Here is a 64,223-nt window from a genome sequence, read left to right as displayed (position 1 = left end):
GATCATTCCCACGGCTTGTATCTTTGATCTCATTCTTTCGTTCCTTGCCAAGGGCTTATGACCGCAGATGAGACAAGGAATGTAGATTGACTGATAAATTGATAGCTTCACTTTCATTCTCAGCTCTCTCTTCACCACGATGGACCATTACATTACACTCAAGGCATGGCCCCAATCCATCTGTCAATCTTCCACTCCCCCCACTCATGAACAAAACCCAATGATGAATAAACTTGTTAAACTTGAGTGTGCACGCCACCCTTTCCCAGTTGAGAACCATGGCCTTAGACCTGAAAATGCTTATTCTCATTCCTACCCATTCAAACTCAGCTATAGCAGGTATTTCTAAACTCCTTCCCCACTAGAAAGGTGACAATCCACATTCCAAGAACTTGTTTCAGCAGACAAGGATTGAACTACCAGGGCTTCTGCCCTTGAATGCCACCCAACAGACATGGCAGCCGAGTCCTATTACACTTACTGCTGATGATGGTGCTTTGTTGGCTCCTTGTATTTCATCCAAAAGACCCAACAGGCCAAGGCCAATCACCAGAAATGCCCCCTCAAGTTTCCTCCCTAGGCCTGGCTTCGAAGTGAGGCAGTAACCTTGTCCCATGCTGGTTACACTGTTCATTTCGCTGTGTCTTCATAGAGGTTTTAGGAAAGGTTTTTCATCTAGATCCTCACCCAGGATCATTTTCATGGGAGATCCTACCAGGGGCAAAAGTTACTGCCACTATAGCACCACGTATCACTGGGACACATAAACCCCTCCACCATGTTGAGGTGGCAACTAACTGAGGGGACATCATAGAAGAGTAATTTTTAGTAGTGCATTCTATATTATTTGAGTATGTAGAGTCACTGAGTTATTTAAAATTTGAATATGATGCCTTTTAAACATCATATTATTTGTTCAAATGTACACATTTTCCTTCTATTAACTCTTCTGTTATAAGCAATGAGTTAGTACTCGTGCAAAGAAATAGTGATAAACTGCCTTTTTTCTCATGCTTTCCTGCTTAGATAAATATCACTTGTTATTCAGTTTAAAAATAAACTATTTCTCAACCTAATATTTTTCTCCCCAAAGGAAGAATGTCCTGGTTAATCAAACGTTATTACCCTTTATTGGAAATACTATTAACAGATGAGTGGTTTCTGAGCAGAGTCATTTAGCATCTTCTTCCCACGTTGTCTAAAATTGGGATGGGTGAAATGATGTTATCATTGCCTTGTTAATTCACCTAATAATTTCTCATTTATTTAGATGATGAGAGCTATAACTCAGCTCACCCTGATAATTGTTTACCTGTGGATTTAACACCTTCCATGAGCTCTTTAAAATCTTATGTATCTTCTACATATCTAGGATAATAAGCAAATCTATACATAACAAATTTGATTTTGTGCTTTTGCCTTTAGCTCTTTTCTTATTGAACTAGTTAGAGAATTTATCTTTTTCCAGCGTTACCAAACTAAACACTTTGCATGTACAAAAGGCTTGGATTTGCTCCACTGCATATTCAGTGAATCCTACCAGTCTGTTGTTTGCACTGTAAGAATACATTCACAGAAATTAAAGATGACAGATGTGTTGCACATAAGTCCATGAGTGTGTAACAACAGTGGAAGATGGGTTAAATTTGCATCACATTGACTAAATTAGACAGAATAAGCACGCCCAGTCTCCCACAACCTGTGCTTATGTACCTATGGTGCATTAGTGATTCACACTAACTGCTAGCACACAGTGTGATCTGGTTCATATTAATAAGTGTGAACCTGGTGGATTGTTGACTTTAGCTCTTGTTTTCTTGTTTTATGATCTGTTAGCAGGTCTTTATACTGTATGTACAGGATCTTAGAGATGTTTTGAAAGGAAACATAGTAAAACATCCCAACCTTTTCATCAAATAGTCACAACTTTCAAATGATCAATTCATTTTTTTGTGCATGAATTTTCAATACAAACACAAGACCAAGTTCTGGTCATACACAGATTTTCACACATCATTTTTTATATTTTAAACACATTGTTAATGACAAATGATCACTTGTTTTAGTTTAGGCCTTACAAACAACTTGGTTAGACTTCAGCACTTAAAAGATCTTGGTTAGGCTAACAAACAGATCATGCATGACATATGCACTTGCTGACACTGGTTCCAGTGGTCTCCAGCACAAAGGATTTGGAATATAAACAAATATATTAAGCATGGTAAGCATGCTGCTGCCAAATTGCAATTCAGTGGAAAAGAAATAACTGAAGCTGTCAATCATGGAGACGGTGTTCTTGTGATTATTTTGAAAGTAAACATCATAACAGGGCCATGACCTTCTTTGGTACATGCCTCTAAGCTGTCAAATGTCAGAGTGGGTCATGCAAACAAAGGAGTCAAGAGTTACCTGCAGGCGTCTGTATGTCCTCCGGTGTTTGCTGAGCACAAACTGTCAAGCAAATGCAGTTTTAGGCAGTTTTAGCAGCTGTCCAACTCACCTGCTTACTTAGGACTTGTACTATTTAAGAGAACGTAAGAACCTATGTGTGCAGAACAATATAATTTGCTCATGTTTTATTGTACTCAACTTTTACAGAATGTTGAAGCAGAGGGGTTTTAATGTGGGCGTAAGCAAGTTTTAAAACAGTAACTCTTTTCTTTGCATTTAATTTATATACAATTTTATTGTATACAAATTTATATACAATCACATCACCTCTCAAAGGACACCTTTTTAATTTCAAGCATCGTGCTCCCACAATGCCACACTGCCTCATAAAGAAGTCATTTACATCTTGGTATTTCATTAAAAAACAACAAAACAAAAAATGTGCAAAAAAATCAAAGAACAAAAATAATAATCCTAATAATTTGTTCAGTAAATTTACTATGAACAACAGTGAGATGTCCATTTTTTTAAGTGTAACTTACAGCTAACAAATAAAATACATGCTATTTAACAAATGGTAATATAAAACTGGTAATATTAACAGGAAGAGGTGCCCAAGATGAAAATAGCATTTTTACACTCTGGCTGTACATCTCCATTTAAGAGGCCTCGTAAAGATTCACAGACTTTGTGCTCCAAGCGAGGAGAAAATTGGGTGCCATTGCAACAAATGAATACCACCGTGTCTTGGAGGCAAATGAAAACCCTTCACTATGAGTGGATCTGAGCAGCCAGGAGTCATCGGTGGTTCTCCCTGGTGTCACCTAGCCTATTAGTCTCTATAAAGGATGATGAATTAGAGAAAGAGGGGGAGGTAAGCCTTCATGCCGATGCTGAAGACGGGGGTCATAAGAATGATAAAGTGAACAGCATGAGCACTTTAATGGGCGATGCCAACAGAGAGGGTGGAGGAAACCTGAAATCTTAAAATGGGAATTTCCATATTGTTCTCTTAGTTCTTCAGGCCAATACAAACACAGAGGAATTTCATATGAAACACATTTCTCAGGTAGGAGTCGTTGGTGAAATGGGTTTTATTTATTTCTCTCTGTTGAATGGCTACAGACAGGCAGAAGAACAAACACAATTTATTAAGTAAACAGAAAATGACAGGAGACATCAATCTTTGAACTCATCCCATAAGAGACGTGTACCTTTCTTTTTTTTTAAAGGTAGCTGTAACAATTAAAAGTCAAGCATCGCGTGCAGGTGTATGAATTAAAGCTATGATTAAAAGTTATAACAAATTTTAGTTAATGAAAAAATATTGTTTATGTTCTATTTTTGACATACACAGAGCACAAACCTTGGCCATCATGAATGACCAAAAGGTCATTTAACACAAATTCTGCTTCTTCAAAATACTGGAGTCAAAGTTTGGTCATGATAGTTTAAAGTATCCCTGAAACAGAATCTCACTTCATCTTTGATGAACACACACAAATAGATTTAAAAAGAAAATCAGAATGGTGGAAAGGTCAGTTTACTAGTTTTGGTAAAACCTGGAACAATCCAACACTGTAGAAACTGGCATCATAATAATATGTATAATATATAATATATATAATATGAATTTGGCTTTATCGAAGGTATTCAGGAGTACAATTTTTGCAAGATTTTGGTAAACACACAAAAATATGTCTGACCTTTAGTAAGTGTTTGAGGGACAGATACAGTTTGTTTGATTTCCACTTATAGGAAAATCAGCTGACTAGGTTTTGTATAATCTTGTGAGCACCCACACAGCAGTGAAAATAAAACCTTCCTGGTATTGACTTTATCAGTTGTCAGTAGATGAGCCAGCAATTTCTTCATCCCAGTTACGCAGGATTTGAATTTCTTATGCCTTCAAATTCTGGATTTGCAGGAAAGAAGTGACCGTACATGCAATTTTATATTGTGGTTTGTTGTTTTGTGTAATTTGCCTAGAACCTCTTAACGGCTTTATGCCTGTAAAATGAGTCAAATATTTTTGCTCCGCTGCAGCTTCATATTCAAACAACAAGTAGCAAAACAGGCAGCGACAGTTCTCGTGACGTGGTTAGAGTAATGTATTCCTGTCAGTGAACTAACTGAAGTCAGTATCGACCAAGAGCATTCACAACCTGGCTACAAAACAGCACCTTTTTCCTTTTCCGAGAGTAATATGACGCAAAGTACCAGTCCCAGTCAATATATTGGAAACATTTTGAGACTGTGTGTAACTGCAGAAAGAAATTCCTTCAGCTAATACCAAGTTTTTATACTAAAAATAATTCTTTTGCTCTGTTACATTAGAATCAATAATGTCTTTACTTTGTGTGACAGTGGAAACAAATGACTATCATCTAATAATCTGAATGAAGAAACACTTAGTCTAAGCACTTAATGGATCTTTGTCTTCCAAAACCTTTCATCTGACGCTGATAAATGAGGCTCAGTAGTACCTGGAATAACAGTGTTTGTATTACATCAGTGGTTAGGACCAGACTAAATGAGGTCATGCTATCGTTTCTATTCACTATGGAGCATTTTTCATTTATTTTCCATAGATACGCAAAACAATACTAGACAACAACAAGGTTTGTGCTCATGTTTGAGTATGTATAAAGCTAAAATCCACAGTCTCCAAATAAAGTTAGAATACTAGTTTGTTGACAGATTATGAATGTGGTAAATATAGTAATAACTTTAGTCACTGCATTTATGCATTCAAAACTGAAAGAAAGACTGCCAGCTCCTTTGATAAATGCTTGAAGAGAATTTCCCATTTATTATTTATTTGACAGCTGACATTTGTGTTGCTTTCAACAGCACATAAATCAATAACAATTAAATTTTTGGTTATTAAGGTTCATTTATCATTGTCAGTAATATGCAGTTCCATGACTGTGCATTTTTAGCATTTGGGGCTAATATTTGGAGTAGATGACAAACTTCAAGAGTAAGTCAGAAAAACAGATGGGCTGACACTGACACATGCTCTCTGTCAGTGTAATAACCTCTGCCTCGTGAACCTAAAGTATCCTCTTCCAATGAATCACTGACAGCTGAGAAGCTAAGTATTGTGTAATTGCAGGAGCTGCAGCAGCATGCTGTGGAATAATATACTAAGTGACTATTAATCACTTCTGTGACAATTAAGAAAATAAAGGTGATACGTGGGATGACACTTGCATTTGATTGATGTTCTGTAGATAAAAGTTCTCAACAGCCTAATTGCTGATGAGGCACTAAACTTTTTTAAAGACTTTGAGTGTGTGTATTGTTTTGTTTGTTCTGTGCAAACTCACTAACTACTCCTACTCCTTCAGTTTAGTATAGCCTAGGAACAGAGTATACTATACTGAACAGCAAATTCACAGGTGAAGCTTCTTTTCATTGTTATCGCCTACCATGAGGCGAAAGCATAGACAGGTTATGCATTTTTAATACAAGAAGTTGAGATCTGCTCTCGTAAGCTCCATCTCCATTAATTACTTTTCGTGAACGGTTTTCAGGGTTTTCCATTAGGTCATAGCACCTGGTACCAGTTACTTCTTTAGTACCTGCTCACCTGGGGTTCCAATCAACCCGAGCAGGTACTAAAATGTGACGTCGTCAGACTGCATGCCACCAATTGGTTTGTCAGCAGCGTTACTCGATGAGTCATGAGAGTTCATGAAAAACCCGGCAACGCACGAAATGGCTAGAAAAAACAACGCTGTGTTCCCCAAGTGTAATGAAAAGCCACAGACTGAGTACAGTGGGTTTTCATGGTGCGTCATCAAACCAGAAGTCGCCATGTTGGAGATACTGGAGGTAAACAAAGCACGCGCACTCAAACAGATTCCAAACGTCAAATGAAAGGAAATGGTGAATTATTGCCGTGTTTTTGGCTGTACCAATCGGTCTGACCGTGAAAAACATTTGCAGTTTTATAGACTGCCAAAAGTTATTACAAATCAGGGAGGACAATGCCGAAAGTTATCAGAGGAAAGGAGGCGGTTGTGGTTAGCGAAGCTAAACCAGGATCAACAAGGCAAAAATCTGGACAACATCCGAATTTGTTCTGCTCATTTCTTTTCTATAGTTAAGCATACTTAATAAAATATACTCGTATGCTACTTTTTGGTAAGGGATGATGAAGGTTTGGTTGATTAAAGATGTTATTGCATTACTTACTTTGGCATTCACAACACATCTGTCGCTGATGACTTGATACTGCATCTCCCATCCACACACCATCTGGTTATAGGCCGCCAAACTTTTCTAAGATTTAAGGTGTTCTGCTGTGTATGGGCTTGGCGAGAAAACCAGACAAGACAACTCGTTTGGATCTGCACCACCAATAAACCTTAACTTTTCCAAATATTGTGCTCTTTCCTGCAGACCAAGTCCTTCACTGTATGCCTTCTGCATCTATAACGCATTTTGAGGAGCTTTTCTGTGGTTTCAGACATTGATCCATGCAGTGTTTACCTTCGTGTGCCTCCAATATGGCCGCACATGCAGGTTACCGCCCAGAACGTGACGTAGGTGAAAACCCTCTATTGGTATATTCTTGCATCGACGTCCATTTTTTTTTTGTAGCGTTCGTGTCGCATATTAATTGCGTCGCAGGCGTCGCTATTAAAACAACCATGCATATTAAGTAGGAAGCAATTGTAATGGAAATGGAGTTAAGCTGACCCGAGTAGCTACCAATGGAAAAGGAGCTTATGTAGACTGGCAAAATATTTTTGATTTAAAGAGCAAGTCAGCTATACTGTGAATTCCAGCTAATTTTGTCTAGTACAGTGGGGCAAAAAAGTATTTAGTCAGCCACCGATTGTGCAAGTTCCCCCACTTAAAATGATGACAGAGGTCAGTAATTTGCACCAGAGGTACACTTCAACTGTGAGAGACAGAATGTGAAAAAAAAATCCATGAATCCACATGGTAGGATTTGTAAAGAATTTATTCGTAAATCAGGGTGGAAAATAAGTATTTGGTCAATAACAAAAATACAACTCAATACTTTGTAACATAACCTTTGTTGGCAATAACAGAGGTCAAACGTTTACTATAGGTCTTTACCAGGTTTGCACACACAGTAGCTGGTATTTTGGCCCATTCCTCCATGCAGATCTTCTCGAGAGCAGTGATGTTTTGGGGCTGTCGCCGAGCAACACGGACTTTCAACTCCCGCCACAGATTTTCTATGGGGTTGAGGTCTGGAGACTGGCTAGGCCACTCCAGGACTTTCAAATGCTTCTTACGGAGCCACTCCTTTGTTGCCCGGGCGGTGTGTTTTGGATCATTGTCATGTTGGAAGACCCAGCCTCGTTTCATCTTCAAAGTTCTCACTGATGGAAGGAGGTTTTGGCTCAAAATCTCACGATACATGGCCCCATTCATTCTGTCCTTAACACGGATCAGTCGTCCTGTCCCCTTGGCAGAAAAACAGCCCCATAGCATGATGTTTCCACCCCCATGCTTCACAGTAGGTATGGTGTTCTTGGGATGCAACTCAGTATTCTTCGTCCTCCAAACACAACGAGTTGAGTTTATACCAAAAAGTTCTACTTTGGTTTCATCTGACCACATGACATTCTCCCAATCCTCTGCTGTATCATCCATGTGCTCTCTGGCAAACTTCAGACGGGCCTGGACATGCACTGGCTTCAGCAGCGGAACACGTCTGGCACTGCGGGATTTGATTCCCTGCCGTTGTAGTGTGTTACTGATGGTGACCTTTGTTACTTTGGTCCCAGCTCTCTGCAGGTCATTCACCAGGTCCCCCCGTGTGGTTCTGGGATCTTTGCTCACCGTTCTCATGATCATTTTGACCCCACGGGATGAGATCTTGCGTGGAGCCCCAGATCGAGGGAGATTATCAGTGGTCTTGTATGTCTTCCATTTTCTGATGATTGCTCCCACAGTTGATTTTTTCACACCAAGCTGCTTGCCTATTGTAGATTCACTCTTCCCAGTCTGGTGCAGGTCTACAATACTTTTCCTGGTGTCCTTCGAAAGCGCTTTGGTCTTGGCCATGGCGGAGTTTGGAGTCTGACTGTTTGAGGCTGTGGACAGGTGTCTTTTATACAGATGATGAGTTCAAACAGGTGCCATTCATACAGGTAACGAGTGGGGGACAGAAAAGCGTCTTACAGAAGACGTTACAGGTCTGTGAGAGCCAGAGATTTTCCATGTTTGAGGTGACCAAATACTTATTTTCCACCCTAATTTACGAATAAATTCTTTACAAATCCTACCATGTGGATTCATGGATTTTTTTTTCACATTCTGTCTCTCACAGTTGAAGTGTACCTCTGGTGCAAATTACTGACCTCTGTCATCATTTTAAGTGGGGGAACTTGCACAATCGGTGGCTGACTAAATACTTTTTTGCCCCACTGTATTTTAAAGCCATGTGTTAGTTTGATTGTACAAAGCTCAAAAGGACAGTGCGTTAACATGCTATGGTTATCTCTTATGCACTTTTTTTAGTTAAATTTATAATGTGTTAAATGTAAAAGTTAGTCCTGATGAACACTTACTATTTCTCTCTTTGAAAATTATGTTTTTAATTTTAAATTTGAAAGTGATAAACTGGTAAAGTTTACTTAGGCTCAGCTGATTCTTCATTTCTTGGGGGATGATTCTGGTGACAGTCAGCAGTGACGCACTTTCCAAAGGATTGCTCTGCTTTCTCTTTGAGACGCTGATAAGCAGGGGATATTGTTCAAGCTTTAGGTTTAACAGTTTCACACAATGTTAGATCACTGCAGTTCCGCAGAAAGTCACTACATTAATGATATAGAAATGACTGACAGTTTTCAAGGTTTACAAATGTAACCTAGGTTGAGCCAGCCATTGATAAGTCACAGCTAGTTATTTTAGTGAGTGAGCAAACACACTCCTTAGTAACAAAGCAAGTGGCTTATGTGGTAGTAAATAAAAGTATAGTTTACTGTGCGAAATAGAAGACAAATATCTGCATTTGAGATTTTTGAATTATAAACAATATACTCAGCAAAGTTTCCTTTGCTGCATAATTGGCAGTGACATTTAATAAAGGTGCAACAAAGACATTTTCAATTGTATGTTCAGTATTCAATCATACTGAATGTTATTGATATAGAGCATAAATTCACAATAGTCATCTCAAGGCAATGAATGTTGTGGGAAACAGATAATGACCTAAACCTCCACTTGGCAAACCTGACTTGCCAAAACTCTGAAACTGAGGAAACCTTTAGGCAGAACTAAAGTCACACAGAAGCCGGCCATCTACCCATACTGGTTTGGGTTAGGGGAAAGTGAAGACCTGAACTGCACAGAGAAACAAAAAATAATACAACAATGAACATAAAGCAGACAGGGATACATGCAGAAAAGTACACGGGAATATTTATCCAGCAAACTAGATGTTTCTTCAGGCTGTTCTTTTCTGCACTGTTGACTCCACTTTTTTAAACTTATGTTAACTTGACTTGTTTGCTGCAAAATCAGGTGTTGCTAGGATTTGCTTTTCTTCCATTTTGTTTGTGTGGAGTGATGGAGACTGTTTCAGATATGTTCACACATAGGTAATTATTCCAGAGCAGTGTGATTGGGCTAGTTTTTGACTGTACCACTTCCTGTACTTTTCTTCCCGTAAGGCTAATATCTTAATACCTAAAGACAGGCAAGAGAAGTCACTTATAATCTTATAAACAATTGTATTGAAGAATGCTGAGAGGATTTCGTACTTCTACAGTAAGTATATGGCCAGTGATACTGAGATAGCTCTTCGCCCCAAAAACCACCTTCGCTGGTTGAATGAAACTTGAGAAGAAGGTGACTCACAGAAGCAATCTGAACTGCTTTTGTTGTACAAGACAAACATGCCTGTCATCCACAACTCTCTCTTCTTCCATCCTGTACGTTCTCCATCACCGGGTGATTATGGCTTTGGGATGATTGATGGGGGCAAAAACAAGCTCTTTCTATGTTTCTTCAGGCCCGGCATGTCACGGACACGCTCCCCGGCGGCCATCAATCTGGTACCACGGCCACTCAAACCTGAGTCCAATAACGCGACAGCACTTCAGACTAAAGAAGAAATAAGGAGCATGAGAGGAAGAGGGAGCAAGAGAGGGAATCCGAGGGAGGAAAGGAAAACAAGCTGTTCACGCTGACATCAAATGTACCTCAGAGGGTCATCAAGAGGAAGCGCTGAGCGAATGCAGTCCCGGTATGAGCGCCTACAGACGGGAAGTGAGCACCAGGCGGGGAGAGTGTCTGCAAGAAGAGGATGAGCTAATGCACGGGGGAGGAAGGGAGAATCACCTCTTCCTCCTCTTGATTCGACTTGATTTATGTGACAACTTTAAAAACAACATTAGGCACAAATAAAATCACTCAGGATTATTTTGGTTGTAAATCAAATACTTATTACTGTGATCGACATGATGTCAAGATGGGAAGGAAGCATTTTGCGGAACACATTTAGTTCTAGTAATGATGTAAGGCTTTACTGGGATGAAGTTTGTTTTAAAGTTATTACCAGAACATGTGGGTGCATCACCAACACTTTTCATACCAATTCAAATGTTGCAGGGCATTTTTCTTCGGTAGTCATTCACTGTGCTTGTGTGTTGTTTTCCAAGGGTTATATTTTCATATAAAACTGTCAATGAATGGATTCATGCTTTCAGATATGTACAAAAAGTACAGTGTCTATCCTTCCAGGGTTGATGGGCCTGGGAAATCAAATTGAAAATTGGCTTACAAAACACTGAACGTAATTTTGAGGCTATTGCCCCATGCCCTACAGAGACGATATTACATGAAAAATGGCACTGCAAGGAGTCTGAAAATTGTTTTGTATTCAATAATTGCTTGGTTAGTTTTGGATGAAGTATTTAGAACTTTTCTTAAGTGAACAATATCAATTTGAAGGTACTAATTGGGTTTTACAACTAAGAAAAACTGTAAAAGTATTAACATGAAAATTGACTTAAAGTACAGAATTTTACAAAATGCAATTACCTAGTTAGTAAGTCCTCGCAATGGAGAACGATTACTTCTGGAGTCATGTGCATAATAATACTGAAATGCTAGTTTTGATTCATCATTGAGTACGTCACTTGCTGGGGCTTGTTTTAAATTTATACAATCTATGGGACCTTTATTTACTATGTAGCGTCATAATAGCAATCTGCAAAAATAAAATGTCTAAAATAAAGGTACAGAAAGTGTCATCCTATGTAACATCTTTACACAGACTGCTGCATCCTTGTTTTGACTCTGCAGTGCATTACATTTACACTGAAAGGGCAAATATGCGGTTTAATTGCTGATTTTCAGCTTTAAAGCAGTGTAAGTGCACTGAATGCATAACATAGAAGTTAGACCTCAGACATATGATCCCATCAAAGTGCAGTGCCGTTTTAAACCAGTGTGAACTCATGTATTTCCGTCAGCATACCTTCATATTGAGGAGATTTACAAAAGACAAACAATCTATTCAGCAAGAGAAGCTTCATGCATCATTACATTTATGTTATAAGCTCAGTTTGGCTTTTCACACAGAGTGTGTCTGCCATCTTTTTGCGTTTAGTGAAACTGTAAGCAACAAAAGAGTTTGTTACGCTCTAATTTTAGAGACGATTCAGACCAAGCATGGTACTTTTGTGAAGCTTCTTATTTTAGAAATTTGCAACTCCATCTGAGGAGATAAGCCGTGACAAAGAAAATGAACTTAAATGTAATGATTGAACTATAGTGATTTGTAATTAAAAGTAATTTATTATGAAGGATATTTAACATTCTTGAGTTTTAGCTTCTTAGATAGCAGTTTCTGCTGTTCTATATGAGTATCTTTTGATTATTTCCAGCAGCGACTGACTTTCATTAACTTCTGTTATAGAGTACTATATCATGGTTTGTCATTACATTTATAAAACTTGCTTGAGTTTCATAATCTTTTACAGTCAACATCAAGTCCCCTTTCATTCTGTCAATGATGCATTATCATTGAGTCATAATGCACTTTAAGAGTAGATGGATTTGATTTGAAACATCTGCACTGCATCATCTCAATTAAAGCAGACCTGATGTTAACCGTAATACAATGATCAAGCACACACATCCATACATATGCAATAATACCAAGTGCAATAATCCTTTCTGTCATCGTTGTATTTTTACTCAGTTGTATATAGTATTTGTATTTGTATTCTATTTTTATCTTATTGTATATTTATTTTATTTTATTCTACTGTATATAGTATTTTATTTTATTCTATTCTGTACAGTTGTGTACTGTATTTATTCTTATTGTATTCTAATTTTTGCCTCATAACTTTTGCACTGTCCACTTCCTGCTGTGACAAAACAAATTTCCCACGTGTGGGACTAATAAAGGTTATCTTATCTTATCTTATCTTATCTTATCTTATCTTATCTTATGAACAAGACAAACAAGCTATAATAGCTCCACAATAGATTTTCATACTAAATAAAAAGGAAAGGAAATTATGGTTTTAGATTAAAAAATAGCAATAAAGTTTGCAAAATGGTGATTGAGTTGATACGATTTCTCGCCAATGGGTTCAAACATCCAAAACAACCTTGTCCTCATTCACATGGCACCAAATGCTACCATTCTCGCAGAGCAGCTGGCATCTTAAAGTGTGACACTATCTAATGTGTGGGGTTTGTGCCTTTTTGCCATGTAGTATTTTCAGTGGGAAAATGCTACATCCAGATGAACAAAATCAACCTTTAGGGATTTAGCACACTACCTTTAAAGATCACTTTTCAACATTCAACGTTAATTCTGTTAAACCAATCTTAAGCTACTGAAAGGACATTTTTTAAAATAGTAATTTTCTGCATTTGTTTTAAAAAGTATCTCTTCTACATAAAAATGCAACAAATAATCTCTTTTGTAACACTTTGAGGTGGGACCAGCTGCTCCTTATTTGATGTATGGCTGTGGTGATTGTATTAAGTATGCTTTGTGAAAGGATACCTCTCACAAAGCACCATCACTTTGTGCTGGACATGACTCTAGAACATTGCTTGGGCATCCATTTTCCATTGCTTAAATTCCACCCAGGGACACAAATCCCTTTGGTGTTACATCAGGAAGGGCGTCCGGTGTAAAACTCTGCCAGATCAAACCCAATGCTGAGTTACCCACTGTGGTGTGCCCTTGTGACAAAGGAGCAGATAAAAGTAGCTTTGTCACAAAATAAACAAATCTTTCTTATTTGAGAAAGAAAAGAATAAAAGAATAAAAACGAATAAAAAATTCTGGAATGATGATCCACTTTTAGGGATACTTAAACTCGTGACCTTTCACCCAGGGGCCAAGCTCTTCTTTGACTAGGCGAACTTAGTAACACTAGATAGCAGGTTTACAATGGTGACGCAAAACAAAAAACAAAACAAAAACACACAGAGATTATATAATGATGTACCCCTTTAAATTTGACAGTTCTCTTTGATCTGATAGTCATTCTTGTAGAATCAAGCCTAATTCTTAACTGTAGCTAGATCACAATTTCCCTTGTTTATTAAAGTCATAAATGTGACTTTAGGAGTATTGGATTATTGACTCACCTGCAAGGATTTCTTTGTTGGGTTTTTTGTTTTTGCAACAACAGGGAGACTAGTGACAGTTTGACTGGCAGGGGTGTCATTAATGCCCTCGTGGCAAGTATCATGGACATGCTTGTCACATCCTCTCAGCCTGAAGACACTGTATTTATTGAACTGTCATCTTTAGGTCAAAGTAATACCGTTCCAAATGGGATGGCACTGACTGAGATCACCTCTGACAACAATTACAAACAAATCCAGCTTCACATCAGTTACATCGCTAATGTCTTCCATATCAGATTGACTGTCCCTTATCAATCAAACTGTCACTTGGAAAGAAGACATAGATATGATGGATGGTCAGTCAGTGAAGTAATAATTCCCAATTTTAAAAACAAATGGTAATTTCATTTTTGTCCATTGACTGGTGTTTTCACTCAGAATGTGATGTTTGTTTCGCATTTGAGTGAGTTATTCAAAAGCTGAGATAGATACTTAGCTGTAGCACTAAAAAAAATCCATACATTAAACATGTCAAATTAAACACTCTTAAGCACAAGATGCAAATCTGAGAAGGTACTGTACAGTTAAATTTAAAAATAAAATTATAAACATTTTTGGATCTGTGTTTTCCCCCCCTCCAAATATTAAAAACATAGGATTATCTCATAGAAAATTAACACAGTAGCGAGATTTAACACCTCTGCAGTCATTGCGGATTATTGAACCAGACGCCAGTGGCAACACCTAATACCCAAAGTGTTGGTAGAATTGGATGGGTTTTAGTAATTGATGGTCGGATGTGTTTTCCCACTGATAATGTGTCTTTGCTGTCGTGGGGTTGCTGCTTTCCTTCCTCTTGCTCCATCAGAGCACTTGCTGTCAAAACAGCACATATGTCTCCCCAATGAAGATGGATGACTCTCTGTCGGGTGGATACTCAGGGATTCAGAGGAGGATTGGGAAAGGAAGGGAGAGGAGGGCAAGATGGAGAAGGAATGCAAAAAACAGAGAAGCAGAGGAGGAGGAGGAGGAGGAAAAGATGAAGACAGACAGAGAGGGGGAATGGAAAGACAAATGGCAGAGGGGAAAAAGAGCAAGGGAAAAAGGTAGGGTGAGAGACAGGAGATAAAAAGTTGGAGGAGGTTGAGGCTCATTTTGAGGCGTTTCCTATGTGGACTGAGCCATCAATATGTTGTGTTTCCTGTGTGGGCGCTTTGGCCTTGGACCAAGCCAAAGAATAGGGACTTTTATTTTGATAGTCTCCAAGTACCAAAACATTAACTGTCAGCAGTTTTTCATTTAAAGAAAGGATACCTATTGTAAATCTTGTAAATCTTGCACGCTTTATTTAAGTGATATCTAAATTTTGTCAGCTTCTCACGTGTGAAAAATGCCATTAGCATATATGATTTTTCACCAGTGTTATACTTGACATGTAAAAGATCACAATTAACCATACTAGTGTTATATTTGATTGGGTTCAGTATGAACAAATGGCATTTTTTCAGTTATTTCCATTGCGAATTAAACAACTGTGCTCTTAAGTGTGCTTTCACAATGCAAATACAAGCTATACATATGTACATGATAGTTTTCTGTGACATTACATGTGTCAAAAATGTAACCTGGGCTAAAAATGTATTGATAATGTAGTCTATTTTTTGTATATGTGGCTAAACCTAAATGAGGAATATATGTAAAAATCTAAGTTCACCTCTCAAAATACCCTTTTAAAAGCCCATTATTAATGCTACATGTCAAACTAAGTGCAAAATAATGGGATAACTCCCACAGTCTTTATGAGAGTATGGCCTTAAAACTGCAAGACACAAACACTCACTCATATACAGATGCTCACACCCTGACATAAAGCGGCTTCCCTTACTGCACCATCCATTAGCGTTGACCTTTGACATGACCAGTTGTGATCATGTGATTGTGCAACACAGGGGTCACGCTGGCTTGTCAAAACACCAGTGCTGATGAGTGACAATGTGGTAACCAACATGGCTATCTGTTTGAAGTGATGTTTTTGACTCACTTCACTCTTCCATGGCTCTTAGTGTGCCTCAATCAGACTGAGAAGGAGTGAATGTGTGAGCCTGTTATGAAGTCCGAGGATGTGTTCTTCTTTGTTGTTATGATGAACATGGAAATGCATAATTCAGCTGAAGAACAGTGGTTCTGACACTTTCATATTGCAAAATTTTGTTTTTGATGTGATTTATGAAGCTCTCGGATAGTATTTTCATATAGTTATTACTTATTTTCCTTACTTTATTGGACTAAATGTGCCGTGTTTTCAAGGACCATACTTCATCATATTGTGTTGATATATGAGTTTTTGAGTTTTCAGGACATACTAAGGGGTTTGATCACATTTGATTAGAAAAAAAAAAGATTTCAAAGTCATGGAATGAATCCATCAAGGGATATTTAAAGTGGCCTCTCATCCAATGAGTTCAATGGAACTGATCCACTGTAGGTAACCTGAACAACAAGCTCACAATGCTGATGTTAGAGGGAGCATGATGGCCGTGACCAAAAAGTTCCCCACGTAACAAATAAAATGCATGGTGAATTATTTCTTGGATTGCAGAGGTTCAACTGACAGAAACACTATTGTCTGGCAAAGTAGCGAAAACATTTTTTGCTTTGGTGCAGTTTTTGCCATCTTACTGTGACCGAACTGTTAACACAACGATGTTTGTTGGACAGTGTCTTCTAAAAAATGCCAATTTTTAATTCTGTGGCTAAAAATAGATGATGTAGCCCAACTTCTGGGGCAAAAATATGAATCCAAATTGCCAAAAACTGTAGTTACTAATGGCCGCTTGGTGGTGACTCCACTTATGTATCATTCCTCATAGGCTCACATTGTGAAAGGTCAATGTTAGTGCAAAAAAAAACATGTTTGCTGTACTTTTTTTGCCCAGTGGTGCAACCAACGGAGGGTGTGTGTGGGGGGGTTAGTTGGAGGCGGGGGTGCAGCAGTGGCCAACCCCGAAAAAGTTACTGGCCCTCTGATTGGCTCCCTCTGGCAAGACAGTTATGTGTTGGTTATAATTTCAATAAATGTGAGCACAAGAGAGAAAGACACCCTAGAATGAGTTGAAACATTGATTTGCTATTCCTGCGTATATAACTTTTGGTTCTGCTGCACCCCTCCACTTTTCTGTTTTTGGTGTAGCACCCCAATATTTTGGCCCCTATATGCCCACCCCTATGAAAACAATTCTGGAGGCACACCTGGTCCTGCCATAAGAATGAGAGCTATAGTAAAATAGAGAGCTACAATGATATGAAGTAAATATATACAAAAAACATGCTTTATAAAGAATATAAGCTGTATTGCAGCCTATCTAGATATATTGATTAGGCATAACATTGACAGGTGAAGTGAATAATATTGATCATCTCTTTATCGTGGTGCATGTTAGTGGATGGGATATATTAGGGAGTGGACATTTTTTGTCCTCAAAGTTTATGTTTTAGAAGCGAGAAAAATATTTTGAGCAACTTTGACAGTTGGGTCTCCAAAACTGGAGTAACTAACAAAAGTAATCCAAGGAATGAATATTGATGCATCAGCAACAGTTGGCCAAGGCTCATTGATGCATGCGGGGTGTGAAGGCAGGCCTATGTGGTCAGACCCAATAAACAACCTTCTGTCGCTCAGATTGCTGAAAAAGTTAATGCTGGTTCTGATAGAAAGGTATCACAATTACATTTTTTAGTTTGTTTTTTTAAGGCAACTTGAAGTGAATACTTTGTTCATTTGGTGTTACAAGTTTAAGTTATTTCAATAACCTTTGTGAGTTTTCCTTCTCTACCTCTGCAGAATGAATAGCAAAATCCATCATCAATCATTAAGTATTAAAATTCCATATATATGTCTTGAAAATATATTTTTGAACATTTTTCTTTGGAGCAGAAGAAAATATAAACTTTTTTCCCCCAAAACCTTGAAGTCTCCCTTTTCACGAAAGCGTAATTGATCTGTCTTTTCACCTAGCACATGTGATGTTTACCTTGTCAGCAGTGAAGAGCAACAGGATTTGTTTGTGTACCAGCCGCGGCGATTCAGGTAACGAGGAGATTAGAGGAGATTGGAAGCAGGGAATATTCTCTGACACTAATGAATATCAGTTTTATTAGGATATGATTGCGGCCATCAAAAAGGTTATTGCTTTCATAACATTGTATATTAAAAACAATTTAATCTCATCCTTGTAAACAGTAATTCAATCCCTTTCAAGCTGCATCGCTTGTGATTGATGGCAAAGCAGAAGTATATCATCCATACGATGTCACTTGGAGACAACTGCCTTATATCAAGACATTGCCTCTTGATTTAAGGCGATTCTTTTGACAAGTGAAACTCTGTTGGACGGGATTAGGATTCATGTTCTGAAAGAGAGCTAGAGGTCAAAGATATCAGCTTAAGGGAAAAATTACATGTCAAAGCAAATCACACACCAAGAGCAAGATTGATAGAGTATAATAATTCCTCAGATGATTTAAAAGTTCTTCATAGGAGATTTTAATGATTACTGTAGCAGGAAACAAGTATTTGCTACACTAAATATAGAGTGCTTTCTTAGCAGGAAATGAAGTCATACTTCTCTGTGTATTGTAATCCGAGCCTCTCTGTTTAATAGATGATCAGGCTGCATGTGTCTGTTATTATGTGTGAGTCAGTTCTTTTAAAACTAATGGCCATCGTGCCGTTTAGAAAGATATTAAAGTTAAACTAAAAGCAATTCAATGTTCTGGAGCAGTGCGCTAGTTCTCCCAATACATGTTTACTTCATGTTATTTATTTCATTCACATACAATAGCTGGATTTTAGCTCAGCTGGAAGCTGCTGCTGTTGTTTTGCTGCTCTCCTCTGCTCTCAGTTTCATCATGTTTATCTCTCCTCTGCTCCATGAAGCAGACCCACACAATCATGCATGGTGAAACAGAGAGCAGAGGCAACATAACATCTGCACATGGTAGTCTAAGCATCTAATGACTTAAATATCCATGCAATTCAAAGTATTTTACAGTGCTACAATGGGTAGGTGATAGTGGCTGCCTTACCTTTTAAATTTAACATGAGGGTAAGGGGGAAGTGGAACCAATTTGTTTTGGATTGAGGTGCTGATGCTCCAATGTGTATGTAGCACCTTTAAAAATGGAGTTTGACCTCACTCATCCTCATTTTGCCATAACTATTGGTACTGGCTCCACCTGACACTGCTGGCAATACATAAAAACCATCACTATGGGAGTTTTATACTATGTACTGTGTCCTAATTTGACCAGAAACAGAAGAGAATAAAAAGATTGAGAGATGGAGAAATAAGGAGCTTAAAAGGAGTGGAGAAAGACAGAAAGAGAGAGGGAAGTAGAGAATGAAAGAGAGAGAAAGAGGGAGAGAGCTTTTAAAAGGATTTTGTCGGTTATTGACTGGTTGCACTCTTCAGCTAATAGCCATTTAAAGATTATGGGCCTGCTGGTGGAAATCAAGGCCTCCATTGTTTGCCTTATTGCATTCTGGCAGATGGGGGCTGACACAACAACACGCAGCATCCCTCCGGGCACGCTCGCAGAGCGCCGACCCTCCATCAGCAGATCTCCTATTGAACTGGCCCTAATAACTGGCCATGAATTATTAATCCATGAACCATATTGAAGACAGAGAGAGAAGAGGAAAAAACAAGGGAAGATTGTGGCCAGTTGCAGTGAGTGTGATTGGCGTACAGGTGCCAGTCGAAGGAAAAAAGGTCCGTTCAAAAGAGTCCCAGGACGACCATTTCTCGGAACGGGGAGGACATTCCGATAACTGGCACGGGAAGATAAAATATATATTCATTAAATGTCAGATTGCTGATGAAATGGGTCCGATCCATTAGTGGGTAGCGGAGCGGCCAGTTAATGTTTCCCGGTTGTTCTTGGGTTGGGTGGCTTTTAGTGTTGCTCTGGGTAACTGCTGGAAACAGGATCACTTGATCTGGAAAAAAAAAAGAAAAGTTTTCAAAAGCAAGAGCAGGTGCTGTTAAAACTGAAAAGGAGACACTTTGAAAACTGGAGTCAAATGCACCTGTTGTTGAAACCCTGTAACTTTCCTTTGTTTTAGGTCAAGTGAACCTGATCGCTGATTTGGAGGTCTTCTAAACTCTTGTCAGTTGATTTATTTGCAGGGATTGATTGCTAACTTTGGCTAGACTAGCCTTTCTTTTCTTAAGCCGGATATTAATGACTCAATGGCCAGAGAATACTAGCAAATAACTGAGGCCAAGCAGCCAAGTCACCCATAGTGTTTCTTTTCACCATCATCCTCTTTCCCTTTCTTCTTCTGCTGTTGCAGTCTGTTGTACCCCCTAGAACCACATGGTCAACAGATTTAAAATTTGGCACAGTGATTGGTAACAGCTCCCTAATTGCTTTCACCAAGTTTCAGTTTTTTAACATTTGCCAAAATTGGCACAAGTGATCTTGAGACCAAGCTTCACAAAAGCTGTTTTATGGATTTCTGCTATTCAAAGGCTTTCATCTGTCACAGCAAATCCTAATCTTGATACATGGTCTCAGGAAACGATTCTAATGCAGTGCAAAAAATTAGTCTATTCGTCTCCCAGGAGGATGTCTCAGTAAGGTAAATTATATTTATGCTAAACATAAAGAAAAAATGTTAAACACTTTTGCGTTGGCTAATAGTGTGGAATGACATGTCAGCTTGCCATTTTGAATGATGAGAGTACGATATTGGATTTTATTGAAAGGTTTGAAACTTCACTCACATTTCTTTGAATCTTCACCATTTGGCTGACTTGCAGAGCAAGCGCCACAAAGCTTATCAGCTCAATTTAAACATAGCCGCACCATTCCAGGGCTTGGTTTTAGCATGGGGGGTCTAGCCAGGACCCTTACTGGATACCAGGTGGGAATCAAACTCGCAACTATCATTCCAAAGGTAGTACTGCACTACACTATCCAGCTGTGTAGAGATTTTTCTTTATTAGAGCCTATTAAAATGATGCAGAGAACCACCAAACAAAAAGCAAGGCTATAGCTCAGCAAATGTTTGATCTACTAACATCATACTTAACTCTAGAGGACAAATGAGGAAATGAAGAAAATATTTTTTGTCCATCTAACTTACTACCACACTTTTAATATTATCAGAAATCTATTGGGCCTGCAACCTGTTGCACTATTTAGCTGCCTCATTGTTGCTTCCAGCTATATAACTTCTTTGTTTTTTTGTTTTGTTTTTTATTTGTTTGTTTTTGACATTAAAATAAATTTCTCCAAATCTATTAAATATTTTGTTTTACTATTTTTTAATTTACTATTTCTTCATATGCAGGGTGCCAGACTTCCTTCTTGGATTTTTCACAGGACTGAAGAAGTGCTGAAAATAAATATTTTCCTCTTCATCTCTGCAATGTTTATTTTAGGTAAACACTGCTTACAGAGTTTTGTACCCTGAAGGAAGACATGACAGACTATTATCATTTTTTTGAACATGATTTAGACAAGGATAGGTTATAATACTTGCAAACAAATCCAAACTAAAAACTATATACGCATGTTGCTGTTTAATTTTTGTGTGCGTATCTAGATGGATAGATAGATAGATAGATAGATAGATAGATAGATAGATAGATAGATAGATAGATAGATAGATAGATAGATAGATAGATAGATAGATAGATAGATAGATAGATAGATAGATAGATAGATAGATAGATAGATAGATAGATAGATAGATAGATAAAGATGAAAGTGGAAGGAAGAAAGTGAAGATAATTCCTAGAATTATCTTCACTTTCATGGCAAACACTGTCTCAACCATCTCTTGTACAAAGTATACCAACAAACATGAAGTGCTGATTTTCTGTTTATCCTGAGGTATGTTGACAAAACTTATGGATGCCAAGAAAGAATTGTCAGAACATGTCAAAACAACTCCTTTGTGTATGGGATGCAACACATACTGTGTGAAGAGAAACTATGAAAAGCTGATTCATTTTGATTCACAAAAGCCTTTTTAATGCATTTATAAAATGAGTAATGGTGTCAAGGCTTTCTTTGTGGAAGTATACAATGAAGTATACAAAGAAAAAAGATAAGAAGGATTTCCACGACCTGCTATGCTTTTCTGAACAGTAAGATTTTAGTTTAGCCCACTGGTTAGCACTTAGAATTTTTCCATCTCAGTTTTGTTTTTTTCCTTTCGACTGTGTCAGCCGCAAGCTCCCACTGAATTAAAAAGCCTTTGGCAGGGCTGTTCTCACTTCCCGTTGTTTCAAAATGAAGTCTACCCAGCGCCTGATGAATTGAATTTCCTGTGTCAAAAGCCTGTGATTTTAAAGAAAATAATGAACAACGCCCGAAGAATCCCCTTTCAGATTTCATTATGAGGGAGAGGTTCTAATTGCGAGGAAATTAAATTTCCATTGCTTTCTCTTTCTATGAGTTACTCGCCTGCTGATGATGATGTGGTGAGGTTTGTTTCAGCTTGACGCTTTGCATCCCTTTAAAAGGCAATAATCTCATGTTAACCAAAACCACAACAGGAATAATATAATCAGCTCATATCAAACAGAAGCTTAATGTGTCATTCTTTAGCTTCCGAGCAGTTACTTGGTGAACAGTGACAGCTGCTGCAGGTTCACAGACATCAAAGAGACGCTGAGACGTGTACCCTCATCTATCTGCCTGAACGCTGCTCTTTGGATGAGTGCCCCCATTTCATCAGTTGAACAGACATCAAGAGCATGAAGGAAAACCGCAATAAGCACCTGAAAGAGAGCCAGGAGTGAAAACAAATAGACCTGGATGTCTTCCAGTGCAACTGTCCCATTGCTTACAATGAACCTGCCTGCATTCACTTGAGTCATTTGAGAAAAATCCAAACTATAAAAGCGTTCTTTTTTTCTTTTTTTGAAGATGTTGGTGAAGCTCCTGAGCATCTCTGTTTAGATCATAGCGTAATACTAAAGTCATTACTTTGAAAAAAATCATACTGTGTCATTTCCTGCTCGGGTTTTCCCCAGAAATACCGGAAACAATAAATGCAAAACTTTGAGTCATAACAGTAGATATGTTATCATATGCCTGTATAATGAATGTCAGATAAAAGCAAAATGTCAAAAAAGGATCCACCAAACTGTTGTTTACAAAACTAAAATGAAAATTTGTAGTTCATTAGAGGAAATTTAAAAAGAAAACTGCTGGCACTTATTTTTTTTAATCTGTTGTAGATAATATGCTATCATTTTTTTCTTTTTTGGATTTCATTTAGTCTTTTACCTCCAACTTGCCTTTAATTAACCTGACTGGTTAAGGCTTTAATTACATAAAACAAAAGGCATAATTAGAATTTTGAATATGAAGGCTGGAGCAACTGTTGAATATCTTATTTTATTTTTAACACAAACAATACAAAGTGTGCTTTTGATGCTCAGAGAAGATAATAATGGCTATGCTAATGAATCATCCGCACACAAAAGTGAAAGAGCTGATACAATCATAATTATGTGCCATGACACAATTATATGGTTGAACACCGAGTGTGTGTGTGTGTGTGTGTGTGTGTGTGTGTGTGTGTGTGTGTGTGTGTGTGTGTGTGTGTGTGTTTGAGAGAGGGAGAGACTGAAGAGAAAGAGAGTGGGAAAACGCCTGCAGGCACCAAATGAATGGGACGTGGAAACGAGGGGGGCAAACACAGAGCAGGTCAAAATGAACACCATCTGGGTACATGAAAGGGAGGTGGGTAAGGGAGGTGGTGGGGTGAAACAAAACAAATGCACCAGCGCTGCCAGCATGTAACCAGCAACACCATACTACCGCCACCTTCCATGTTGCAACCCCCCACCCCCCCTCCCTCCCAGTCAGGTGAAAGAGGGGTTGTTGGACTCACCATCACTCATGCAGCGCCCCCCCCCCCCCCCCCCTTCTCTTATCCCCCAGTGTGTTCAGATCATTGCCAAAGGAGCCACAGGCCACTTGCAGGCTGACAGTCATCTCCTCTAATGGGCCTGGCTGTTTATTTTGTACCGCTTGGAAGTGGATTAGCTGGAGGTAATTATGGTTAATGATCTGCTCGCCTCACCCCGCTGATCTGTAGTCATCCGTTTGCTTGGCTAGTAGCAGCATATAGCTGCTGGCACCATTAATATGGGATAATGTTACCTATTAGGGCTACAAAAGGGAAAGGGGAGATGGAGATTTGTCAGATGGATCAGAGTGTGAAGCATTTCAGAGAGAAATGAGATGGATCCATTTTGGAGTGAAAGTGATGTTCAATGGGGTTCAAGGAGCTTTTCAAATTACAATTTGATTACATATTCTGACATATTGTTGTTTGTATGGGAAGGCCTCAGAACAAACACCATTAACTATACAATTAACTTTGTCAGAGGGATTTTTAATTTTGTAGGATTCAGTTTATAATCTGAATCTCGAATCAATAAAACTGTGCACTGAATCAAAAACACTGCATGGACTGGTTTGATTGGGAAAAAGCAAAATATTTGATAAGATAATATTGGTTTTCAGTAGCACTCATTTGGACTTTATTGGACCAAATGTCATTGGGATGTCATTGGTCTATATTATGAACATGATTGTCACGCACAGATTTTTGTTTTTCTTTAACGCTTGAAGCTGACCCACGATTTTGTTATAGGCTTTTAGGTACTTAATACACATGTATTACTGTCACTTTAAGTATGAAAAGCAGGCGCCAAACAATCATTTTTTCATTATTCTGTAAATAAAATCAATGAAGTATATACGAAAGAGCTGATACTTTTATATTAACTTTTTAATGATCCATGATTGATCCTGCTGCCTAACTGAAAAATCACATATCACCAAAATTCTACTCAAAGAAAACTGGCATGTTTTTAGGTTTGTGTACAAGCATTCTCAGTTGCTGGGATTTTAAGTGATCCCTTATTTTAAACTGTTCCATAATTTCTAAATTGTTTTTTTTTAATCTTTTTTCTTCTCTTGTCTAATAAATGTATATGGCTTACATAAAGCTGGGAAGATGTGCAATTTCTGTACTTCCATAATGTACTTAAAGAGAGCAATACAAAACAACAAAGACTCTTGTGCTTTTTAAAGTTAATTTAATGCTGGGAAAAAAATCAAATGTAAGAAATTAAATTTGTTTTTATTAAGAACTATATATTCTTTTAAAATGCATGTAAACTAATATATGAAAAGTATTTCTCTATTTGTGTTTGTCATTTAAGCTTATAAAAAGTAATAAGACATAAAAAACAATAGTTTTAGTACCAGCATATTTCAGAGATATTGGCACCATATATCACAGAACTCATTAATTTTCGTCAATCGGGGTGTGTTTTGGTTCTTAAGAACATAATATAATAAATTGCAATAAAACAAAGGCATAAAAGCTGAATAAAGATTTTAGTTATTAATGGCATTTGGAAAGAAGGGCATAAGAGGTGTTATTTTATCCATAATTTCTGAAGTGGGTGAGAGTAAAATGAAATCAGGAAATGTTCTACAGTTTAGGTCAATGTAACTCGTGGTCATCCTAAACACTTTTATCTCATATTGCAGTTTTATGTATAATGGGAAACTGAGACTCCCTCCTGTGTGCGAGACATGCACACACACACACACACACACATATAGAGCGTCAGTCAAGTAAACCAGCTGAGAGGGACATCAAAAAATGATGTCTTCTGCAGTCGACTTTTTTTGTGCTCATCCATCTTGAAAATGCACCCATAATAGCAACAAAGTGGTTTTTCCCCCCAAAATGAAGTTTTACTTAATCAAATCAGGGGTCAGAGAAACATATCTTCACGTGAAAAGGACAGGACACTCCAGGGTTAAACCGATTACGTCCTGTTAAACAGGCATTTCAGAGTTTCCATCTCAGACACATTTTCCTGCCTTTTCCAGTAATTTTTGAAAGCCTTCAAGCTGTAATAAAATATCACTTTTTGTGCATTTGTGCATTAAACACTCTTGGTCTCATTGCATTTTTCTGATGATAATCACATTTCCCCCGAAACCCTCCCCCTGGTCTATTCCCATCTCCCCTTTTAATGCACTTTGCTCCTGTTTCAGTGAAGATGACACTAACTAGGGGTGAGCAAAGGGAGGGAAGTGGAGGGGAGGCTGCGGTAGGCTTTGGCTTACGGTTCCAAATGGAACGTTTCAGCTGGGTCCTCCTTCTGCAGGTTATGTGGCGTCACGTCTCGTTTTGACTGAGCTCAAGAACAGCGCCCACCACTACCCTCTCAGGGACTCTCGTAAAGTGCTCTGATGCTTCATAATGCAGATCATTATCCGGAATGCTGTGGAAGACCCCAAGTCCCCACTTAGATTCGGTGCCTCCCTGAGCCCCCGCCGTGTTATGTATCCCTGCAGATCTCCTGCAGACACTCTGATTGTCCATTCCTGCCCGCCGTCGCCTTGCCAGCAGCAGGCTTTATTGACACTAAGTTGCCCCCACAAGGCGGTGTTAATACGCACGACAAAGGCGTTTCTTTTCCTCTGTGTCATGCTGAAGGTGCTTACAAGCAGGAGGTTATTGAAACACGGAGCCATAAAGCTAACACAGATATGACTTAAGATGTGATTGCACCAGGTGACCGATGCATGAGCGCAATCAAGTCATAGACAATGATTTCAAAAGGAGAACAAGGAGCTGTGAAGCAAGAAGGGAGGCAAAGGCCTTATGAGGCTTCAGATTGATGAAGGCAGTAAGAATGACATTAATAGGGCAGTTATTAAGGCACCAGTCAATGATCTGACACAAGGTCCTCAAAACAGCCTTCTCTTCATGCTGGACTCAGTCTTTAAACCACAATTTACACATTTTTTTAATACCTTTAGTTCTAGCTGCTACAATAACAGCTACAGTTCATCACATCTGTAACTCTCTGATGTGATATTCACAGATTTGTTACAGCAAGTGGTTCTCGCAAGTGTCATAAAAGCTATTTTTCAGATCACTACATCCTTTTCTTTAAATTTTGTAGTGTAACATTGAAAACATTTGCCATTTCCTAAAATGTTATTTACTGTAACTAAAATTTGCCCTCCACACTAACTACTAACAAAAATGACTAATATCAATACTACTACTAATGAAATAGTAGTAATAATAAAAAATATAAGTTAATATGAATTTACTGTATCAATTTTTTTACAGGTCTTTATACAGTTGGGTTTTTTGGCTTTTGGTTTTTTAATTATGCTTCACATTCTTCATGTATAACAGAAGTGCCCATAAATGATACTAACAATATAGATTATAGATATATTGGAGTTGATGGAAATGACTGCAAAAAGTCAGTAGAAATTCTGTTGAAAAATGGCCAATGTGCTGGCAAAAATCTACCAGGATATTGATTGCGGGTTGGATGGCTTTTTTTATTCTCATCTGTAGCCAAGCTCCTGACAAAAGTAACCTGTATCTTGGGAAAAAATATGTATTTTTATTCCAAGTTGCCCACAATCATTTAAGTGTACCCAGAGGCTAAATGTTCTCGGGCTGTAGTGTTTCATAACTGGTAGGATTTTGCTGTAATGCACACAGAATCCACAAATTAAAGGAGTCACATGCGGTGAAATTTGAATCAGGAGTTTGATCACCATTGCGACTTGTCTAAATGCCCTTTACTTCCTTTCATTTCTTTGTGAAATAAGGTTTCCTTGCAGCACAGGTAATATAATTCTTCATGTTAAATCAAAGCAGATTTAACATGAAAATATGACACTGACAACGGTATGTAACATACAGTTCTGAAGTGTCAAAAGCCTGTGCTTCTGGTAGGTATTACATATCTGAAAGATATCAGATATTTGTGTGGATACAATTATCGGGGCCTCTTTCACATGAGTATTCACGTTGTCCTCAAGCAATCATTTATTCATCCACACAATTAGAAACAACACAGCCGCTGCTTTATTAACTCTTTCCCTACCTGGCCACTGCCTAGCGAGTACAAAGAGGGCTTCAGGTGTTGAGAGAGAGAAAGGAGGAGAGCAGATTTAATGAAAGCTCTGGCATCTGTATCCGATTCATCTTGTCAATGTTGCACCACCATCTCTGCCCCAAACCAAACCCCCAGCATGCCTTGCCAGCCACTTTAATTACTTTTCCTTTTTGCATGATATGGCGACCCGCAGCATTGACAGACAGGTGCAGCAATCCTGATTAATTAAAATAATAAAGACCGGGAGAAGACGAGGAGGGGGAATATCAATGTGTGGACAACTTCTCTTGATGGGCAAGCGGTGAGGAGGCATCAGACTGCAGGGCGGGAGCATTGATTTACTTTGTGACAACAGGGTGGCCTTCAGGCTTGACAGGGCTGTATAGAAGAAAGGCAGCGACAGGGAGGGTGGGGGAAATGGGAACTCTGTCCCGTTCACATCCTCAGGGCCTAGTTTAGCTCCCAGGGTGAGGACATGAAAAACCCCGGTGCCTCAGCAGCTGCAGCGTCCCGCTCGGAAAATGCTGGTGCCATCACACCTTTCAACATGACATGGAGTTAATAAAAGCCATCTCCTGGGATTCATCAGTTCTAATAGCCATATATTATTTCACCAGACAAAGAAAACATGTTTTTGAATGATAAGCCCTAAGAGAGTGTACGGTTATTGTCCTATCAATTTCTCTTTTCATACTTAAATCACATATTTTGGAAGGTATGCTGGATTCAAAATAGGGTTTCTAGGCAGAAATGTGCTTCGAGAACATAGGTGTGGTGAAAAAAATTTTTTTTATGGGATGGGAAATTGTATTGCAGCCATGCTTTTTCTAGAACCTAATTACACTAATCATTTAGACATAATACATATAGTACAGTACAATCACAGTACATTTCCTAAAAGTATCACTTTTTTGAGAAACCATTCCCATACAGTATGTCATCCTGTCTTTTGGCAGCAGGCAATGGGACACTTGGCGTCACATCCACCCATACTGTGGGCTGAAATGTGAGAAGTGTAAGTTTGTGTGTGTGAAAGCTGACCTGCAGTGCCCACATCCTCAAGCTGACACTTTAGAGCTCCTCTGTCTCAGCTGAGCGTGTCAGAACAACAGAGATGTGGAAAAGGCCGGCATGTTTACCACCTCTCTGTGAAATCAAATACAAGCTGAGCTCGCAGCGCCTGAGTGTGTGAAAGCAACACATTGTGAGCTTCAAAGTTGCTCTGATACAGTGTGGAAATGTGCATGATGTTGTTGTTTGCTTACAGCTATTATGTTTACTACTAATGTATTAAACATGCAACAAACCTTAAAAGTTCTACTCCTGTCGTGAGTTGAATCAGATTTGGATTCGACTGCGGAGAAATGCATTAAAACCTCCAATTACCATATGAAGCAACATTGGGTTTCACAGCTAGGCTCTGCATTGAACTGGTACCTGATGGCAACATTCTCTACCTCAGGGATTTGCCTTCAATACTAACAAACAATACATGCAATTCCTCATTTTGCAAATTCCTTTATAGAGATCGAAGGTAGCTAAGCTCTTGTATTACATTCTTCCAGTCTTACATCTTTTACATGTATTTCACTTGGAAAAATTCCTTTTCACTGCACTGTGTAAAGGAATAATGTCTTAAAGAGAAATGCTTTTGCTTATGTAATTTGAAGGATAATTTTAGTTTGTTTTTTTGTTTATTTTACTAATTTATTTTTAATCGTAGCATTTTTTTTTTTGACACGTTGTGCATGCTGAGATTGTGAGTAATGTTGCCCAAGAAATGTTTCGCCACTGCATTGGCCATTTGAAATGGACTAATATGACAAATTTAACACAGAAATGTTATTAGGCTCTTCAAGAAGTTTCTGAACTACTATATTTAACAGTGTAACCACAGTCTCCTGCAACATTGAAATAATGCTTTAATATTAATGAAAACTTTTGTTTCTAATACCTGCTGATAATACTTGAGCAACTTTATAGTAAAAATGTAAATGGATAGGGTTGGGTTTTTTTTTTATTATTTTACTTTGGTGAAATAATTAAATGTCAGTCAGAGGCTATCTGAAATGTCCCATTCACAAAATGCAATTTTTTTGTGACATAATATAAGGTACGTGCCATTCATGTTGAGTGGGATCTTTGCACTCTCTGTCTGAAACAGGATGTCAGTGTGGATGGCAACTGAGAGCATCACACGCCACCTAATGGACGAATCATGCTGAGCACATTCAGCGATGCCATTCAGAGTCACTCATATTTAAGGCACTGAGAACAGCTGTATAGGATCATGAAGACAGATACTTACTTGTTTTTTTTTTGCATACTATATTCTATGTTTCTTTTTTGTTCTTTTTACTTTTTACTCGTCTAACAAACATTGCGCCTTACTTTAAAAGAGGTTTGTCACACATTATCTGTGCATTTATAAAACTAACAAATAACCATGCAGCGTTTTTCATACCTTAACAGTAAAAATGTCACTATTATGATTAAGTGTGATCTTATTTTGGAGAAGCTGGAAACTGCATTTCCAAATCAAAATGAAACACAAGACCAGAGGCATCACTAAATTAGGTTTTAATAATTCAGTTCCCTATTTTTCATTCCTTAACAGTGGGATAATACCATACTTTAGGAGAAGAAATTGATTTTTCAGCGTGCCTATTAATGCAGAAAGTCAAAAGCTCTCAATGCAGCTGGCTATTTGATATATTCATAATCAACTGCACTGATGTACTGCCTAACAGTCTTAAACTGCGATGGATCTAGCAGGAAATGAAACAAATTCGATTGGCTTTCTGCTTCATGTCTGAAGATTGGCTGCTTTGTTTCCTTTTGATTGGTCAATTAAAAGTGCGCTTCCACTTTCAAAGACTGGACCCATTACAGAAAGTAATTTCAAGAGCCAAGCTGTTTGCCCTGCGCTCTCTGCTACGAGGAATTCCCTCTTCACTTTGCTGAATCAGGCTGTGGGAGAGAGGGTTGGTAATATTAGCTCCCGTTTTATTGAGAGATCCATTAATTGTAGCCTTCTGCTGCTGACCCGTTGACCCCCGCTGACCCCTGGACATCATATTACCAGTCGAGCAAACTAGAGTTAAAGCCAGCAGGCCAGACATATCTTTCTTTAAAAAAAACAAATACCAGTTTTCAGCTCACTATTTTGTCCCAATTCTCACAGCAGCGCTTTCTAATGCTGATACTTGGCCTTGATAATGTGTTAAATGGCAACATGATTAAAAAAAACATTAAAATGTTTCTCACTTCTGCTCAGGAGCAACTTTGAGTTGTCTTATGTGTAATTAATTAACATACAGAAGGTGTTGGCCAACTAAAAGATGGCAAATCTTTTTTCCAGAGAGCAGCTTTAGAGCAAAAAAAAAAAAAACATTAGAGCAGCACAAGAGCGTATGCATTAGGCGATGGAAAAACATCCAGCCAGTGGGGTGGGGTTGTGTACAGTAATATACTACCATTAAGTATCCTACTGATCTAATGCTACCATTAAGTAAGCCAGGTCTTTACAAGGAGTGTAGGATTTCACTGAAGTTACCCTGACATGATTGCGAGTATTGTGTGTAAAATTATGCTAATAATATATGTTGACAACGCGAACCTTTTATAGAAGAATATGAGCACTGCTTCATTCAAGTTCCTTGACAAGCTATTTTTGAAGATGATGGCTGAATACATTTGTTGCAGCTTTATGATGGGTCATTTAGTAAGTATCATTCCTCTAGTACTTTACAGGATCTCTTTATCAGCTGTCGAGCACCCGACAATAGAAGACTTGTGTAATTTTATATACGCCTTTGTCTGACGGCTACATAGACTGCACTCTACCTGTTTTTCGACAGGCAAAGGCTGGGCCCAGGATGGGCGTTGAAAGCAAATACCTGATTGTATTAGTGTCTCTCCTTTAAGCTGTTGTCACCTAGCTGACCGATTATGGGCAATTACCTGCTCTGTCGGAATCCTAGCCGAATAGATTGAATTCAGATTGATTTTTGCCCAGGAAAGAGGAGGGAATTTAAAGCCTTTTTTAATTGGGTATTTGGTGTGTGCTGATCTGAACACCGTGGCCTTCCCGAGGGATCCTTTATGGGCCAATAATGGCATTGGAGTGGGGGGGGTGCTGCAGTCTCGTCTGCCGACTCCTTCCCAAGGCCATAACCCTGCATTTGCTCTGAGTGCTTTTCTATTATGCATTGATAGTTGAGCATCAATCAATAAGAGGGGAAACAGAAAACCCAGCGAAACCAACTTCTTAAGTGTAAAATGCCTCTTAATACCCGGGGCCTTTCAAACAACTTAACCTGGACGCTTTTTACCCTGCCCTTCCTCCCTCTGCTCTTTGAGGGACACTTACCGGCGCCTGGTGACACAATGTTTTATTTAGGAGGCCTGGAAATGTGCAGCTCTCAGGTGAAAATGTACCACAACCCTCTGGTTGTACTTCAGCAATACATCACTAAGTGTATGCAGGCACAGAAGCAGATTTACAGAAAACAAATGGGTCGTTCCATTTCCAATATATTTGCTCATTTTACTCTTCTCTGTAGTCAAAAGAGCTTTCTGTCAAACAGGTGAAAATGTACCACAGCCCTCTGGTTATACTTCAGCAAGACATCACTGTGTGTATGCAGGCTTTACAGAAGCAAAATGCATCACAGCATTTCCACTTCCTATCTACAGTTTTCTTTTCTCTGTACAGTCAAAATGTTTTACTGACAAAGGGTTCTGAAAACATATTAACAAAGTAAAATAAGCAATGTCTCATCACTGACCGGGTTTATTTGATTTGGCGTTAAAAAAAAAAATACAAAATTTGGTTTATCACATTATGAATGCAGTACGTCTTGAAGTCAATTCCCACAAATAATTTTAAGACGATACTACTCCTGCTCCTAGTCTTTCTTTACATGAACTTTCCAATTGGTTGACATGAAAAAAAAAAAAGGTTAAAGAGTCACCTTTCATATTACCAGCGCAACAGTTCACTAACTTGGGGAAATTACGGGAAGGAAAGGGGGAAAAAAACAAAACCCTCACTCACAGATAAGAGGAGCTGTGGGGATCGGACCTCCTCTGTGGAAGAGATAAGGGGGAGACAGTCACAGCAATGACTGCCACATAATACACAAGCCCACCTCCAGCCGTCTAAATCTCCCATCAGCACCAGTCCCCATCGGCTTTCCTGTCACCACTAATGCACCTTTTCCTATAGGACAAAGCCCCAGATGCAGTAAGGTTATCTGGGGCTTTGCGGGACTTCTCGGAATTGGCAAGTTCACCTTTCCTTTAGTCCAGATGACAGGAGGTGATACAGCTGAAGGAGATCGATTGTTCGTTGCATTGTGTGTCTTCATTCTCCAGCTGCTGATTAATATTATCACATATCAACAAGTTCAGGTGCAAACTCTGAGAATAAAAGGTGGAATAGAACTGAAAATCCACGGTCTACAGACTTTAACAACAACAAGGTATTAAGCAACGCTGTTGCGAGGGAAGCTGATTTCCCAGAAGCATTCTTCAGTCCTTGGTGGCATCATAGCCCTGAGTCGTCCATTAAAACATTTCTGCACGAGTGATTAATTATCTCAATTTTAGAAAATCACAGTCTAATGGCCATATCATTTTGTAATCAGTGTTAAGCACATTAAAAACTATTACTTGCCCACTTTCAAGATATCTTATTGACACTACAAAAAAAGACAAAAAATATTAAACTGGCTGGGGGAGCGGAGGGTGGGGGAGTGGTGGGGGTATATGCACAGGGAGGATGCCCCCAAACTCCTTTGGTTACACAAACTTTGTTTTCGGGCTCAATGCATCAGAGCCCTCTCCCTCCGTCTGCCATCTGCTGCTGAAGAATCTGTTTCACTCGATGAGCCAAGCCCAGCCTTTATTGGTCCTAATGGCACTATCAGCTGAGCCGCCAAACCCAATTACCTTTTAAAAAGGGAGGCCACCCCAGCTAATCATGGCTGCCTAACCTGATTTGCCTGTGATGAAGAGACGGGATAAAGAGCAGTTAATGGAGGGAGAATGATCTCACAAATACAAAAAACTCAATTCATTTCTCCGGGAGAGCAATCTGTCCGATTCAGCGGTAATGGAGTGGAGATTCATTAGACCTCAGGCCTTAGTAGTAGCACCGTCCCCTTATCAACTGAATGACAAAAGAAAATTCAGTGTGTTCCACTTATAGACTTCATGCTGTACACAAGGCGCATAAAAAGGTGCCAGACTGGTAATTGAAGCTAGATATAAAGATTGGGTGGTGTTTCTACATCTTTTTAATTCCATAACAGAGCACTGAAAGCATTGAAGATGGAAAGGAGCACATTAGTTTCTATTCACAGTTCTTAAATGGTGAATATCTCTTTGTTCAGTAAAGTGGTATCAGCACTGGTAACTCGCAATTCAGAAAATGTCTTCGCATACTGTAGCCTATTCTTCTGACTTGTATGAATCATGTAAGTGGTTTTGAACATAAATATTTAATTTACTGTGTTTCCTGAAGATGTTGTAACATTTTATTGTTGGTAATTTATTGTAGAGTAGCTTTTTTTATTGTGATGAACCAGTGTGGAGCCAAATAGTACCAGTCATCTATATCTACCACATATCCAGCATTGGCAGATCACTGCATTTTAAATAAAACATAGGCGCCTGGCAGTGAAGTCTATGCTGTGAATTCTATTCATGCTGTCTCGCAAAAATTAGAGTTCACTGGTTTCGTCATACAGAATCCAGGCCTGCACTAGAGGTATAACCAGCTCAAGACACTCAACATCCGCCTTCTTCTTCAGCAGACTCCACTCTCATTCACACGCATGTTCCCTAGATGATGTAAGTGACACACATGAATGACCAATTGATGCCAAGAATGTCATGCAGGGAATGAGTAACTGAGAGCATGGCGCAGCGAACACGAATGACCCGACCCCCAACCCAACCCGCAGAATCCATACACCACTACAGCTCAGCTTGGCCTGGTCCAGATATGATCCAGAGGACGTCGACTAGATGGGGCATAGGGCCATAGCCAGGGTTTGCAGACGGACATTAGGCCAAAGCCAGAGTTAAAATCCTATTAGTTTGAGTTGGGAATCGGATTATCGTCGTCGAGAATCACTCGTCTGGCAACTAGGGTCTAATTTACGCCAATCAACGGCAATTATTGAGGGGAAGGGAGCCCCTATTAGAGAGCCTCATCCACTTAGTCTAATGAATGGGGAAGATTCAATCTTGGCTGTGGAGACGCATTGGAGAGCTCCAGCTGAATGCGACTACACCAGCAGGCTAAAGAAGAGCTGCTGTTATTTATCAATGGTAGGGTGCTGTCAGAGCAAACATGCGTTAGCCATGGGGCACTAGGCTCTGGTTTCTGATGGTCTGAGGACACTCTGTCTAGTAAAGCAGTTAGTTTAGCTCTCTGTGACCCATTATGTGTATGTCATACACATAAAGATATGAACCTGTGTTTATGTCATATATTTAAGACCTGAGTGCTGGAAATTTTTACCAATTTCTCTTTATAAAGTATGACCTTCCAAGTCTATATAATAATGTTATCGAAACTAACATTGAAAATGGCAATAAATGTTTAAATTGATTTATTTACATCTTATAGATAACGGACACACTTTTGAAAGTTAAAAAAAGCATACTGTACTATATTTTCTCAATTTTTGGGGGGGCACAATACAATTGATTTTCTCCTACCCTAACTAAATGTATGGGTTTTTTTCCCGCATTTTACCAGAGTTTGCCTTTAATTATCTGCAATGAAGCAATAATGAACAGAAACTTGTATCATCTCCTCGAGCTAGTTTAAACCTGAATCATCTGCTACTGTCTAACTAATAACTAGATATTTTTTTCCAAAACCCAGCGGATGATAAATGATTGATGATTATCTTATCTAAAATTAAACTACAAAGTCTTTTTGGACAAGAAAGCATGATTTCTGTGTAACCTTCAGCTTGCCACATATGCTTTGTTTTTATCTCCGTTCTTACACTGCCCTCTACTGTTAAATGCTAGTTTTTACTATGAACTATGCAGATAGGCTGCTTTCAGAATCTAAACACAGAGATCTGTATTTGACACATTGTACTACATAGCATATATATATATATATATATATATATATATATATATATATATATATATATATATATATATATATATATATATATATATATACATACATACATATATAAAAACACCCAGCACGCCCTGCGGGCGGTTTATCCTTCAAGCTCGGGTCCTCTACCAGAGGCCTGGGAGCTTGAGGGTCCTGCGCAGTATCTTAGCTGTTCCCAGGACTGCGCTCTTCTGGACAGAGATCTCCGATGTTATTCCCGGGATCTGCAGGAGCCGCTCGCCTAGCTTGGGAGTCACCGCACCTAGTGCTCCGATTACCACGGGGACCACCGTTACCTTCACCCTCCACATCCTCTCGAGCTCTTCTCTGAGCCCTTGGTATTTCTCCAGCTTCTCGTGTTCCTTCTTCCTGATATTGCTGTCATTCGGAACCACTACATCGATCACTACGGCCGTCTTCTCCACGAAAAAAGTGGGCTACTGGAACAAGAAGGCATCGGTGGGCAAGAGACGAAAACATATATATATATATATATATATATATATATATATACATATACATATATATACACACATACACATATATATATATATATATATATGTATGTGTATGTGTGTATATATATGTATATGTATATATATATATATATGTGTGTATGTGTGTGTGTGTGTGTTTAGTTTATATATATATATATATATATATATATATATATATATATATATATGTGTGTGTGTGTGTGTGTATGTGTGTGTGTGTGTGTGTTTAGTTTATATATATATATATATATATATATATATATATATATATATATATATATATATATATATAGTGACCTAAGACAGTCAAACAGTGTTAAAGGTCAGTTTAGAAGAACTACTGGTGATACTGATCATCGCTGCATGTGGGTGGAAGCAAAAATAAGACCAATGATGGAAGATTGATTTGCATATTCCCCCTGCATGTGCAAGTGTTTGTGGTCTACCTACAAATTACATCAGATCATGTTTGTCATGACTTCTTGCGCAATGCCCTACTGTAATCTGGTGTTTATTTATTTTTTATGTCTTTTGCAAAAGTTGAATGTAAAAAAGATAAAGACTTGATAGCAGTAGTGGTGTCCTGAAAATCTCACATAGCGGGGGAAATTCCACCACCTTTATTGGCTTTCTGTTGGGGTTTAGCTTTTCCAAACTGGTAAGAGGGTGCAGACGTGCATGAAGTTATTAATAACACCAAATATTTCCACTGTTGATGGTTTCATTTCCGATCGAAGCTGTAGTGATTTTTCCGCACTCAACAAACAGTCCCGCAATAGATACATTTACTTTTTAACCTTTTCTCCCACTATTTTTGTTTCTATCATTTACATGTTTCTCTACTGCACAAGGATAGTGCAGGGGAAACATGAAAAGCTTATGCTGTTACTATTTCCTGACCCATTCAACCTACTTATTTAAATATCTTCCCGTTGCTTTGTTACAAATCTAGAAATAGGTTTAGTATTTAAACTGAATTAGGAAACGGCAGATGCTATAAAGTGATTGTCTTCTAAATACGCACTTTTCAACATGTGTGTAAATCGGAAGAAATCTGTCTCCAAAATGAGAAAAACAAAGCAAAAACAACCGCTCTCCCAGCTTCATTAATAGGAAAACCTGTGGTTAAGGCCTGAGTGACTCATCTTTTTCCTTTATCTTAGTTGCTTATGGGAACAGGGGGATGGAGCAAGCAAACTCATTTCAGACTGCACCCTTTCTCTTTTCAAGTGTGACTGATTAGAGAAGTAATTTTAAGATTGTCCCTACAGTCTGCGGGGGTGGCAAACCATATTTGTTCCTGTGGTGACCTTCACTGCTTGTTGCCTGTAGGCTGCTTGTTCCATTTTACTTTTATGCTCTCGGAATTGCTAATCAATGTCCCCGTTGAGGGTACTTTATACATCAAAGGGAAAAGTGAAAATACTGACATCAGAAGCCTTTAATACTGACCCTTATCATACCAAAAGTTTCATTTCTGTTACCTGCAAACAAGGAATGTCAACCATAGGCATCTACACCCACTGCACTTACTATACTTTGCCACTGAGGTGTGATCACCAAGTGGGCAAAGAAAGATATGCAAATGGATATGCAGCAGCCCTGATACATGCTATAGATGTTATAATTAGAAGAAGCAGCTCAGTGTTTACTGAAACATTGGCAGGCAGGTTTTGTCACCTTACTATGGAGCAATGTATGTACCTGCCCTGTTTCCAGGTAAGCTGTTCTTACTGGAAGCTAGTTGTGGATTGATACGAACCTACATGAAATACATATCAATCAATGAAGCAAGCAAGCATAAATGTCAAACTACATCTGTTTAAGATAAGCAGTTCAGTTTCCCTTTAGCTATAAGCTGTAGTCCCTAACAGAACCACAGCATGTTATTCTCAGGATATATATATCACCTTGACCCTACAAGGAAAAAGAAAGCAAACTCTGTTCTACTTGTATTAGTGTACTCTGCTGAACAAAAAGGGAAATGACACTGTGTACATACTTTCGTCTGTACGAATTGCGACTTATTTATAAATATACTGTAATTTTGTCATACCTGAGGTAGCGATTTAATTCTTTAGTACTAATAGGAATGACTCAAACAAAATATAATAGCACAGAAAAGGCTCAAATCAAATGTAGATAGGAAATAGTTATTTCAGATATGAACTTCAGGGCACTAGGTCAGGACAACACTTTTCTTATTTCCATTACTGACTTGCAGGCTGTTAATCAAGGATATTAAACTTTAACTAATGTACAAGCAAATTAAAATCTAATCAACAGTTGCTGAATACACTTCCTTTTGTTGAAGATGAGGCCAAATGCTCTGATGTGTCTTCTTGTCATTGTATGACACCATGCTTTTTCTTTAGATAAACAATTAAGAGACAGTACAAAAACCTATAATTATCAGTGTGAGGTGATAAAACAAAGCAACTATTTTGAGTGAGCTACATGTAAGGAAATTCCTATGCCGCTAATTTAATCATCAACAAGACACACGCAAGGTGATTTTGTCTTTACGCAATAAGGATACTTGAAGGTTTGCAGGCAGCGAAAGTAGGTGTGTGATCTCTGTTATCAGCAAGTGTGCATCTGAAAGGGGGAAGAAGGAAACTGCTGCTGTATACAAATATACCACAACTGTCAACATGTCGGAGGCCAGTGGGAGGTGAGGGAGAAGCCCCTTTTTGATTAACACGTATATATATATATATATATATATATATATATATATATATATATATATGTATATATGTATATATTTTTTATATATATATATATATTTAAATGGTTTACATATATGTATATAGTTTTTATGTCATGAATAATAAAAGAGTTAAATGGACAACACTAAACAACACTGAAACATCATTTTAGCAAATAACTTCTCATAGTTAAGTCTGTCTGTGATGCACCACTGATTACAACTAACAGCCAACTGATCCTGTGTTGTTAGGTCACATCACCCATGGCACTAACCATGACCACTGATGATATGTCAGAGGGCTCAGTGAAACAGACAGGATTTCAGGATTTTACTAAGTCATACTTAGTGTTGTCAGGTGATGGGTTGGATGAGGCCCATAGGGAAGTGAGTTATTTCCCTATGGGTGAAAGGGAGGTGAAAGTTCCTGTTTCTAATGTCTGACCTTTGTCCACCTCATCTCCTGACAGCTCCAGGTTTGACTCCACCTTTCACAGTTTTACTGCTTCACCCCCTTCCCTCTGCTTCCTGAAATATGGACACTTGCTGTCCAGTACAAAGGGTACAAAAGTAAAATTATTTTCCAAATTAAATAAATAATGTGCCACTTTTTTACCTCAAACATCGATCTTAAGTTACAATGTGTATTAAACCTCCCAAAAACGTAGCACCTAAACTTACAGCTAACGTCATCATTCATTTTCCAAACAGCGTGTGTCACCTGATCAACCGTCAACGCCCACGTTCAAGCAAGAACGTTCACACGTTGACGGCGACCACTACGTCCAAAGTTGTCAGCACAGGTAAAACGTGTTTGCCCCTTTTTGTAGTCACATTTACATATATAATTCAAAACTCAAAGCTTAATGTACACAGTATATCAGGTGGGTAAATGTAGCGGGCCTAGCGAGTTTTCTTGGCTAGGTTTGTTTTAAAGCGAAGATGTAAAGATTAGCGACTTTGTTCAGAACTCTGACCTAAAGCACGCTAGCTAGCTAGTTAAATCTCAAATGTTAAAGCGACAGTGACCCTCAAGTTAAGGGCCTTAACCGTTAAGCTATTTTCTTTTTGAACGTAAAGAATTTTCTGTATCTATTGTTAAAGATAAAGCGCTAAAATTATTTTCTAAAGAAAAAAAAATAATGTTAGCAATTAGCAAAATTGCATTTTAGCAGTTAGCCCACGCTTGGCCTATCTATAAATACTTGAGTTATATTTTGCAAGGAGAAAGAATGGAGCGATTTATTGAAATTTCCAATCCAACTTTATTTATAAAGCACTTTAAAATAGCCAGCACAGGACCAAAGTGCTGTGCAGTAAATAAGTTAAGAACAATAGATAAAACAAAAGAGCAAAAATTAAAACACATAATACATAAAGTTAAAAAGCCCTATATTTTTTTTTAAAGTGAAATATGTGCAAACATATCTCTTTAGAGTGTTTAAGGCAACAAATAGTTTGTACCACCATTCTGAAAATCAGGACAGTCTGAACTGTATTTGGTAAGCTTTCTCATATATATATATATATATATATATATATATATAAATTTCGGTAGTCTAAAGAAATAGATCTCCAGGTTTCTTAAATGTCATTCATGTCATGTCAGTTCGCTGCCCTTTCTTGTGCTCTCCCACACTGCTTTAGTAATGTTGAAGCGTGGGTTCTGGGGAGGCCAATCCATGTCTCTGGGTGTTCTATTGTGTTTTTTTTTTTTTTGTTTTTTTTCCTATCCAGGTATCATTTTGCTGTACTTGTAGTGTGTTTGGGATCATTGTCTTGCTGAAAAATATAGCCGTTGTGAATCAGATGCTTTGGTGATTGTGTATCCAAATCTAAAAAAACTGATCTGCATTCATAATTCTGATCATTTTGAAAAGATCACCAACATCACTGACTTAGATGCAGTCTCAAACCATGACAGAGCCTCCAACACGTTTTATCAGATCAATCACAATTTGAACCAAAAATTTTACATTTGAATTCATCACTTCATAAGATGTGTTTTGTGTTACTGACAGTTCCAGTCGGTATCAGGTTTTTGCTGGACTTTTTCCTCTCTTTTTTGGGGGGGGGACATGACTTTCAGATACTGTACATCTGCTGTAGTTCACTTTTGGCCTCCACTTGTGTACTTTGGGCATTTTTTTTTTCTTCCCTAGAAGAAAGTACATTTCATGCCAAAAGATGTCAAGTTTGCCATTCCAAGTTTTCAGTTAATAGCTCTTTGAAAATCACCTTGTAGGTGTAAAACTATTGTATGTTTGTCAAACTGTTGTCAGCTCTTTGAAATTGTCCATAGTTTCAACCAAAACAAAAAGAAACAAACCGTGAGCTTTTGTAACAGGCTGCTGGTAGCAAAGTGCCTAAAAACTGGGAACTTTCTGCATTTCAAACCTTTAAAGCAGGTGTCTCAAACTCCAGTCCTCAAGGACCCGTGTCCTGAACACCACAACACACCTGAATAAAATTAGTAGGTCATTAGCAAGGGTATAGAACTTTACTTCATGCTTATCTGGCAACCTCAAACCCTACTCAAGTAAATTTAAGTAAATGTAAGTGTTTGGAAAAATGTACTTCTAAAAGTATTTTTATTCCACCATGTTCATTCACTCATGAGATGCTGTAACATGAATCAAGTGGCTGAATTACCACCTCAGCATGCAGTCAAGTTCTATAGAGTCTTGCTAGTGACCTACTAATTCTATTCAGGTGTGTTGCAACAGGGACACATGGAAAAGTTTCAGGACACCAGCCCTCGAGGACTGGAGTTTGAGACCCCTGCTATAAGGGAACCCTTTAAACTTTATTCAGATAAATGTGGTTGATAAGACATGGCTTTAAGTCAAACAGTGCTGTTCTCCTCTTTTCAGAACTGGTGAAATTTGGCAGGATGTATCGAACTGGTGGATCATTTGGGGGTTCCAGAGGAACTTGTATTGAACAAATTCTCAAGAAGAATTTGCCAACGACATCAGGACCAACCCGATCACCATCTAACATGAATATAGGTTTTGATCAGCAAGTGAAAAGCACTTTTAAACCTGGTAGGTTTGAGAAGTTAATCTACTCCAGATACAGCTCCCACAGTGCTCCAGATAATCAATGTTTCAGCCCCTTTAAGTTGTGGTTTCTGTTGCAGGCCTCCAAATAGAATCTATATGGGTTTAAAATTTGAATCTGCTTTTTCGTGTTTTCCCTACTAAGGTCATGATGGAAGACCAAAAGTCTCTCCTAAAACACTGATTGCCAGATACAGGAATGGAGAGACAAATGCTATATCTTTGCTCCATCAGCTTGCCCAGACTTTGCAGTTCCATCTGGAAATGAAGGAGACAGTAGCCCCAGGTAAATCTTCCGAGCATGCTGGTGCCATTCAAATACAGATCTAAAATCTTTAACAACATCTATGAAGACGTCTTCACATAATCTATTCAGACAGCTTTACAATGCCACATGGCGTTGTTTATAATGATAGAATACATAGCTGTATTCTATCATTATATATTACTGTTTTTATCTTTGAGGTAAAAGCAGCAATGTTTTAAGGTCTTTCAAGTAAGAAGTGAACTTGGAAATACATTAGAATAATGCAGTTTATTTTTTTATTTATAATGCAATCACAAGATCAGGTCTATGCTAGATTTTTTTTCCTTTTGTTATTTACCCCTTTATACAAAGAAAGAGAAAAAAACTGTTGTTCAAGAAATTAAGGTATTGTGCCAGAGGCTAAGTCATTAGAGGCTGATGTCATTTCAGACTGGATACAAACTGAAGGATCTTCACAAATTGTGACTTCTTGTTATGCACAGTGGCTGACAGAGAAGATGTCAGCCAGATGTTGGGGTATGATTGTAGTAAAATTCATGACTTTTTCCTGTTTTTTCTTTATTAGCCAGTACAACAGGGCTTTATTTTGCCTTTTGCGCTGTGATTGATGGAGTACAGTACAAGACTGGTATAGGAGTAACAAAGAAGGAGGCTCGTCTGAATGCAGCGGAGCTTGCTTTTCAGGATCTCCAGCCCACCCTGGAGAGTCTGAAATCTGCACTTCCTGAAGCATCATGTTAGTATTTGATGAAAATAAAGTGTTTGTTCTGCAGACTCTGAGATGCACATGTTACTTTTTTACAGTATTTATGATGTTGGTTGTTGCGGTTGTTGTTAATATTGGATACACCATTTAACACAGCTTTTTGCTACATTTATTTATTTATTTTTATTGTACATTAAGTAAATGTAAGGCTGTAAATGTTCTTCGAGCCAGTCTTACCACCGATTTTTGACAATTAATTTGGCAACATTAAAAATGCACATTTAAACATTTTACATTTCATTCACTTCTTTGCCTGCTTTAGCCTTGGATGTCCCTGCACCTTTGCCAGTAAAAGAGGAGCCCGCCATTTCTGATAGCCATGCTCATAGAGCCATGCTCGGTAATTCTGGATTTTATATTCTTTGACTGACTTGTTACCTCTCTGTTTGCATATTTTGTAGTAAATGACACTAACAGTAATATTGTGAACACATCTGTATACGTAGCACACAGACTATATTTTATTGTTGCATAATTTGATTTGAGACCACTGACATTTTATTTTTTAAAAGTGCAATAACCTTTTTTTTGTCTTTGGCATTGCCATCACATTGGTCTGGCTAAGTGTTAAGGATGATTATGTTGGATAGAGTTAGGGATATACATTATGACTTAGGATAGGTATAGATATAGTCAGGGCAGTCGTCCGGCCAGCTGGGGCCTTTGTATGTAGAGTTTACATGTTCTCCCCATGCTTGGGTGTTCTCTCTGGGTGCCCTGATTCTTCCCACTGTCCAAAGACGTGTGTCTTAGTTTAACTGGCAATTCTTAATTGGCTTTAGGGTGTGATTGTGTTTGTGTATGGTTTTCTGCCTCTGTGTGAGCCCTGCAATAGACTGGCGAGCTGGATTGGGTGTACACTGCTGATGCATGCATGTCATTTATGCGATATCATTCCTGCCTTATAGATTTTGTCTGCTAAAATACAACAGCAATGTTTAATTTGAAGGTCAGAGACAAATTTAGTCATATGATTCATTTTACTTATCTAGTCATATCTTGGTTATTTAAATACTTTGTAATGAGAGCAGGTCCTTTTGAACAAGTCCTTGGTTTCAATTTGGGGGACAAACACACTGTCTACTTTCACAATTACTTCATGTTTCCCTTTTGATAACACTACTCACTACTGGAACGTCTGTCCCTGAACAATCCCTCAAGATCTGATTAGATAACCTCTACCTTATTTATCAACGAAGTAGGGAAATTACTTTGACAACAGCCATAAATGTAAACACAACATGTGACAAGATAGCTTAAATAAAATATCGTAGGTCAATAAAGAGAATGCAATATGACAAGACAAATAGCTGAGTGAGTTAAATATTATACAAAAGGAGTACATTTAAATTGAAAATAGAAGAAGAAGCTTAAGAAAGCTACAGGAAAAAGAAGAGGCTAATAGTCAGGCTAGCTCAGGGGCACACAACCATGAGCTAGCCTTGCATAAGATGAGATTGGATAAGCTGTACTTTTTAATTAACTACCAAAGTAGGGAAATTAGTGTGTCAAAGTAGTAAATACAACCAATGACAAAATATCATAGGTCAACAAAGAAAATACTAAATGAAAAGGCAAAATAGCTCAACAAGTCACAATGTACACACAAATTTGAGTACATTTAAATAAAAATGGAAAAGGTATCTTTAAAAGAGTTTTTATGAATACAAATCTGGATACAATAATGAACTTAAGTAAAAATCTAACAAATGAGTACAGGCGTTATTGAAGATTTCCTATGTCTGTCCTTGTTTTAGCTGAGCTGAAACAGATGTTAGTGAAAGTTCCTCTACATCTCCATAGGAGGCATCAAGTACTTATTCCCTCTGGGTTTTAAGCAGCTTACCAAGCTAGTCCATCTTATAGTTAGAGAACCTCTCACTGATATGATGATGGCTCGAAAATGCTGTGTTTGTATTCATTAAGCTGCTACAAGTTCAGGCTGCTGGTGGACCTCCTGTGATGCACTTTTTTTCTTTCTCTCATAGTTTGTGTTTTGTCCTGTTTATTATTTTTAGCCACTTTATGCTCTTTACTGAGCCGTGTCCTGTTAGAGGTCTCTTCCGGTTAAAAGGGAATTCTTTCTTCCCTTTGTTATCAAGTGGTTGCTCGGGCAGTATCTAACATTTTAGAGCTTACAGTGGGGCAAAAAAGTATTTAGTCAGCCACCAATTGTGCAAGTTCCCCCACTTAAAATGATGACAGAGGTCAGTAATTTGCACCAGAGGTACACTTCAACTGTGAGAGACAGAATGTGAAAAAAAATCCATGAATTCACATGGTAGGATTTGTAAAGAATTTATTCGTAAATTAGGGTGGAAAATAAGTATTTGGTCACCTCAAACAAGGAAAATCTCTGGCTCTCACAGACCTGTAACGTCTTCTGTAAGAAGCTTTTCTGTCCCCCACTCGTTACCTGTATGAATGGCACCTTTTTGAACTCATCATCTGTATAAAAGACACCTGTCCACAGCCTCAAACAGTCAGACTCCAAACTCCGCCATGGCCAAGACCAAAGAGCTTTCGAAGGACACCAGGAAAAGTATTGTAGCCCTGCACCAGACTGGGAAGAGTGAATCGACAATAGGCAAGCAGCTTGGTGTGAAAAATTCAACTGTGGGAGCAATCATCAGAAAATGGAAGACATACAAGACCACTGATAATCTCCCTCGATCTGGGGCTCCACGCAAGATCTCATCCCGTGGGGTCAAAATGATCATGAGAATGGTGAGCAAAGATCCCAGAACCACACGGGGGGACCTGGTGAATGACCTGCAGAGAGCTGGGACCAAAGTAACAAAGGTCACCATCAGTAACACACTACAACGGCAGGGAATCAAATCCCGCAGTGCCAGACGTGTTCCGCTGCTGAAGCCAGTGCATGTCCAGGCCCGTCTGAAGTTTGCCAGAGAGCACATGGATGATACATGATCATGTGGTCAGATGAAACCAAAGTAGAACTTTTTGGTATAAACTCAACTCGTCGTGTTTGGAGGAAGAAGAATACTGAGTTGCATCCCAAGAACACCATACCTACTGTGAAGCATGGGGGTGGAAACATCATGCTATGGGGCTGTTTTTCTGCCAAGGGGACAGGACGACTGATCCGTGTTAAGGACAGAATGAATGGGGCCATGTATCGTGAGATTTTGAGCCAAAACCTCCTTCCATCAGTGAGAACTTTGAAGATGAAACGAGGCTGGGTCTCCCAACATGACAATGATCCAAAACACACCGCCCGGGCAACAAAGGAGTGGCTCCGTAAGAAGCATTTGAAAGTCCTGGAGTGGCCTAGCCAGTCTCCAGACCTCAACCCCATAGAAAATCTGTGGCGGGAGTTGAAAGTCCGTGTTGCTCGGCGACAGCCCCAAAACATCACTGCTCTCGAGAAGATCTGCATGGAGGAATGGGCCAAAATACCAGCTACTGTGTGTGCAAACCTGGTAAAGACCTATAGTAAACGTTTGACCTCTGTTATTGCCAACAAAGGTTATGTTACAAAGTATTGAGTTGTATTTTTGTTATTGACCAAATACTTATTTTCCACCCTGATTTACGAATAAATTCTTTACAAATCCTACCATGTGGATTCATGGATTTTTTTTTTTTCACATTCTGTCTCTCACAGTTGAAGTGTACCTGTGGTGCAAATTACTGACCTCTGTCATCATTTTAGGTGGGGGAACTTGCACAATCGGTGGCTGACTAAATACTTTTTTGCCCCACTGTATATGTTAAAATGTGAAGAGCCTTGAGATGGCTGTTGTTTGCACTGACACGTGGAAAGACAATGAACTGACAAATGAATAAGTTGAAAACCTGTCGTTTTCTTTATCTCACCTGTTGTACAGAAAGGAAGCCATTTGTCAATCTGCAGATTCCACATGCTGTCAGGGATCAGCTCACGAAACTGATGAATAGTCACCCAGAGTTCTCCGGATGTGCAGTCACCACAGCAGCATTCATTCTTCAGACTTGTAAGTGAGACCTCAAAGTAAGAACGATAGATGGTAACCAGTCTGTTAGTGGAAAAAAGATTTTAGAATGCTTGATTTAAATCTTCATCTTGAATATAGTGACAACAGTTTTGTTTTTAATTCCTTGCAGTGTAAATTAGTCCTATAAGCAACTGCTGTTATCTAATTTCTAAGATTATTGTACAACATTACTTTTAGTATAGTGTAGTTTTAAGTGCTGGATTTTGCACAAAAACAATTCATTGAAATACAATAGCTTTGATTTACTGTATAGCGTACAAATGTTAGAGCCAAAGACACTTCCTGACATCGTCCTAGAGAAAAAAGAACTTGACAGGTTAGACAAAAACTGTATTGACTGAAGAATCTGTACAGGGATGGGAGATAAAGCATGTAGTTTATTGTACGGAAATGTTTTGTTTGTTTGTTTTTCTTTAGTGGGAAGACAAATATTGTTCATTTAACTTTTGAACAGCTGTCAGCTGGTAGCATTTATCAGGTACTGATAAATTCTTAATTATCTCAAGCTCCTCAGACCGAGGTCTTTAAGAGCACGGAAGTTATCAAAATCATCCAGCTTGGAATTTCTTCTTTAAGATGACAGAGTAAAAGCCAAAATATATTTTGAAAGAATTCCAGTGTGTAAAGTAAGCAAAGAGACATCTTCTGTCAGAGTCCTTTGGAAACAGGTACTATATGCAGATAAGATACACAGAAAATAACAGCTGTATGCGTGAAGAAAAAAAAATGCAGTGTTTGCTTCAATTAATGCTGCTGTCTTTACTCTCCCCACCAAACTGGAATTTTCAGCTGATTGGTATAGGTCTGGTCATGTCATGTTATGCCTTAGTGCTGTGTGACAGCCAATGACTGTTTTTATAACACAGCAGTAACCCAAAGCATACCTCAAAATCCAGCTGAACTTTAACAATCAATAGGAAAGGAAAAACCTGCTCAGTGAGCTGTTTTTGGCAGGCCTGGAGTACTTTTTTAAAAATTTAATTCCTTATTTAATGGTGAGTCGCACAAAATTCTCTCATGGATAAAAAACTGTAGCTATAGATAGAACAACAATACTTTTGTTAAGGAAACTGAAACAGACATGAGTTATATAAATGTTATAGAATGATATGTTGAGTGGCTATCAGGTAAATATGTTGTATTTACCTCTCCTCACACTTTTGTCTTTCTCTAGCCAATGGATATGAAGTGGTTGCTCTTGGGACTGGTAATTTTAATACAAAAGAGAGTATCTCATCGAACGGGAGGATTGTGCATGATTCACACGCAGTTGTCACAGCAAGAAGATCTCTTATGAGGTTTGTTGCAACCATGACCCATATTTTTTTATGTGTCATGTCACGTTATAGCAAATGGTTTTCTCCACTTTATACCATGATGGAAAAATGAAAGCAGTATTTTTTTTCCCATGCAAATTTGAAACCTGATTTTTAAAATACCCATTAGTTATATGTTGTAATGTTATATTATATGCATTGCAATGTAATAAAATATAATATAATCACTAATTACTTGTGATATTATGTCGTGGCTGAGTGATGTCAACAATATCAATATCATAATTTGTAACATTTTCTCAACAGTGGTAATCGATTGTTTTACTCCAATAAATATTTTGCACACTGTTTATCTAAATCTAATATTTTACAGCTATAGACTCTGGTTAAAAATATTTTTCATTTACCTTGTGGTTTTTGTAGATATAAATAGACCTCTAACGGTAATTGTTTGTCTAATGGAACATACTAAACCAAAGATGATTCATTCTAACCTCAGTACAACACAGCAGTTTAAGTGGATACATGTACACTTAACTCTCGTGTTCTTAAAATGTCGTAATGTATAAAGCACTTTGAGGGCTCAGAGTAGAAAAGTGCTATATAAGAACCAGTCCATTTACCATTTTCCTATTTATCAATGATGGTTATTTAGACACAGATGCAAGTCAATAATACCAGAGCTAATCTCTTAGCTCACTTCACTTGTCTTTACCACTTTTTTGCTGTTTAATAAAAAACTAACTTTATTAAAAGAAATAAAAAGCCCAAAAGTGTGCTTTACACTAGCTTATACTGTTCAACCAGCAAATCCAGAGTATACTTTTGGTCCCCAACTTACAATGTGCGTGTAGATTGTAGATGATGTTCGTTAATACATCCATCCATACATCAGTCTTCTTCTAATTAGCTGAAGCCAGGTCACGGGCTGCAGCCTAAGCAGAGAAGCCCAGACCTCCTCCTCCACACCCACCTCCTCATTCTTGTCTGGGGTAACACCAAGCATTCCTTGGAGCCAATTTAACTTCTTCAACTGGCTCCTTTTGATGTGGAGGAGTAGCGGCTCTACTCTGAGCCCCTCCTGGATGGCTGAACTCCTCTCTCTAAGGGAGAGGCCAGTCACCCTTCGGAGAACGCTAATTTCCATGTCCTGGTCGCTAGTTTTGGACATCCACCCCTACAGCGCCTCCTGCAAGTGGTGGGCCTACAGGAGGGGGGCCCATGTCCCTTTTTCAGGCTGCACCCGACCCGGCCCCATGGTCTAAGGCCCGGCCACCAGTCGCTCACCCTCTGGCACCCTCCCCAGATCTGTAACCCTGAGTGAACTCTTCCCTGGGTCTTCTCCTCCTGGGGTTTTTTGAATCACTCTTTGTCTAATCCCTCACCCAGGATTTGCCATGGGAGACCCGCTGATAGGTAAGATAACATAGCCCCTGGGATCCCTGGGACTTTGCTCCACCACGATAAAGTAGCGATTCATGGAAGGTCATTAACCCTTTAAAGCCGGTCGGAGTGGGCACGCTCTGTTTTGCGTAACTAGTTTTAAAGCACTATAGAACCGGAACCACGTAAGCTAGCACAATAATTTTTTTTGCATATGAAACCGGAGGAGTTGTACTTACATCTTATGCCATCAGCTTGTCCTAAGTCACGGTTTCCTTCCACATGCAGCTTTGCAAAAATTGCATAAAAAGCACTTGCAGCAACAAGCTCCAGAAACAGGCTTTGCCGATCCGATCAGCTGTTCATAACACTTCCTATGTTGGAATAGACGTCAGGGCGAACTATCACATGGCCGCCACTACTTGCCCGAAACCGGAAGTGACGTCATTTTCGCAGAAAATTTTATTTTTTACCTTCGGGGCCTTATAAGCCTATACTGGTGTTTTTATAAGTCATGTTTGACTTCATGCTTTTCTGAATAGTTTCTGTGATGCTTAGAACTCAAATTGCACTGCTGGAAATAGTTTATTTTGGTGCACATGCTGGGGGTTTTTTTTTTGGTTTTTTTTTTGCAAATTTGCATTATAATATTTATTTTCATTTTTCCTGCAGTATATAAAAAATCGGTGTATCTCAAAAATAAAACTATGAAGACACTCAAAATAAATTTCCTCTTGTTGGAAACTATTTTGTGCTTACAGTTTTGAGGGATAAATCTTAAATTTCTCTAACTAGAAATATATGTAAAAAGACACAAAAAAACAAAACAATTTTCGATTTTTTTGTAGTGTATTGCACTTTTTTGTAATTTATGTAGTTGCTATGGACTTAATGCATACATATTATTAAAATGTGGGCTATAATGGTTGTATTGATGTATAGCAATTGAAATGCTCCCAGAAATGGGACTGCAGCATGTAAAATATAACGATAAGCTCTGGCAGACTTGGTTCTATGGTAGGTCTTAAAGGGTTAATCATGTTCATTAATACAATCAAATATAATCATTCCCTTTTTTAAGGTTTCATTTGTGTGTCCTGACCTACTTTGATATAGGCTGATTGCAAATGTTTTCAGTTAATATGTTTTGTCCACTAAAATTCTAGCAGACTTTTAATTTGAAATCGTTATCATGTCTGAATATATAGAGATTAATGACTATCATGTATAAAGAGCTTATGTGCAAATGTGTCTGACAATGGCTGGCTTTATTTCCTGTTTAAATGTTAAGAGATCTCTGAAAGCAATGTTTTGAGGTCTGCGGGCAAACATGTTGCTTGTGTATTTCTTTGTCTTTTGGAGACCTTAAAGTAAGCTAACTGCAGCAAACCTCACATTATGCTCAAATGGGTCAGTATAGTAGCTTTAACTTCAAGATTTAGTGATATTGCAGATTTTCACTTTTAAAAAATGTTACTACATAGATCTATGGTCACTTTGCACAGAATAAGTAATATCTCCTTGTTGGCAGGTTCCTGTACCGGCACCTGCTGATGTTTTTCAGCAAAAATGCAAATCTCACTCAGAAGTCAATCTTCCAGCAAAGCAGCAGCAGCAGCTTCCTCAGCCTGAAGAGTGGTATAACTCTTCACCTCTATGTCAACCAACTGCCAAAGGGTGCTGCGCAGATCCCTTCCAAACTGTAAGTGCTTATCAGCTTAACCCCACAGAAGTTCATTTCCTTTAACGCCTCTTCTCTCTCGCTTTTGAAAACAGGTGAACAAAAATATGTTACCTACATCTTAGCAGATTTTTTTTGCTTCTTACCCATCTTTGTAGTAATGACTGAAACACATAGCATGAACCTGAAATGGTTTACACAGGCTCTGGCATAATAATGACCTTTTTAATATTGGCTTACTCATCTCACTCAGTTTAGCAGTTTACTCATACTCAGTTTAATATAGGAAAAATACCAATACATAATTAACACTGTGTCAGGTGCAGTGCTTTTCCAGCCAGAGGCTGCAGTTATGTCATATTTGACCTGGTCCTGATAATAGCAGTGATTTAATGAACTGAAAGAGGAACATATACGGCCCAAGTCTAATGGCTGTATGGAAATCTCATACTAAAAGATTTGTTATACTTAGGAGGCAGAGTTTAGTTTTGAAACGTGACTAAAAAAATAAAGTTTATTATATATAACATTATTTTGATGATGTAGATAAGAATCTGTTCACATGAACCATTTCTGAAAACTCACAGGCAAGAACTTATTTTCATAAATCTTAGATCAGAAGTGTCCAACTCCAGGCCTTAGGGACTGGTGTTCTGCGGATTTTAGATATTATGCTGGGTCAACACACCTGAATCAATGATTATTTCATTACCAGGCCCCTGGAGAACTTCAAGACATGTTGAGGAGGTAATTTAGCCATTTAAATCAGCTGTGTTGGATCAAGGACACATTTTAAAAACTCCAGGACACCCTCTCTTGAGGCCTAGAGTTGGACACCTCTGTCTTAAATGGTTATAGAGTAATAATACATTTTGATCAGTCCACAGGTGAAAATTATTTTAAGAGGTAAAAAAAAAAAAAAAACCCAATCACGTCACATCAATCAAGTTTTTGCTCTTGTCACCCCACATTTATTGCTTCTTGATGTATTACTATTTGTTTTTGTTTAATGTGGATGAATGGAGACAAATGTTAGTGGGTAGTGCGCTCGCTGTTAACATATCCCCACTGATTGTACTCCCCTACTATCCTATTGTGCTTTTTCATAAATGTATGTGGTTCTGGGTTGTTAAACTCCCCGAATACCAGAATCTTTATGCACATGCACCATCCCGGTAAACTGTCAGAAAACAAGACTTGGATCTATTTCTTCAACAGTGCTGAGCAGAAAATGCTAAAAAAAAAAAAAGGCATGAACTTTAATAGTTGACTGAGTGTTTCTAGTTAAAGCACATTAACATGTATCTGTATGAGGTTGGATGATGATCAAATCCCAGTTTTTTATCAATTTGTGCTATTGACAGTGCAGTTGGCAGCAGATTGATGCAGCAAAAGCAGTACAGCTCTGAGACATGTATGCTTAGCTCAAAGTCTAACACACATTTTCCACTAAAATACCTGAAACTCACTTCGTGTTACCACATTTGATTGAACCTCCCACATATTTATGCCTCTCCACCCACCAAAACGCAAAACAAAGATGAGCAAAGCAAATTTCGGGGGTGCTTTTCATTATGGTAACATGTCTGCTCACTTTCCTCACTCACTCTAATTCTTGCTTCTTAGTTTACACTGGCAAAATTATAAAAGAGAGAAATGTGAAGCTGACATACCTTGATATCATACCATATACTGATAAATCAGTTTTAAACAATCCAGTCTTTAAGTGATGACGTGATGAATCCTGCTTCCGTGCCCAAACTACTCCACGTTTAATAAGGCTTTTGTGTTTTTTACGTTTTCATGCTTTGTATCTTGTTCTTTTTGATCTCAACAAGCCCCTAAAAACAGTCACCGATCACTGTCGGCCTCTCTGTTTTTATTACCGCTAATCATTTTAAAGCTCACTTTTTAAAACCTTACGCTGTAACTACAGACCAGCCCATGCAGCAGTATATTAATAACTAACCTTGTATTATGGATGGATTATCTCAGTTGTTCTCCCGACTGAAGTTCGGTCTGTTCGGTGTGGTCAGCATCCTGCCATGTGACTGCATTTGTCCCGAACCTTCAGCAACCATCACGTTAACTTTTATGGAGTGGAAAAAATTTGGCATTCATCCTTCAGCTTCACTGTTTATATTATGCTAACATAGCTGTGTCGCTAGCGATCACGTAGCACATCATTATATAACCCTACAAACGTCACTGCTGTCTACTTTCCTGTCTTCATTTATGTCGGAAATGATAGCAGAGCTGTACATCTTAATTTGATTCGGAAATCCCTCAGTGAGAACATGGTATATTATATTTAGATGGAATCTAGCAAGCTAACGTCCTGCTAACTTCTAACTCCGTTAAATTTCATAAATTTGGTTTTCATGGATGCCTGGATGTTAAATGTAATTGTTACACCTGGTAGAGCAGCAACGCTGATCATTTTATTACAGATGAAAGGATTTAGACAGTTTTTAACTCTGATGCCGCAGTGATCGTGTGACTTAGGGACCTGCAGCGAAGTTTGGGCCCACACAGGGCTAATGACGTCAGACTTAAAGACTGGATATTAGTTACTTGTGAGATAAACGGATGTCATTAAGTCACAAGAGAGGACACTAGGAAGCATAGGTTAGCATAACAAAAGGCACCCAAGATAATACCAGAGTGTGTGAGTGCAGCTTGCATTGGTTTTTGGAATGCGGCTGAAACGTGGTCCATGAAGAACCTGATGTCAGCTATCTGTGAGTGATGTTGGTAAAGAGTTAAATTAATTAGAACTTCAGTTTAAACAGTTCGGGTTATAGAAGTTAGAGATATATCTTTCAAGATGTTATTCAAAATAATATCTCTAAAGATATTATTCAAGGTCAGAAATATTTTTCTCACCTTTCTGCTTAATTTGCAGGCGCCTGAACCCACTCTCCATGTCAGCATGGCAAGTTAACAACGAGATCAGCCTACACCTGTCTGTGGAGGGCAAGGTGTTGTTTAATTTCTTTTATCTGCTGAACACCTAAATGATTCACCTGTACCTGTGTTGATGCATAAGTATAAAGGTGTACTTTCTTTTAAAGGTGTTCTCGGTTTTCTCATCACTCCTTGATCAATCTAACTCCAAAGTTGTCAGCATGTCCACAACAGACAAGATCACTCAGTGGCAGGTCCTTGGATACCAGGGAGCCTTGCTTAGCCACTTTATCGAGCCCATCTATGTCCACAGCATCCTCATAGGCAAGTAATAAAATCAGTCATGCTCCTTAAGGGTAGTTGGGAATCACCCTGTATTTGTTACCTTTTCCAAAATATGAGGAGGTAGCAAATGAGAGACCCTGTTTTTTTTGTTTTGTTTTTTCTTATTTTTATTTATTTATTTTTTATCATTATGCAAAAGTGCATCACCACCAAGTCCAAATACACCAGTAGAATCACTCCACGTTGGCACTGGGTTAGACAGTGTGGGTGAATGCTAGACGTCTTCATTTGTGCCGTTAATAGTGATATGAACACAGTTCTTGTGCTTTTGTCATTTCACAAAGTTTTTACAAAGCACTAGTCTCTCACACAGTCCCAATTTAAAATGGAATAGAGCAAGCATCTTAAAGATTCATTTCATTTCAGGGCTGGGAGGACTCTATTAGGGTGTACTTCACATCATAAAAAGATAGGACAAATTGTTTTTCCAAGACAGATCTTAGTGTAGTACCTGCTGTCATTTAAAAGTACAGTGGAACCCCGACTTACGAAATTAATTCGTTCCTGAGGGTCTTTCGTAAGTCGAAAATTTTCCTAAGTCGAAGCACCCATTGCGCGTTTTGAGTGAGGCGATGCTGAACGATAGGCTAATTGCTAACTAGAACAACAATACGTCGTTCAAGTGGAACAGCGAAGCTCAAGTACAGAAGCCAAGGGGTTGTCACACGATTCAGAAGGCATTGTGGGCATTGTAGGCTCAGCCAATCAGAGCCAGCGGATTTCGTTACTCTGGCATTTTGCCGTAACACAGGCAGAAATATTGCCATTCAGTGCCTTCGTAGCTTGAATTTTTCGTGAAACCGGGTATTCGTAAGTCGGGGTTCCACTGTATGTGGCAAAGAAACAAACTGATGGCTCTACATTTCATACTCATACAATTCCTTCTGTAACTTTGTGTAACCCTACATAAGATCAATGTATGCACCTGCTTTTAGGCAGGTGAAAAACAGTTGACAAATTCCCCAAGTTGTCCTTTTGACAATGTATCACTATGTCACAGTAGTGTATCCTCAAGTTTCCAAGTTATTTTTACAAAGGTAAAGTAATAATTTTCTTCCTTCCTCTCCTTTTTCATAATCATAATGACTTTGACCACATTGATTCAGTCTGTAAGGGATGGGGAAACTCCAGAATGAGTTATACTCTATATTTGCAGCAAACAAAGTCAAACACCTTCACAATTGCAGATTGCAGCAAGATTAGTCATAAAAAAATGATACCACTAACTGAAGGAAACTACATATGATTCTGTGTCTTGTAACTTTAAATCAACCTTGCAGGTGACTCTGACTGTAGTGAAATTCGTGGCATGGAGATGTCTGTCAGCCAGCGTGTAGAGGGCATCACCTCCAAGCTGCCCATGTTCTATTGCATGATGAGGCCTCACATTAGCCTGGTGCCATCTGCGGCTTCCAGTCATGCAGGCGGTAACCAGCTGACCTACGGTATCAACTGGAGCGAGGGAGACAGCTCCCTGGAGGTTGTGGATGGTCTGGAGGGCAAGACCATAGAGGAGTAAGAATCACTGTATAGGAAGTTGGGAGAATTGAGGGGTTTTGGGGTTTGATACTTATTTTTATATGCTTTATTTTAGTTATACTTTTAAAATGAAGCATCTTAAAATAATACGCTACCAGTGAAAAGTTTGGACACACCTTCTCATTTAATGGTTTTTCTCTATTTATGCTACTTTCTAGATTGTAGATATAGACATCAAATATATAAAACAAGATATATGGAATTGTGTAGCAAAGAAAGAAATCATGAATAACTCTGAGTATATGTGATATTTTAGATTACTGAAAGTAGCCACCCTTTGCTTTGTTGACAGTGCTGCAAACCCTTGGCCTGTTAGTGAGCTTCATGATGTGGTCACCTGAAATAGTTTTCGCTTCGGAAGTTTTCCTTGCCAGGATTAATTTGTGTAATTTCTTGCCGTCTTAATGGGTTTGGGACCATCAGTTGTGTTGGGCAGAAGTCAGGTTGGTACAAAGTGAACAGCCCTATTTGATAACTGTTATAATTTCATATTATGGCAAGAACCAATCAGCTAAATACGCATTTGATTTACAGGTACAACATATTTATGACCACAATTTGAGCCCATACAATCCATCATTACTTTAAGAACTGAAGGTTAGTCAGTCTGGAAAATTGCAAAAACTTTGAATGTGTCCCCAAGTGCAGCTGCAAAAACCATCAAGTGCTATGATGAAACTAGCTAACATGAGGACTGTCCCAGGAAAGGAAGACCAAGAGTCACCTCTGCTGCTGTGGATAAATTCATCCGCGTCACCAGCCTCAGAAACCACAGCACCTCAGATGAGAGCCCAGATAAATGCCAGTAGCAGACACATCTCTACATCAACTGTTCAGAGGAGACTGCACGAATCAGGTCTTTGTAGTAAAAATGCTGCTAAGAAACCATTACTAAGAAAAAGTAATAACAGATATGTTTGGGCCAAGAAACGCATGGACCAGTGAAATCTGTGCTTTGGTCTGATGAGCCCAAATTTGAGATCTTTGGGTCCAACCGCTGTGTCTTTGTGCGACGCAGAAAAGGTGAACGGATGGTTTCCAAATGCATGGTTCCCACTGCGGAGCATGCTGGAACAGGTGTCAATGTGTGGGGGTGCTTTGCTAGTGACACTGTTGGGGATTTATTCAAAATTGAAGTCACACTAGTTGTACCATAATTTATTTTTCAACAGGAAAATGACTCCAAACACACCGCCAGGCTGTGTAAGAGCTATTTGACCAAGAAGGAGAGTGATGGAGTGCTGCACCAGATGGCCTGGCCTCCATAGTCACCTGACCTAAACTCAATCGAGATGGTTTGGCATCAGATGGACCACAGAGTGAAGGCAAAAATGCCCAACAAGTTCTTGTGACCTCTGGGAACTCCTTCAAGACTATTGAAAAGCCATTTTAGTTGACTACCTCATGAAGCTCATCAAGAGAATGCCAAGAGTGTGCAAAGCAGTAATCAAAGCAAAGGATGGCTATTTTGAAGAATCTAAAATATAAAACATGTTTTGAGTCTACATGTGTTTTGTGGACTTGGAGAAGGCATTCGACAGTGTCCCTCAGGTGGTCCTGTGGGGGGTGCTCCGGGAGTATGGGGTGTCATTGCTACGGGCCATTCAGTCCTTATACGACCATTACAAGAGCTTGTTCTGCATAGCCGGCAATAAGTTGGACTCATTCCTGGTGGGTGATGGGCTCCGCCAGGGCTGCCCTTTGTCAATGATTCTGTTCATAATTTTTATGGACAGAATTTCTAGGCGTAGCCAAGTGGCGGAAGGCTTTCACTTTGGTGGTCTCAGGATCTCATCTCTGCTTTTCACAGATGATGTGGTCCTGTTGGCTTCATCAGGTGATGGCCTCCAGTTCGCCTTGGAACGCTTCGCAGCTGAGTGTGAAGCAGTGGGAATGAGAATCACCACCTCCAAATCTGAGGCCACGGTCCTCAGCCGGAAAAAGGTGGAGTGCCCACTCCGGGTCAGGGACGAGACTGCCCCAAATGGAGGAGTTTAAGTACCTCGGGGTCTTGTTCACGAGTGATGGGAAAAGGGAGCGGGAGATCGACAGATGGATTGGTGCAGTGGCTGCATTGATGCGGCGCTATACCGGTCTGTTGTGGTGAAGAGAGAGCTGAGCGTAAAAGCAAAGCTCTCAATTTACCGGTCGATCTACGCCTCTACCCTCACCTATGGTCATGAGCTGTGGGTAGTGACCGAAAGAACGACATCGCGACTACAAGCGGCGGAAATGGGTTTCCTCCCAAGGATGGCTGGCCTCTCCCTTAGAGATAGGGTGAGAACCCAGTCCTTGGAAATGCCTGCACTTTCTATCACCTCGGAGTACTACACACCACAGGAAATGGTGGGCTTTAAAAAGACAAATCATAGAGTGAAGAAGACCTGGAAGAAGGAGAAGAAATCCATTGCAGATGACTTTCACCTCAATGACACCTGCAGCTCTGACTTTGGCTCCAGGACACGTGGCCGAGGCCTCAAACAGGAGAATGATGAAGACCAAGAAGTAAAGAAGGAGGAGAAGGTGGTGACGCATGAAATCCACCTGCTGTCTGGCGACATCAGGATGACAGAAATGGACATAAGCGACAATGAGGAATTTACCCCTCCTGAGCATGCTGTAATTGAGGAGGATGAGGCAGAGCAGGAACTGCAGAAGCAGAGGAAGCTGAAGCAAATGCAGCTCCTGAAAGACTCTGGGGAGAAAGTGGCAGAGCAGGTTAAGAACCTTGTTAAAAATTACAACGAAGACCATCCTGACAAGAGGAACAACTTTTTTTTTTTTTTAATGCTACCTCAGAGTTTTGCAGAATCCTGGGTGATATCCCAACATGCGGACTGTCAGGCAACAGAGGACCAGGAAGACATTATGGACTTTGAACAGGAGGAGGAAAAAGATGATGCTGGAGGTTAAGACTCTTGATATGGATGAGAATGTTGGATGGAGTTAACCTGGATCACGAGCAAAATCAACCAGATTTTGCCACAGCCTGTGCCACCATTTTGGACGAGGAGCCCATCGTCAACTCTGGCCTCGTTGCTGCACTGTTGCTGTGCAAAAATAAGGGTTTGTTGGACACTCAAGTGCAGAAAGTAGCACGTGTCAAAGCACCAAAGGGTGCCCTGCCCAATGGTGACTAGTGCATTGAGGACAAGATGGGCTTTGATGACAAGTACAGCCGCAGAGAAGAATACAGAGGTTTCATGCAAGACTTTAAGGAGGATGGCTGCAAGCCTGACGTCAAGATTGAGTACGTGGAGGAGTCTGGGCGGAAACTCACTCCAAAAGAAGCTTTTAGGCAGCTCTCCATCTATTCAACGGAAAGGGGTCTGGAAAAATGAAGACCGAGAGGAGGATGAAAAAGCTGGAGGTAGAGGCGTTGCTGAAGAAGATGAGCAGCAGCGATACCCCTCTGGGAACTGTGGCTTTACTGCAGGAGAGGCAAAAATCCCAGAAAACACCATCTATTGTGCTTGGAAACAGTATGAATGCAAACACAATTACTAAATAAGCATGAGGGGAGAAGTGTATTATAATTGTGTATAATTAACGTAGAAACATTCATGTGCATAGATAAAATACACCACACATATACACATCTTTTAATTAATGTCTATGATTTAATGTCCTAGTTTTTTGAAGCTGCAATGTTGTGTTTTTAATTGTTCAATAAAATCAGTACAATTCAGAAGGGGAAAAAAAAGAGAGAGAGGGTGATTCGGCCATTTGGGAGGGGCTCAGAGTAAAGCCATTGCTCCGCCACATCGAAAGGAGCCAGTTGAGGTGGTTTGGGCATCTGACAAGGATGCCCCCTGGGCGAGGTTTTCTGGGCATGTCCCACCGGGAGGAGGCCCCAGGGCAGACCCAGGACACGCCGGAGAGATTATATCTCTCGGCTGGCCTGGGAACACTTTGGTGTTCCCCCAGATAAGCTGGAGGAGGTGGCTGGGGAGAGGGAGGTCTGGGCTTCTCTGCTTGGCCTGCTGCCCCTGAGACCCGGCCCCGGATAAGCAGAAGAAAATGGATGGATGGATGTTTTGAGTTATTTTATGCTTTTTTTGTTTTACATAATTCCATGTGTTCATATGTAGTTTTAATGCCTTCAGTGAGAATCTACAATGTAAATAGTCATGAAAATAAAGAAAAACCATTAAATGAGAATGTGTGTCCAAACCTTTGACTGGTGGTGTATACCCTAAATAATATACGAGAAATGACTAATTGAAAGATCAGATTATTGTAAGGTTTTTACTAGACCACTTGGAAATGTAATTAACATGTTACCAGATATATTGAGAACTATAGGCAGTATCCTTTTTTGACTCAACTCGGGCTGTATTAGAACATCATAACTAGAGTTTCAGACTCATTTATTTATTTGGTGTTTAGCTCTCCCTTTAAGAGTGGATCTGCCCTAGCAAGCCGTCTGTGCAAAGCAGCGATGATGCACCGCTTCAGGTTGGTGGCCAAAGAGGCTCAGAGGACGGACCTGCTGGCCACAAGTACCTACAGAGAAGCCAAGGTAAACTCAGCACCTTCTTCTGTGTAATCTGAAACTTTATTTTAGCAATGTAAACTGCTGTACACTGATCCAATAGAAAGCAAATGCTGTTAAACACGTTAAAATAACCACCACACAAGCTTATTGTATTTTCTGCTTTTTTAAATGACCGTTTCCTGACTTGCTGATTTGTTGTTTTAAAAAGAACCCCAAGCTGTTATTCATACTATATATTTTTTGGGTCACTGAAGATGATGGCAAAGCCATACCAGGAAGCCAAGAATGTGCTGCGGGCGTACCTGTTGCAGAAGGGCTTTGGTTCCTGGCAAGACAAGGTTTTGGTTAGTGATAACTTCAGCATGTGAATAATGTTACAACATTAAAGAAGAATGTTGATCAATAATCAGTTGTGTTCAAAACGTTCAGCCTACTTTTCATTTGCACCACTTGCTGCATGTTGGTTTCAGAATTTGTTTTTTCAAAATACGTTTAAAGATTTGTAGAAAATAATTTGAAAGCACCCAACATAGAATATTGCACCACAACTGGTCTTTAGTTTTGCTTCTTTCAGTTAATACATGTACTGTATATTAAGTACATTCTTTCTTTATTAACATTTTCACTGGTTCATATACTGTATCTTTTGTGATGGAAATGGCCATAGAGCTTAGGACAGAAAAAAATAAAAGTATGTCAGCCAAAGCTCATATCTATTTTTTTTGCCACTTGTATTTTTTTATGGTGAATTTTCTGTTGGAGTCAAATTGTTACTTACATTTGTAAGTCTTAGTTCAAGCAGCATGATCAAAGACATTCCTTTGTTTCTCACCCCCTCCCCAGACTGTTGAACGGTGGGGGAGGCTGTAGTGTTTTATTATGGGACATCCTATGTGAAGGTTCTCTTTTCTTGTTTAGTAAGCTTCCTGCTTTTAGGACCCTTTTGTCGGCAGGAGTTCACACAAACGCACTCACATGCATACAGACATGCACATTCTCACACATGCATACACACATACAGTGGGGCAAAAAAGTATTTAGTCAGCCACCGATTGTGCAAGTTCCCCCACTTAAAATGACAGAGGTCAGGGATTTGCACCAGAGGTACACTTCAACTGTGAGAGACAGAATGTGGAAAAAAAAATCCATGAATCCACATGGTAGGATTTGTAAAGAATTTATTCGTAAATTAGGGTGGAAAATAAGTATTTGGTCACCTCAAACAAGGAAAACCTCTGGCTCTCACAGACCTGTAACGTCTTCTGTAAGTAGCTTTTCTGTCCCCCACTCGTTACCTGTATGAATGGCACCTGTTTGAACTCATCATCTGTATAAAAGACACCTGTCCACAGCCTCAAACAGTCAGACTCCAAACTCCGCCATGGCCAAGACCAAAGAGCTTTCGAAGGACACCAGGAAAAGTATTGTAGACCTGCACCAGACTGGGAAGAGTGAATCTACAATAGGCAAGCAGCTTGGTGTGAAAAAATCAACTGTGGGAGCAATCATCAGAAAATGGAAGACATACAAGACCACTGATAATCTCCCTCGATCTGGGGCTCCACGCAAGATCTCATCCCGTGGGGTCAAAATGATCATGAGAACGGTGAGCAAAGATCCCAGAACCACACGGGGGGACCTGGTGAATGACCTGCAGAGAGCTGGGACCAAAGTAACAAAGGTCACCATCAGTAACACACTACAACGGCAGGGAATCAAATCCCGCAGTGCCAGACGTGTTCCGCTGCTGAAGCCAGTGCATGTCCAGGCCCGTCTGAAGTTTGCCAGAGAGCACATGGATGATACAGCAGAGGATTGGGAGAATGTCATGTGGTCAGATGAAACCAAAGTAGAACTTTTTGGTATAAACTCAACTCGTCGTGTTTGGAGGAAGAAGAATACTGAGTTGCATCCCAAGAACACCATACCTACTGTGAAACATGGGGGTGGAAACATCATGCTATGGGGCTGTTTTTCTGCCAAGGGGACAGGACGACTGATCCGTGTTAAGGACAGAATGAATGGGGCCATGTATCGTGAGATTTTGAGCCAAAACCTCCTTCCATCAGTGAGAACTTTGAAGATGAAACGAGGCTGGGTCTCCCAACATGACAATGATCCAAAACACACCGCCCGGGCAACAAAGGAGTGGCTCCGTAAGAAGCATTTGAAAGTCCTGGAGTGGCCTAGCCAGTCTCCAGACCTCAACCCCATAGAAAATCTGTGGCGGGAGTTGAAAGTCCGTGTTGCTCGGCGACAGCCCCAAAACATCACTGCTCTCGAGAAGATCTGCATGGAGGAATGGGCCAAAATACCAGCTACTGTGTGTGCAAACCTGGTAAAGACCTATAGTAAACGTTTGACCTCTGTTATTGCCAACAAAGGTTATGTTACAAAGTATTGAGTTGTATTTTTGTTATTGACCAAATACTTATTTTCCACCCTGATTTACGAATAAATTCTTTACAAATCCTACCATGTGGATTCATGGATTTTTTTTTTTTTTTCACATTCTGTCTCTCACAGTTGAAGTGTACCTGTGGTGCAAATTACTGACCTCTGTCATCATTTTAGGTGGGGGAACTTGCACAATCGGTGGCTGACTAAATACTTTTTTGCCCCACTGTATATACACACACGTGGCTACACGTGCACACATACACACACATGGTGCCTTATCTTACTTGCTAGCAAGTAAAAAACGGTTAAAGATGTTCGTCTTGCTTCCTTGTTGTTAATGGGAATGAGTTTCTAAACCAGCGGGCCTGTGGAAGCGCAGACCCAACATTTTCTTTCTTTCTTTCTTTCTTTTTTTTTTTTAATTTCTGGTTGTGAATTAGGCACGGAATAGCTAAACAGAAGGTGTTACTGACCACAAAGCCAGTTTTGTAAGGGCAACCACCAGCTTCTATGTCTACCCTTACTGTGGGACATCATGGGTGCACATGGCACCAGACATGCGTGGTTTTGCTAGTTCTGATATATGACCAAAACCTCAGATTGCTTGGCTCTCATGTTTTTGTGCTAAGCAATCAAGCCGCTTTAAAGGAAAGATCTACATTTGATTCAATAACATAATAGTAAATGGGCTGGTTTTTATATAGTGCTTTCTTACTCGAGCACTCAAAGTAAAAGTAATTTTCAGCTTCTTTTTTTTCAT

At 39.1% G+C, this 64,223-nt stretch overlaps 1 protein-coding gene, 1 long non-coding RNA gene and 1 pseudogene across 2 annotated transcripts; 2 read left to right on the top strand and 1 right to left on the bottom strand.

Moving 5' to 3' along the window:
- Nucleotides 1–18,353: 18,353 nt before the first annotated feature.
- Nucleotides 18,354–40,458, bottom strand: LOC147338194 (uncharacterized). Its single transcript, XR_015124423.1, has 5 exons — nt 40,021–40,458; nt 39,785–39,885; nt 29,282–29,328; nt 29,016–29,120; nt 18,354–19,987 (listed from the first exon to the last, which is right to left on the bottom strand). It is a non-coding gene; the product is annotated as an uncharacterized LOC147338194 (long non-coding RNA).
- adad1 (adenosine deaminase domain containing 1 (testis-specific)) lies at nt 40,032–61,760 on the top strand. Its single transcript, XM_086259079.1, has 13 exons — nt 40,032–40,142; nt 42,213–42,386; nt 42,547–42,687; nt 43,235–43,405; nt 43,698–43,775; nt 47,287–47,412; nt 48,608–48,731; nt 51,625–51,795; nt 54,680–54,755; nt 54,849–55,005; nt 56,307–56,541; nt 60,955–61,087; nt 61,318–61,760. Exons 2-13 carry the CDS (start codon nt 42,233–42,235, stop codon nt 61,429–61,431), a joined length of 1,680 nt encoding a protein of 559 aa, XP_086115205.1. The 5' UTR covers nt 40,032–40,142; nt 42,213–42,232; the 3' UTR covers nt 61,432–61,760.
- On the top strand, nt 58,798–60,076 carry LOC147338193 (U4/U6.U5 tri-snRNP-associated protein 1 pseudogene; annotated as a pseudogene).
- Nucleotides 61,761–64,223: the final 2,463 nt, after the last annotated feature.

Source organism: Aulonocara sp. 'chitande type north' Nkhata Bay, linkage group LG2 (assembly GCF_057382095.1).
Source record: "Aulonocara sp. 'chitande type north' Nkhata Bay isolate Kocher_YH1m ecotype deep benthic linkage group LG2, A_spYH_male_GT1.1, whole genome shotgun sequence".
Taxonomy (NCBI): Eukaryota; Metazoa; Chordata; class Actinopteri; order Cichliformes; family Cichlidae; genus Aulonocara; species Aulonocara sp. 'chitande type north' Nkhata Bay.
This window is presented reverse-complemented; position numbering and strand designations above follow the sequence as displayed.

Coding starts and splice junctions, on each gene's coding strand:
- adad1 (XM_086259079.1), top strand. CDS start 42,233: ATGTATCGAACTGGTGGATCATTTGGGGGTTCCAGAGGAACTTGTATT. Junction 42,387..42,546: donor GAAAAGCACTTTTAAACCTG/GTAGGTTTGAGA, acceptor TTCCCTACTAAG/GTCATGATGGAAGACCAAAA. Junction 56,542..60,954: donor GAGGGCAAGACCATAGAGGA/GTAAGAATCACT, acceptor TTTGGTGTTTAG/CTCTCCCTTTAAGAGTGGAT.